We start from the raw sequence: 69,894 nt of genomic DNA on the forward strand, positions 1-69,894 counted from the left end.
GGACTTTCCATACTCACCGGAGTGTTTCAACACGGTGAACAACATGCACCTCAGCAACAGCTGCTAAAATAAGACACTGGGTCACTACGCTATAAATAAAAACGGTAGGGCTTCTTTAGTCAAAACTTTAGTTTTGCGGTAAATGAGAGAATCTTGTAAACAGATCAAGTCAAGTTGCTGGATTTCTTTCTTTTTCTTTTTTCATGTTGTTGCTGTAATTCTGCTCTCAAGTGCAAGGTTGCTTGGAGAGGAATGAATACCTGGCCCCTTCCCCCTCCGGCTATATGTGTGTGTGAAAACCAAACTAGTTTCAGAGTCATATTTTACTGACGTGACCTTTGATCCCTGTCAGGCAACCATGTGCCTGGGTCATGTTTTGGGACAGGCACGTTGATATGCGTCTGTGTCTAGGCCCTGGGTCAGCTGAGTTCATTCGCGGGGGTGGGGTGTTCTTGTTAGCACAAACAAATCACCGTTTTAGTTTTTTAGTTTTGCACAAACGGTGCAAAAGTAGGTATACAGTACTAATACATATTATATGATGAATATATTTTTTTCTTTACATTATAAACATACTTTAGAGCGCCTCGTCGGCATTTCACATGGAAAAAGGCAGACGAGTGAGGTGGGGATTCTTTTTTTTTTTTTTAAGTCTGACTTGACACCCATAGTGTGGACCGGGGCTTCGAACTGGCATGTCCGCTTTAGAGCACCTCGTTGTTAGCCATGAGTGCGCGCATGTCACGGTGATGAAGTGGAATAGCGAGGAGGGGGATTTTTTTTATTTATTCATTTTAATGTCCGACTTAACAGCCAGCTTGTCAACCAGGACTTTGCATTGGCATGGTTGATTTAGAGTGCCTTGTCGTTTGCTATGAGTGCATGCACCTCATTGAGAGAAGGCGAAGAAACTTTAAGAAACCCATCGGCCAGTGTGTGGATCGGGGCCATGTGCTGGTGTGGCTGCTTTGGTGCGCCTCGTTGTCAGCAATCACTGTTTGTGAGCTGAGAGAAAAGCTGAATTGTTCATGATTTTGAAGCCTCACTTTATGAACATGGCGATTAGATGACACATTCACTTTAGTGGAACTTCAAGTGTAAAAATGATGCTTAATACTGTGATTCTGCACTGCAACGGCAAAAGTGGCATCTAAAGTGCTGCTTATACGAAAGAACATTAGCAGATCACTTCCTGATTGCTTTTCGCGAAATACCTCAAGTTGTCCTCTTTACATTTCCAACGGAGAAAAGATTGTTTCTTTGAAATGGAGGGGGAAAAAATACTCCCGGGTTTCTAATGGTAATTGCAGGGTAAAAAGATTTTAGTTGCCGTAGTGATGTGAAAATCAGTAGTTGAAACCTTTGCATTGTATGAAAGAGAGTTAGTAGAGATTCACGATAATTATCTGCAATTATCGGCCAATTTGACGTCATACAGATAAACCAGATAATATAGTAGGACTTGAAAGTATATTTGTATTCAAGTGAATTTTGCAAACAATTATCGGCTTACTTATCGGTTATCGACATCTGCACTTTCAAAAAGATTGGTTTATTGTATCGGTTGAAAAAAGCATTGTCGTGCATCCCTAGTCATGAGTGGAGTGAGTTTGCTTCATAATTGTTTGCAAAATAAATCTGAGATTTAATACTGAACTTCATATTCATTGAATGGAGTAGATGTTATGCTGTTAGAATAGCATATCGATCAAGCTCTCGCACTTCTTTTTATTTATTGATTTATTATTTATTTATTTATTTATTATTTATTGATTTATTATTTATTATTTATTATTTATTATTTATTATTTATTATTTATTATTTATTATTTATTATTTATTATTTATTATTTATTATTTATTATTTATTATGCTACATTAACTGAAAAGCAAACCATATAAACAGGCTGACACGGTGGACATTGTTGGCTAATGTTAGCATTTTATGAGCACATGGCAGACCCTTACTTAGCAACATGACTCATTTAGAAAGCTTGCTGTGTACTATTAACAAATATATTTGGACTTTCTGAAATATTTTTTTTATACTGCATAAAAAATTATATTTTATATATTGTATGGTATAAGCCTGTTTCTTCAGCCTCTATCTTTTTCAATTAACTGATTTGTTCGAAGGGATGTTTAGGTTTTATTTTCTGTGTTGTATATGGGGGAAAAACTACATTATTCAATATCATTCATATTCATATGCATTTTATTATCATATTCATGTTTCAACATGACAGAGTGGACATGGTTAAAGATGCTCAATGCAGGAAATTTAATTTTGAATCTCTACTGCCACGTGGACAAAAACTGAAACTACACACTCCCTTCTTAATGTACACACTCAACACATGACGTCACATCCGCAGACAGAGGGTGAGAAATTCGAACCCGAATCCAGTCTGAAAATGATTGGCCAGAGGCTTGCAGGAGTACCCGTTGTGAACATACCAAGGTGTTAATCTGCTCATTGGAAGATGTTTGAGTCATAAATGGTCAAATAAAAAGGCTACTGTAAAGATATTTTGGGGCAAATTGCTCCATAGAGCAGCTTTAAGACTGACAACATACAACTACTGTAGTAGTTGAATTTGTTCTGTGACCTGACCTTACTCACAAGACTCATATCTCAAATCATCTTTCCCCAACGAAATGAATGCAAAGGCCATTAAAAAACAACAACAACAACAAAACGGATGAAAACATAATTAAAGAGAATGTAAAGAATTTCATTAAACAGTTTGTGCATCATGATTAACTTACAGAGGCTCCTTCTGGTGTGTGTGACTTGACCACTTTGGGCAATATAACACAATTAAACATGAAGAAGAGTTTCATAACGGCACAATAAGCTACAGTAATATTTGTCGTTTTTTTGCAGATGATAATTAGTAATATTGTCTGTCTATCTGTTGATGCACCATTTGTGTTCAAATTGTTCCTTAAAAGCATTACAACTTTAGCCTGTCTATATCAGTTTGCATTGTTTGTTAGCATTAAGCTAGTTGACAATGGCAAACTTATGGGGCTGTTTTATGCCGAGTTTGACAGTAAACTGTAGCTTCTTATTTGAAGAATCATTCGCTATCTGGCATACTGCTGCCTGTCGTGAAGTGAGTTGAGTTCACTGCCACCAGAATTCTCACTCTCAAGTCAAAGCAAAAAAAAAAAATCATCCGAATGAGAATTAAAAATGAAAAATTTACTAATTTACACAATACATCGCTACGTGAACATGCTGTGAAGTGACTAACAAAAAAATGCTAAATTAGCTCATTTACACATTATGCATTTCCATAAATTTGCTAACGTTGTGAACTGACTAACACAAAATGATACATCTTCTCATTTTCGTTATCAGAACATGTTTTTTTTTAAATAAATTTACCAACACTGTCACGCAAGTAAATCATCCAAATGACGACTCATATTTTGAAAAGCCAGCTCACTCGTATCTCTTGGCACCACTGCACAAGCATAATATGATGACAATTACTTTACTCAAATGTTAATATTTAGTCTGTGTTTATAAGTTTTAACTAACTGTGTGTCTGTGCTGTACTTATATTTTTGTATTATATATATATATATATATATTTATTTATTTATTAATTTATTTTTTACATCATGGCCAGGGGACTACAGATGGGAAATAGCCTTTTAGCTAATTCTGGCTTTTTTAACTCATGAATATCCATGTTTTTATTAAATTGCACTGTCCCCTTTCAAATAAATCAAATCAAATCCAGCCTTCTTCGAAACACATTTAAAGAGACATCATATTATTATACTGTTGCGTGTGCAAATGTTTGGCCACTAACAATACCTTAAAGTTTCATTATGTTACAACATTTTCATGATGACTGAGTGTTTCTGATATGGACATCGTAGGCACTTTATACAGTAGTGATATTGACCCAGTACCTCTTTGAGAATGTCAATCAAATATGCAGCACTATAGTGACTGGCGAGTGTATGTGAAATGTTGCATTGCATCACGATCAGTCTTTTATGACTAACATAGGAAGTGGTATTTCCCACTTTTACAGCTGCCAATTTCAAATCCTATCACTACGCTATCATTGTTTATTTTAAATAATTGGAAGCGATATGAATAGTAGTTGATTCCCCGTTAAAGGTCATTCGGTCCAAGCTTCACTAACATGAGTATTGTGTAATAGTGGGACTTGCACCTTGTAATACTTAGATATGCAGCTGCGTGGTGGTGAGACAGGAAGTGGTGGGACAGATAAGCGAAGGCAAGCGCAGGTGGAAAGTTGAGCACTTGGTGTACGCATGAGAACACATTTTCAAGATTCCACAAGTTTAGTGACAATGCATCAATTTAATATTTACTCCCATAATAAAATATTATGAACACTGTGCAATAAGGTTGTACATGTTACATTTGTACAATGAATATTATACATATTTAGCTATGCACTATTTATACTATTTTTCAAATTTATACTTCTTAACTCATTCACTGCCATTAACGGCTTTAGACGTCAAAAATTCATTTGAACTATTTCTATTAGTTTAATATTTTTTTCCCTTTTTTGTTAACAGGAGTATGAAAACCTAGAAAACAAATATTGTACATTTAGAACAGATATAAAATTTGTGATTAATTGTGAGTTAACTATTGAAGTCAGGCGATTAATTACAATTACACCCCTAATTTTTAATAATCTTTATTTATAAAAAAAATTACGATTTTTTTTTTAAATGTCTAGGTTTTCATACTCTTGTTAACAAAAGTGGGGGATTTTTTTTTAAAACTAATATAAATAGTTAAATGAATGTTTTATATTTATAGGCGTCAATGGCAGTGAATGAGTTAATTTGGACTCACTGTGCAAATTTGACTGCAGAATGTGACAGCGTGGTGACATTAACATTTTATTTTATATCTGTCATCCTCAACATCATCGTCATCATTATCATTATTATTATTATTATTATTATTATTACCATTATTATTATTATTATTATTATGCAGCTATCTATCATATTATGACTGAGTTGATGCATTGATGTGTAACTAACTTTGCATGAGCTCATACTACAAAACATGAATTGTCAAGTTTCCAGCTAAAACAACATTCTCAAAACTCGTACATCCACCACAGAGGAAAGAAATTGGGTTATGATCATTTATTACGACGTGGGGGGATGTAATACGTGTACTACATGATGAAAATCCCCAAATGAGACTTGACTTGTGCGATTGTGAGCGAGTGTGCTGCCACAAGTTCAATATGTTCTCATTTTCCTCTCAGTATTTATATCTTGGTCAGCTGACTCGGAATGTCCCACTGCTCGGGAAAGCCGATGAAGCACTCGACGTTAACTGTAGCGAATGTGGTACAAATAAAATATAAGTTGATCAAGCTGTAAAATAGCACGTTTATGTGACGCCGTGCATCATTTATGAACAGGGTGTACGAAAGAGGGTTGGTTGGGTTGTTTTGTTTTTTCGCGACCACCCCACCAACCAAAAAATGGTACAGTCCGATGTTGAAATTCCGAGAATTGAGCAGCTCGGTTTCTTAGAACTGGATTCACAGAAGTGGAGTGGCTCGGATTTTCGAGGAAACTTTTTACAAGGTTAGTTTTTCCCCCCTCTCCGCCCTTCCTCGCCTTCACTTTTGCCCGCACCAGAAGCACAACTTTAGGCTTGCCTTCCTCGGCTGGCTTGCTATTTCATATTTCCAATATTAGACATAATAGCAATGACTCTTTTATAGCTTCAATCTTATAAACAATTTGTGACTTTTAAGGACTAAACGCGTGGATGTGTTTTTTGTTTGTTGACATTTTAATGGGTTTGTGCGTGGTTGAGAAAGTTGGGCTGTTGACTTTGAATCGTAGCCACACTGACTTGCCTTTTCTTCGGCTCACGCTTGGTAAACTTTTTACGAGCCTGCTGTCACTAAACGTGGCGCAATCGAACCGGTCTGTCTGGTTCAAGCGTCGTTTTACTGTCAATGAAACGTAACACGGGCTCGCTGGAAATGTGTTTTCCTCCTGTAAACATCATTTCTAGACGAACTAATAATGGCGGAATCTGAACTTGAACGCAACGATGTTGTGTTCAGGGCCTGACGTGTGGCCACAAGTTACTGCGCAGCAAACACGAGTGCCCTTGGCCGCAACATGATTATTTGTTATTTGTTATCTTTACAAACTTGGGAGTTTAGCTGATTTCTGCTCAGATTGTGGGGGGGGGGGGGGGGGGGGGGGGTGTCAAATATAAGATTTAGACAGAAAATCAGAATGTGGGGTTCATATTTTTATCCATCTCATTATTTTTTATTTATCCCATCTATATTATTATTATTATTACATGATCTTTTTTTTAGGTTCTAACTTAACATAGACAGTTGAGTCAACTGAGCATATGTAATAGGTTTCATTAGTAGAGCAATAACCCTGTAATTAGGAGACCATATTAAATGAGATCAAGGCATGGAGGTTCAAGTACTTTCCTCTCTCTCTACAATTCCGCCGCCTTCTGGTGAGAGGCTGCTAAGTGTCAACTCGATAGCTTTTAGGTTGTTTTTTTTTTACTCTCAAAGAAATTCACACTACCCAAATGTGCAATAGTTGTGAACAGTAATCAAGAGTGCCATGAGTTCAGATTCGATTTTTTTGACAGGAACATATTTAAAAACTGTGTTGAGGGGAAGAATAAAGTGCCTGAAAAAAATCACATGAAAATATATACTATAATGTGTAAGAGAACATTTGATAATTGATTTCCACCACTATTTTTTGGGGTTCACCAGTCATATTTAATGTCTTCAAGGAGTAAAGTAGCTTTTTTTAAAATTTTATTCCTACTTACAAAATTCAAGGTTTCATATGGTTGAATGTAGTTTATTATTTGTCATTTAATAGATGCCCTGCAACTAGCTGCAGCCATCTTGTCCAAATTCTGCTGAGATAGGCTCCAGCTCATCCATGCCCACAAAGACCAGCAATGACAACAAAATTATGGTCGTGGAATGGAATACGTTTTTATTGTCATTGCAGTACAATGCAGTTAAAACAGTTAAACTATATTTACACACACACACACACACACACACACACACACACACACACACACACACACACACACACACACACACACACACACACACTTGTGGCCACTAAAAAAGTTGTTTGTGTTTGAAAGGAAAGCATTTTTCTTTTCAATGATAAAGCCATTAAATTAATCTGAGCTACTGTCTAGACATTGGTTATGTGGTTTAAAAAAAAAAAAAATCTAGACTTTTGAACTGTAGTTGCATGTATTGGCGCTGCAGCTGTTCCTGTTCAACAAATCAGATGACAATTGATTTTGCATTACCTAACAAAAAAAGTGTATGTGTGACATGTGAGACGCATGTATTATTATTGGCCACTTGGGGTCACTATCTTCATGTTCCACCCTATACTATACTATGTGACTGACTGTACACTCAGTGGAGCCTGGCCTTGTGAGTGACATGGGTGCCAGCAAATAAAAGTAAATTGTTGGTTAGTCACGGTGTCGAAAGCATTCTGTTGCAGTCCCATCGACATTGTGTTATGTAAACATGAAATAGTCTGTTTTGTTTTTGTTTTTTTAAGTGAGCCCGAGAAAAAAACAAAACTAGAAGACAAGACAAATGTTATTAACAATGAAATAGTTTGGGTGGCCCCAAACATCAGCAGCATTAAATAGAAGTCATAGTCAGTGAAAAATGACCCCAAGAAAACACTTTTTCACACATTTCTTTCTTTTGCTCAGTTTTCACAGCACGGTCATGACTGCAAATGGGTGTGTCCAATTTACGCGCCATGCAGGTGATGTCTTACTCAACTTCAACCGTCTTCGCAGCAGGAATATCCTCACCGACGTCACCATTCAAGTGGACGGACAGCTTTTTTACGCTCACAAGGCCATCTTGGTGGCCTGCAGGTAACGCAGAAATTGAAATGCCACTGGGCCGCAGGGGAGCAATGCCAACGATGACCATGACTCCTGTGCTTTCCTTCCAGTGGCTTCTTTTATTCCGTCTTCATGAACCCTGACAACACAAACCTCAGTGTCATCAGCTTGGACCCCAAAATAGATCCCAAGAGTTTCTCAAACCTCCTGGACTTCATGTACACGTCTTGTCTGAACTTGACGGATGGTATGCTGGTGGGCACCATGAACACGGCCTTGTACCTCCAGATGGAGCACGTGGCCGACACATGTCACAGGTTCATCAATTCCAGGTAACCATAGCAGCACACATGGTATGCAGTAATCCCTGGCATAGTTAACTAAAATGCCTTTCGATGCTGCTAGAGCCCTGTTTTATTAGGAATTAGTGTCAAGGAAGTATGTTTAAGTGATACATCTCCAATGAGAGACAAGCTTCGCATGTCTGGGGAGAGAAGCTAAAGATTAGCCTGGGAGTACGTGGAAGCAATGGAGTTTTCTCCGCATTCGCACATAGGTTCATTTTTTCTAAATCAAATCATCTGTAACGAATGTATTTTTACGGGAATGCACAAACACAGCTGTGAAATATATATTTAAAAATTTTTTTTGAGCTTTTAGAGTTTTGACGCCATCTGGTGGCAGTTTAGGGCGTGTCAATGCACAAAAAAGGAAATTAGATGAGGGTTTATATTTAGCGAAAAATTAACTGTAGGTAATAAAATAAAAATGATGAGTAAGTGAACCTGCAAGTACTGAATCACAATTTTTAATGGAGTCCCTAATGTCCCCAATTAGTATGGTAATTACTGTATTCATGGAAACTAAAGTTTCCAAAGCGGATTTAATGACTTATGCTGGATTATGTTTCTCCAGGCCATCTTTAAACGTCCACGTTGAAGAGGTACAGACCAGCATGCTACCCCAGGCTGACCAACTCTCCACATTGAGGCCCATTCATGTGACAGAGTTAGATGTTAAAAACAGATACATGGCTACATCGCCCCCTCTTCCAGAGTGCCGGGGTTACAGTGTTTTCCGGGGTATCAACACCTCCGGCTCCTATCATGTATACGGTGATCGCCACATCCCCGCCGGCAAGCCCGAGGATTCCCGTCGGGTGGGCACCCCTCCCAGAGCATCTTCCTTGACCCAGAAACCGTTTCTGCAAGTTGCCAGCACTAATGTGCCTCACAAGGAATCCTCTGCCATTATCAGTTTCCAGCCCACTATTATTCGACCCGCCACCCACATGGAGGAAGACGGAGTTCAGCACCCCTTTACGAACTGCCGTAGATCGTCTCAAAGTTTCGGCAAAGGCGTGATTTGCAGCCCCCAGAGTCCCCTCAGATCCGACTGCCAGCCCAACTCGCCCACCGAGTCATCCAGCAGCAGGAACGCGACCCTGAGCCTCAAACAGTCCCCGGATTGCTCCAAAGAAGCCAAGGTCCGAAACTGGAAGAAGTACAAATTAATCATGATGAACCAAACCCCTGTGAACGAGGAAACGGATGCTCTGAGAGGAAGCCCTGAAAGCGGATCCCCTTCGGTTAGTCCCTGCAGGAGTGGCGCAGACCAAAGGGAATCCCAAACGGAAGAAGCAGCCAATGAAAACAGAGAAGAAAACCCCATCACTGTTGATAGGTAAGATTAGTACACATGTTGAAGAGTTTGATAGAGGATTTATTGATAAAACGTAAAAAAATGAAATACATTTGAACATTATTGTAAGCCCCTTTAACATTATGTCTACTCTTAAAAATAGAGAAATAACTATCAATTAACTCATTCACTGCCATTGACAACAATAGACGTCAAAAATTCATTTGAACTATTTCTATTAGTTTAACATTTTTTCCCCATTTTTGTTAACAAGAGTATAAAAGCCTAGAATTTTTTTGGGTACATTTAGAACAGATATACAATTTGTCATTAATCGTGAGTTAACTAGTGAAGTCATGCGATTAATTACGATTACAAATTTTAATCACCTGATGCCCCTAATTTTTAATAATCTTTTCTTTAATATTTTTTTGATAATCTTTTTTTTTTAAGAAAATATAAAAAATTAGGGGCGTCAGGCGATTAAAATTTTTAATTGTAATTAATTGCATGACTGCACTAATTAACTCATGATCAATCACAAATTTTACATCTGTTCTAATACAATTTAAAAAAATCTGGGTATTCATACTCTTGTTAACAAAAGTGGGGAAAAATGTTAAACTAATAGAAATAGTTCAAATGAATTTCTGACGTCTATAGCCGTCGATGGCAGTGAATGGGTTAAAATGCATTTCAGATCAAATTTGAATGAAAATTGTACCCAAATAAATATTTTAAAACTGTTTTTAAGGATTAAATGCAAATGTGTTGAACGTAAAAGTAAAAAACAACTAAACTCGGCAGTACTTTCACATACCACACATAATCACTGAACTTCAATGTACCCTAGACACCATTTTGTAGCACTGTGATGTCATTCAAAGGCAATAAAAGAATATCAAAGTTCATAACAATCCAAACAAATGAAAAAATAGCCCATGAATGTTGTCCGTCCTTCTCTTGCAGCCACCGCAAATGCTCCTCCTGCGGTTGCGATAGCCCTCAACAGGTGGAGGCCACTCACCTCTTTCCTGACTCTTACTGCAGAGAGTCAAAGTTCTCTCTGTCCGGCTGTGGTAATTACAAACCCCGCCCCCTCCACGCTCTACAGCATTTACATGACATGTACAACAAGGCGTACTGACGACATATTTTTATTTACAGAGGGCTTCCCGGAAGAAGATTGCCCCAAAGACCACATGGACCAGGTCCACAGAAAGAAGCCATACAAGTGCGACTGTTGTCAGGCTGCCTTCCGCTACAAAGGCAACCTGGCCAGCCACAAAACTGTCCACACAGGTGAGATTACCGCTTACGGCGGCGGTCACAATCGCGCATTTTGTATGTGTGGATGATGTGTTGTCGTCGTGGAAAAGTGAAAAGCAGTTAAACCAGTTCATTAATTCATTCTCCAAACCACTTCCCTGATTAACCGCAACCCTGATTTATTCATTACAGTGTTCTAAAAATATATGCAGTGAATATAAAAAGTGTACACACCCCTGTTCAAATGCCAGGTTTTTGTGGTGTTCAAAAATGCGACAAATATACTTGTAAATCATTTTCAAACTTTTCTCACCATTAATGTGATCTATAACCTGTGCAACTCGTATGAATTAAAGACAATTGTTAATGGGGAGTCACCATTAAAATTTCATCTGATAAACCCCCCAAAAATGTCAGATGTTCTAGTAGGATTTTGCTCTTCTGCAAACACTTGACTACTATTTCGAAATAGTCATCCACCACATTTCCCCACATATGTTTGGGAGATTTTGTAAAGGCCCAATGAAACTAAAAGTGGGGCCTTAGACAAGCTGGAAGGAATTATGAACAGTACAAAATAGCAGTCAGTGTGAGCACAGAATCTTCTGGCAAAAAAAAAAAAAAAAAATCATCAGGGAAAGCCTTGTACAACATCTGAAATGCATTTGTGGTCAATCGGAGGCACTTTAAATGGTGGCGGGTGTTTGCTGACTGCCACTCAACATGAGTGGGAATGCGATGGGTTAATTCTGAACACAGTCATGCACCAGGTTTAAGAGGGTGTGCACACTTGTGCAACCACATTATTACAGTCGTTTGTTTTTACTTCGCCTCTGGAAAAGATTTTTTTTAAACGCATTTGATTTATTTATTTTTTCATCCCAAAAACCTGGCATCCAAAAAAGGGGTGTACTGTAGACTTTTTAGATCCACTGTGTGCAGGTGAGATAACTTTGCATGTATCTACCACTTGGTATGTTTGTAATAAAATCATTTTTTATTCATGTACTGTATAAACTGAAGTTGTTATTATTGCAGGTGCAAAGCCGTACTGCTGCAACATCTGTGGTGCTCAGTTCAACCGGCCAGCTAACCTAAAGACCCACACCCGCATCCATTCTGGAGAGAAGCCATACAAGTGCGACACATGTGGTTCCAGATTTGTCCAGGTGAGAGAAACTCTTTTAAATTTTTCGCAGTCCATTCCTACATTCCACGGAAGTTACAATTCTCTGACGACCAGTCAACAGAGAGCATAAAAAAATGTAGCTTGGTATTATTATATAAAGAGCAAAATGTTCAACCAGACTGCATAGTATATTCTTTGTCTAAAAAAAGTTTACTAGATATATGCTAACATATAATGCAAAATGGGGCTAATGAAAATCTGCAGCAATTTTAAGGTACAGTAATTTTAAACCAGGGGTTTGAAACCTGCGGCTTCGGAGCCACCTGTCGCTCTTTAGTCCTTCACCTGTGGCTCCCTGTAGATCTCTTAAAAAAATATTTTAAAAAAGAATAGAAATTATTGTTTTTGCATATTTAATTGAATTTTTTAGATAAAATATTTTTTTAATGATTTAAATTAAAAACAAATTATTATTATTATTATACAATTAAATATTCAAAAAAATGTCAGTCCAAATTTGTAAGTTGTCAGAGACAAAAGGTTGATGAAAAAGGAAAACGACTCAACTAAAAATGGCCAAAAAAGTGACCATAAAATTTAATAAATAAATAAAAAAGATGCCAAAAGAGCAGAAAATTATCATATAAAATTGCAACAAAAAAGTCAGAAAATTCATTATAAAAAAAAAAACCAGGGGAAAAAAACATTTAAAAAGTAACTATAAAATGTCAAAAAGCAAAAGACGAAATCCTGAAAATGATCATATAATGTGCTAAAAAAAAATTGTCAGAAAAGACAAAGTTTAAAAGTAACTACAAAATGTCCAAAAACAAAAGAAACCCCCAAAACTAACATAAAATGTCCCAAAATTTCCTAAAATGTCAGAATATTAATAGCACAAAAAAGGCAGAAAAAATGTCAAAAAATAGCCAGAAAATGTCCAATTAAGGAAGAAGAGAGGCAAAAAATTACTATAATATTTGTTCATCGCAATGTTCAAAGGTTTTGCGGCTCCAGACAGACAGTTTATTTATTTGGCCTAAATTGGCTCTTTTGACAGGAAATGTTGCTGACCCCCCGCTCTAAACCTTTAAGCAACTTCTGATTATTTGGTTATTTTTGGCAGGTTGCCCATCTTCGTGCCCACGTGTTAATTCACACAGGAGAAAAGCCATACCCTTGTGAAATCTGCGGAACTCACTTTCGCCACCTACAGACGCTCAAGAGTCACATGCGCATCCATACCGGAGAGAAGCCTTACCATGTAAGTGTCCCAGTCAAATCTGCTCTACTTGTCCACTCTGTCCCACTGGGAAGAAACAAGAGTAATCCCATCTCCGCCAAGTGGTAATCCGAAAGCGTAGTGGCGAAGGATCAGTGCAGGCATGGAACATATGGCTGGAAAAGATCTGGTCATTTTCTCCAAAGTTTCCAGTCCATTTCCATAGAAAGCCCAGTGTATTTTCAAAGGGATTTTTGCAAGTTAACATGGAATTGACGGTTATTAAATGGAAGTGTATCATATTCAAGCATAAATATGAACCAAAATGAAAAATTTGATATACTAATAAAAAAAAGACGTATCGTTACAGACCTAATAAATCTACAGTAAATGTATTTCTTTAAAAGTATCACGCTTTCAATATTTTATAGCGTTTTTGCGAAAGCCCATCAGGCAACGGGTTCTTCATATTCAACTGTACCTCAGCTTGCTTTAGTCCATTTTTAGCCAACTTTCAATTCTGTAAGGTTTCCAACTTGAAAAATGTGCGGAATTTTGCAACCCTCCGCAAGAACTTGAGTTGAAATTGTGTCCTTTGTTTCTCAGTGTGAAAAGTGTGACCTCCACTTCAGACACAAGAGTCAGCTGAGGCTTCACCTCCGACAGAAGCACGGCGCCATCACTAACACCAAGGCGCAGTACCGCCCCACATCCGGCAGTCTGGCCTGCTGATTGCACCACATCTCCAGCCTTTTTTCCTCCATCGGCCAATGTATTGTTTTAAAAAGAGGAGGGGGGGGGGGGGGGGGGATCATGATTTTTGTAATCCAAAGAACCATATTTTGTCAATGTTTGACTATTTTAAGTATGTCAGAATTTATTCTTCACCACCTCAAACAACTGAATGTACATTTGGGCTGTGAATTTAAACACATCCTTTTTCTCATCAGCATTTCCCTTTCCAACTCAAAATTACTGTTACAGTTTGCTCCAGTATTGGTACGAGTTTGCCCACCAACGTCATCACTTATGTTGTATATAAGATTGCCATCTGCTGGCAGAGTGTGGATATGTCATGTCCACAGTGAACTTCACTGTGGGAAAGTGACATGTTTGTTATTGTCACTTTTGGTACGTATGTTTGTGTACAGATTGGCATCCATTTGTATTTTTGCTTCACATGTACAGTATAATCTTTATTCTTTTCATAAGCCATCATTGGCATTTTGCACACATATTGCTGTTCTTCAGAAAGCCTTCTTTTCAGATATTTTCTTTTCGGTTACTGACACGTTGAAAAGTTCTGTAAAGCAGATACCCTGTCATTGACGCATACTTACAAATGAAATATTTGTATTCAAATTTACCTTGCCATATTGTCCCAATTTTGGTGCTGCATTGTTTAATGAACAAACAGTACACCTTTGACCGTACTATGTGTATTACAGTGCCTTAATAACATAACGTTTTATTGGCTACTGTGTCTGTCTTTAATGTAAATGCTATGTACAGTCGTGCTTTTTGTTAGTTGTTCACTGTATGCCGCTCTTAAAATGCAGACAAGCTAAAAAAAAATGCTCAGGAATATTGCCTATATTTAATCACATCTTTGTAAGAGCAGAATACATAATATATATTTATATTTATGAAATAGAAATAAATATGCATACTGCAACAGCACTCTTGTCGTTCACATCTACTCTCTAACCGCACTAGAAGTCACCTTCAGTCTCTGATTGGTTCTTTTTCCTCGGGTGTGGCGGTTATGTTAATCATGTGCAATATCAAGTCATGAGTTTTAACAAATGTACCCAAAAAAAAGTACTTTTGTTCTTTTCAATTTCAAACTTCCCTTTTTAGATGGAAAACTATTTTGATATTTAACAGTTAGCAGCAATATTTGTAAAAATTTGGGCAAAAGTATGATGGGGGGGGGGGGGGGTTAGCTAGACTAATTAATGCACTTAGTCTACTTGTGTATTATTGCTTTAGATATAGCTGGAAATAAATACAACTAGCTCGTTCTCACATAATTCTAAATAAAAACGAGAACCACAAACTTTTTCATAATTGTTTTATCTTCTGCATATACAGACACAATGAATGCTGTCCGAGGGATGCGGGTATGAAGAAGCGCATTGGGTGGTTCTGATGGTTGCAAACACTCCCTGGAGTCACAGCTCACAGAACGTACAGTACTCAAGCCTTACTTGGTCAGGCCCGGCCGGCCGTGGTCTTGGTAGCATAGTAGCGATATCTAAGGCGGGATAATTAAGCATTGTAATTGTATTGTAAATATTCCAGCTGTCTTCATCTTCGCTCGTCAATACTTTTGAGGATTTGGTCTGAAAAGCACGGCAGGCTGCTGCCAAAAACTATAAGATCATGTAAAGACATCAGCGATTCATTTCTGAAGCAAAGCTCGTCTCCTCATTGGTAACAGTGTATTTTGTTCCTATAGACAGCGCTCCAAACTATGACGGAAGACAATGCAGATGTGCCAACGTCACTTCCTGTGAGGTTCCCATTATCGATTCCTACCCTAAACATTGAACACAACAAAAGAAAAAATACAGTGCAGATTTGACCAGAAAGGAAAATGATAACCAAAAGTATAAAGTCATATATGAATGTGCATATAAATATTACGGCTATCATGATAAATTGGCAGGCGATAAAAAGAAAAAAGAAAAAAGAAAAAGGGTAAAAAGAAAAAAAGTGCCGCTGACAGCAGGGGAGAAGTTAACCCTCTTTGTCGAAGAGGAGTTTCACAGCAGCAAAGACCTGAAAGAAGCAAACAGGCGAGGAGTGTTCATTAACTGGGATCCTATTTTCGCTTAATAAAATCAAATTTACTACAATTTCTACTCGTAGGCGTTTCCATTTGGTGTTTGGTTTCCGAGGCGTAATTCTCGCAACGTCCTGTCTCGCGACATCTTGTAATCATCGTAAAAGCTCATGAAATGTTCTCTCGAGAGGTTTGTTGCGTTTTTGTTACACTTTCGCACAATGCAAAATTACAAATAGCATTATAATGCACTAAGCACCATATATCCAAACACAAACAGTGCAGCAACACATGTAGAAAGACAATATAACAAAACTCACAGGCATATATTCGTTATCCTGTGCGAGAAATGACTATTATTACTGCAACTTTGACAGTCTGTAGTCACAGATGTGAAACTTTTCTTCAGTTCTGATTGCATGACTGTACTATAATGCCCCCGGTGGCAAAGTCATGCACACCAGAAGGAGCCGCTGTGAATTAATTGTGATGCACAAAACACTCGTAACAAACTTTGGCTCACAACAAAAGCAATAATCTTTAAAAAGAAAAAGTGACGGATCCAAATTGAAAGAAAGTTGGATCCCTTGTACGTCAGAATATCACTACATTGGAGGACCTCAACATAACACCTAAGATTACTTAGGGGGCATAAAATCAAACAATGTTGCTATGCTTGCTATGTTTAGCAAAAGTACACGAAGATACTTTCCCCAGCTAAATGTCGCTTTTGGAAATTGTTCAAGTTGAACTTCTTGTTGTTTATTTCAAACATAAATGAGTCAAGTGTGCAAACACAACCGTTGGACGTCAACGCAAAACAAACCTCGACTTGTTTAAAATGACGGCTACAGTTATCACTCAAGTTTGCCTTTTTTGCCTTGAGCAAACCGATGTGAAAACTGCCTTTGAGTGTAAAACTCTGGACAAGTATTATTCTCACCGGAAAAGCTGCCAACATTCATGAGGAGTTGACAACCGACTGCATTGCTGCTTTTCTACAGAGAAACCTTCACAGTCAAAAAATAGGGCAAAGATATTCTTTATGAGTTTCACAGTGTTGCAATGACAAAAAAAAAAGAAAAAAGATAAGAACTGCAAGTGTTTAAAAAAAAAAAATGGAAGGAAAGATCGCTTTTCGATTTTTTTCCAGAAAAGCTGACGTTTTTCATTGAGCACCTATTCTAATAACATCGAACTCCCACTATTGGGAGGGGATAGGGAGTAGGGACCGAGCCCTGCTGCAAATAGCGGAAATAAATATTGTCCTTTAGCCTTTTATTTTGTCACCTTTTAGTTTTTAGCTCTTTTTATTCTTTTGTCTTTTAGCTCTAGTGTTTCCTCATGGGTGAAAGCTCTACCATGGGAGGGGTGGCTGGCCTTCTCAAGGGGGCAAGGGGGTCTCCACACTCTGTAAAGGGCCTACCACAGTCAATCTGGAACAAGGGTTTCTGGGATGGCACCACTCCCTGTAGCCGTAGGCCGTCATCACGCTCAGTGTGGACGAGATCCCCTTTTTTTTCCTCGCATGGTTTGTCTGTGTCCCACCATTTTTATTTCCATAATTCTCAGGTTGTGTGTGAGTGAGTGAGTGAGTGAGTGAGTGAGTGAGTGAGTGAGTGAGTGAGTGAGTGAGTGAGTGAGTGAGTGAGTGAGTGAGTGAGTGAGTTTTTATATTGTACTATGGATGTCTTCATTTCACAGCACTTAGAGTTGCATTTTTAGGTCTGAAAGGTGCTATATAAATGAATGGTAAATGGGCTGCTTCTTATACAAGTTTGATTTGATTTGGAATTTGAAAATAAAATACTCACATGTTGGGCACTCATAAGTCAAGATACACTCCTTTACTCCTTGAAGTTGTTTTTTGTGTGTTTGAAAGCAGTGTTGTCAAATATTTGAACTCGACATACCTGCCAGTGGCGGCGTGGTGGAATAATAATGAGCATGTCTGCCTCACAGTTTTCAGAAGGTTTTGGAAGTACCTGGAGAAAACTCATGCAAGCAACTCCGAGCTGCGAGGATGACCTGCTAACCACATGCACCACTGTGCCAGTTCCGCTTGGGGATTTGGACTCGATTTAACAGTGTGTCATGACATGTATGTTACCTCTATCCTTACTGTGATTTCTCCTTTAACTTGTGTCGGGCTATTGACGTGTTGACTCACCTCATCCACAGATCGAGCGGCATCCACACAGCGCACTTTGCCTTGCTTCTCATACAGCTCAATGATCGGCCGCGTTGACTGCAGGTACGTTTGGATTCTATACGGGGGGAAGCCATTATTGGAGTCAGTCGGCACAAAGGATGCCAAGTACTTGTAAATGAGGTCAAAAACATGCATGCGGGTGTCAAAGAACAATATATTGATATTGGTCATGTTCAGGCAAGAAATACATCAAATTTGACAATAAATATACTCCATTTTTTTTACATGAAGCAGTGATTCCCAAGTGTGTCATGGGAGAGCAGGCAGGTGCACGACTAATCAATCTACTTTTACTACAAATAATATATTTTAAATCATCAATCTATATCAGCGATGTACTTTAATTAAGCCAATTTAAAGAGCCGTGAGATTCTTCTAACCTAAAATAACTACTCCTTGAATTAGGGATATTGGGTTAAATTTTGGAATGAATCGTATTGTAGAACACATTACTTGGGGAATTAACTCATTCTAATTAGTATTGGGATGCTTTTTAGATAACACACAAACACTCATAATTGTAATGCTTCTTTCTTTTTTTATTATGTTTGGTAATATGGGATTGATTCTGTTTGTGTTAATTCAGTTGTTACTTAAATTACCAGTAGTTGTATTTAATTGAAATATATGCCATATTTATGATTTGTGTGTGTGTGTGTGTGTGTGTGTGTGTGTGTGTGTGTGTGTGTGTGTGTGTGTGTGTGTGTGTGTGTGTGTGTGTGTGTGTGTGTGTGTGTGTGTGTGTGTGTGTGTGTTTTGGACAATATTTGATTAAATTAAAATAAAACACATTTTCATCACAATTGCAAAACGTAACAGCATTATCAAGGGTCTGTACTCTTTACCAGCAAGTACTCAAATCTAAGTACTTTTACTCATACTCTTTCTTACAAAAAAAAAGAAGAAGTGGTATTGGTGTATCCCTATTTTTAAGTTCACCCTGGAATTTCACCCGATTTTACCTGCCCAATTCTTAATGAGAATTTAATCACAAGCACAAGAGCGCACCGTTTCTCCACGCTGTCTCTGTTGTCATCAGTACGCCCACTGCTCTTTCCTCGTTCTAAACATCTGTTGATGCAAACCTGCGCACGGATCAGACAAGAGCCGAAAGGTCATCAGTGTCACGGAACTCAAGGGTTAATCTACTTCTCTGCGGCATTTCCATGACATACCGCATTGCTGCAGTCAAAGAAAAGCACAAACTTGACATCTGCTCTTCCATCCATGACTTTGTTCCAACCCTGAAGGTTGTCCTCATTGCGGGGGAAGCCATCTATGAGGAAGCGAAACTTTTGTGCATCTTTTCTCATGGTCTCTTCCATTGCCTTTAGGAGGATGAAAAAAACATTTGCTTAAATGGGACATGGAAAAATACAACACAAAATGGTGTTTTGTTCTTTGGTCAATGGAAAAGCCATCTGGCCTGTCAGTGACATAAAACCTATGACAAATTAAGGAAATTCAATGGATGGCAGGCTGCAGGCAGAGATTTTTTTCGTGTCAAAATGGAAAAAAGTCTCTCCTAGATACCTAGAATCATTGTGTTGTCACAAACCATAACATTGCTGCCCCCTTGTGGAATTAAAGGCTCCATGCACAACAGTAAAACAGCGGGTAAATATGGGAGAAGACTTCTCCTCATTGCGCAGTGTGTTTGCGCGTGTGTGTGTGTGTTAAACATCAGTTTTGTGTTAGTCCAATACAAGCACGTACTATTAATAAAATTATTATTGGTTATTGGACTTGATGATCAGTTTAACTGCGTAAACTTTAGTTGACCACGTAAACATTTGAAATAAGGTTAAAATTATGTAAGCGGTTGCACAGGTGCATTCTGGTTAACCAAAGAAAACATTTCAGATGTCTTCATTTCCATCACGCAAAAATGGCCGTGCCTTCCAACAAAAGAAACGCACTGTAGTGAAACGCATGCCATCTGAGAAACATCAGATTTAGATTAGATCAATTGAAGTCAAACAATCTAAAAAATTGTTGAGACTCTGGGGTGGGGAAAAAAATTGCGATACATTGTTGTGCTCTCTGTTGCAATAAATATATTGATACACTAATGGCAGTATCGATATTTTATGACGGCACACCAGCGCAAAGCAAAACATGGATTTACCCCGTCATTCAACATGTTAATGGAGCTGGAAACATACACAACGTAACACGCCGCCTACACCAAGGCTAACTTAAAAATTAAAGCTTTACCAAACAATACATTGATGCCAATGCAATTGCCTCGTGGGCTTTTACTTCGAAGTTGACCTGCGCGGCAACGTCACCGCCAGCTTGACTTCCTTTTTTCGACATGTTGGCTTACATATTGAAGTTTTTATTTAAATTACATATTTTCTACCAACATTTTCACAAAGCCATCCCGAAAGTATATTTAATCGTTAATTTGGGATGCTAAGAATCCGCTAGTTAATTACGTCGTCGTCGTCGTGTGATACGCCGCAAGTCTCTGACATTAGTGGCTAGCAGCTAGTGTTAGCATTAGTGCCTGGCTGGTACGGTGGCCCCGAAGTGCAAAAAAAGGGCTGGCAACAGTAATGAGTGACACCTACCTGGCTTGCTTTCTTTACTTTTTCTTTGCTTTTTCAATATCCTGGGCCTAGGCTACTTTGTAATTCACTCTGCGTGTTTAAAAGAAGGGAATGTGCCTTAAATTGCACTTTGTCTTTTTCATTATTAAAAAAAGAAAGAAAAAAAGATAATAGAACTTTGTCTTCAATTATTTTATAAAACACCTTTTCCAATAAATAAAAACATTCAACTCAAAATGTCAAATATTGACATTGAATATTATTGTTTAGATTTTAGGAAAACAACTTTAAGCCATTAATACCTTGTTATTTTATACACGGACCAGGTATAAAATAAGAATGTATCTGCCTCTTATTGCCCTTACAGCTGTGTTTCTAAATCCTATGTGACCAAATTAGACATTTTGAGTAGATGTTTTAAATATTATTATTTAATGGGCAAAAGTGCTTTATAAAATCTTTGTTTTGTTTTCTGATCCCAAAAAATTATTCCATCTGTGACTTAAATTTGTGCTCCAATCCAAACCATTATTTTTAGTACTTACTCTCTCCTGTCCCATTTGTGGGGGCACTAATCCCTAAATGGTGGTAAAGCAGGAAGAAGCAGTAACGAAGAACTGGTGTCTAGACACTATTGGCGAAGAAGAACAGAACTGAATATTGTGATATATCGTTGAGAAAAATTCTGACAATATATCGAATATTGTAGATATCGCATATCATCGTTATTGTGGGCCACATATCGTCACAGTATCGAATCGTGAGTTACCTGTATCGTCTCACCCCTATGAGAGAAATATGTTCACTTGACAAATTGAAAGTATAATTGTGACAGGAATTACAAAAATAAAAAAATGAACATGCACTGATAATTCAGATTGTGGTACAGATTTGACCTTGGTCAATTTGCACCAAAGATTCACAATTCTTCCTTTAGCAGGCTAACCTTTGAAAGTTCATGACAAGACACTATCACATGCAGTGGATATTAAAAGTCTACACACCTATGTTCAAATGCCAGTTTTTTTAAGGGAAAATGAGACCAAGATAAGTAATTTCATAACATTTTCCAACATTAATGTGGCCTATATCTGACCTATAAAACTCAGTATAAAAAAAGAGAGAAACATTTTCTACAGAGGAAGGGAAAACAACTAAGGTAGTGTTGCTGCACAAGTGCGCACACCCTCTTATAACTAAGGATGTGGCTGCGTTCAAAATAGTACTGCCAAGACTTTGACAATCAAAATCCTCCAAATGTAATTTTACAGTTGACGTCGTCATTCATTTAATTTTTGACACTTTGTCTTTCCACACAAAACGGCCTCGCTTCCCTCTGCTCCTGCTGACTGACTGCCCGTCTGTGATGCACATGCAGGTCATCCGTGCTGTAAACTGAAACACTATGGCTAATGCAGTGTCATGGCAACAGTCTGAAAGTTAGGGCGCATTTCACCCAAAATAATTGACGCGATGCAAACCTGAGTTCACTATCTTCTCGCTTGACAATGTTTTTAAGTATTTATTACATTTCATAGTACAACTATACATAGTGTATAGTTTTTGTTATGGTTGTTCTTCCAACTGCACTTAACATTGAGAGCTAAAAATGCTAAAGCCACAGTATCACCTTCAATTTAAGTTGCACCGTCATTTATAAACATGTCAGGAATACTGGTATAAGCTGCAAAGTTATATTAACAGAAAGCTTCCACAACATTACGGTAATTCATAACACAGCCACATTCCCATAAAGGGTGTGCACACTTGAGTAATTACGTTTTCTCAATTTATTTTTGTTTCCTCTTGCAAGGATTAAAGATAATCATAATGACAAATTGAGTTGTACATGTTAAAGGTCACATTAATGCATTTATTTTTATTTTTTAAGGATTCGCCTTCATCTCAATTTTTATTTCACAAAAACTCTGCATTTGCACAGTGGTGTGTAGACTTCTTTGTCAATCAACTGCACAGTGGACATTAGTGCCATCTAGGGGCGATAAATGTGTGTTCATTCATTGTGCTCACTTAAAATTGAAGACCAAAAACACAAAAAGATTCTTAATATACTGAGCCAAACTTAAGAGGCTTTGTCAAACCACTGATCAAAAAAGGATTCTACTGTAACCAGGAAAGGTGAAGAAAATGTTCATAATTTCAGATAAGACATACAGTATTTCAAATGTGAGTTGACTTCAATTCAAAGATTATTGATTTGCAAACAGATCTTAAGGAACTTGCTTAACTTGTGGTGTTATCAATCGGCCTCTGTCGGTTTCTCACCATTTTCAGTAAGTTGATGGTGATCTCCACAGGGACAATTTTGCCTTCCTTGATGAAGTTGGCGATGAGAATGCCACACTCTGATCCCTCTCTGGCCCGTTCTGCCCTCAGCAGGTCTCCAGCTGACAGATGGGTGTAGTTGTAGTTCTGAGGTACAAAGCAACACAGAGCTTTCAATATGCAAATTGTCCTATTGTTAATCGCAGTGCACTGAGACCAACAACAATTCACAATAAGCACTGCAACCTAATATTTGAATCCTAAAACACTCGCCTGAGAGGCAGTTGTGCTAACCACTATTCCGCCATGCTGCCTTATATTTTCCGGATTTAAATACAACTCTTGTGGAGGAGAGGAGTTGACATAATTCTTTTTTGAAGCAGCTTAATCCCTTGCACACCCTGAACTTGGAAGTTACATCCGGGAAAGAGCTCTTTGGACTGAATGAATAAAGCCTCTGTGTACAGCTGTCATTCGGGTCTGAAAACCTTACATAAAAACCAACAGCCAACACCCAGCAATACACACATACGCAACATGGACGTGCAACCACATAAGAGTAGTAATGACAAACGTGACGACTGAAACGGGGCGTGTGTGTGCTTGACTTAACAGACAGTATGTGTTTCAAAGGAGGATTCATAAATTGAAATCCCCAACTGTGTATCAGGTAGCGCGGTGGATGAGTGCTGACCGCTGAGCACAATCACCTTCCTGTGAGGAGCTTGCATGTTCTCCCTGTGCTTGCGTGGGTTTTCACCGACTTCCTCCAACTCAAAAAAAAACATGCATGGTAGAGCACTGAAGATTGTACATTGTTCTTAGGTGCGAATGTGAGTGAATGACTGTCGATGCTTGTCCGAATGTGCCCAGGCCATTGACTCTCACACACAAACCAATAGACTGCCAGAAAAAAACACATACTGTATACACTGTCACTGACAATATATGGTGTAAGTGTATAAAATGTATTGTTTTGATTTGAGGGTGGTTGGCTGGATCTTGCTTCCAAACTGGAAATGTTAGTTTTTTTGTCGTTAGAGCTCATGTGATTCATTGTGGGACTTCACAAATACAGTCACAGATGAGCAACTGAGTATGCAACTGTACAAGTTAGAAAACTAGACAGACTAGCAATAGATATCATCTTCATAGGAAGATAGTTCAACCAACTCAGTGAATGGCAATATGGCATGTCTGCGTATACATTTGTGAGAAAACAGTGCCCTGTGATTGAAAATGATTGGATGGATGGCTTGTCGTCTTTGTGTGGGGGCTGGTTTAAAGGTTACATGGACAAGTGAATCCCACACATACACACTGACCCTTTTACACAACACCTGCTAACAGAACTTACTGATATGGTTACAAATGTGGCTTCTACAGCTTGGTTCATTTTGACCATATATGGGTACTGATTCAACAGATGGGATTTTAGCGAGTTTTAGAGCCACATTAAGGCTCAGCTATTCAGAAATACTTGGCTATTCTCATATTCTCTGTGTAAATCAAAGTATCTCACATACACTACTCAAATAAAGGGCGTGTATACTTTTGCCATCTCTAATTAGCTAACTAGCCAGCTCGCTAGCACAGGTTATTTTGAGGACGGCTGGAAGTCAGTGAAGCGGCGATCATACCTATTCCTTATTCGTGATTTTTCACGGTCAATAGTAAGACGTCACATAAAAGGTATTTAAATCACCCTCGCCATCTCTTCTAGCTTACCTCGACGATTTTGGCGCATTGAGTGCCTTTGCCAGCACCAGGCCCGCCCAGCACGAACACGACCTGCGCCGTCTTCATCGCACACACCCGGGACAACAGGCTCGGCACCCTCTGCGCGACGTTATTCACCAAACGGCTGATCATAAACCAGCCACGCTGGCCCCTATAATGTCAAACAGCACGTCTCGGGAAGGGAGGACGAACAGAAGCTCGGCTAGCCGATGAATGTGTGTCAGTACCAGTGAAAGAAGCCGAAGGACACCACTTCCGCATTGGGGCTCGACGTCCAATGAGAGCTTCGGATTCTTGTGACGTAACACGCGTGTTTCTCCCCCCCCCCCCCCCCCCAAGGAAGAGGTCGGGTGACGCCACTCCCCTGGCTTTCCAGCATCAGCACCTCCAAAACCCGAGCGCACCAAAAAGAAAAAGGATGCTCTCCCGTATCAGCATCGAGAGACGGCGGATGTTTTTTTCCACATTTATCTCGCCTCCGTCCGTGATGCACCATTCATGCGTTTGTAAGAATGGGAGCACAGCACAGACAGCCGGGCTTTAAAATAGCGGCAGCCTCTCCTTCTCAAGACGTTTCGCCGGCCTTCATTTGACGGAGCTTTCTTCTCATTTAGTGATGCAGAGCGGAGGTTTTATCTTTCCAGGGCACCGCGTGAATGTAGGCAAACAAAAGGAATCCAATCCCCCCACCCTGTTTCCCTTTGACGCACCTGTCAGCCTGGCCGCCGCTTGACATGACAGCAGCGCGAAGCCGGCAGCCGAGCAGCAGCAGCAGGATCGAGGAGCCTCCGAAGAAAGGAGTCTCCGGACGCACGGCGGTGAATCTGAATCAGCAGCATCATCATCAGAAGCAGCCTCGGGGAGGCCGGATTGCAGTTTGTGGGGACGAGCGCCAAGGGCAGTGCGGCAGTCAGGAGGCACACCAGGGGGAGGAGGCTGCAGAGATCTGTGATACTTCCTCCCCAGTCCCTACTGCACTCTCACCTCCACATCACCCCAGATATTTTCCCACGCAGGCTGCTTTTACATTTGATGAATGGTGACTGGTTCTACAGACAAGGGTGGAACCTGGAATGGGACTGATGTGCATGCTGGTCAGGTGTCATTTGCTCCCTTGTTTATTGCTCACTCTGCTGGTCACCTGCACTATGGGATGTATTCAAAGCATTGCGTGCAAGCCCCGCATCAGACGGGAGAATATCGTGGTGTATGAAGTGTCGGCCTCAATTGACCAGTGTCCCACCATCATTGAGGAGAACTCGCCCATCGTGCTTCGCTACAAGACGCCGTACTTCAGGGCCTCAGCGGGAGTTGTGATGCCACCGGTGCCCCGGAATGAAACTTGGGTGGTGGGCTGGATTCAAGCTTGCACCCAGATGGAGTTCTACAACACATATGGTGATATTGGCATGTAAGTAAGTGCTGTCTTGTGATACAAGTGACCCGAATTAAGAGTTTTTCAAGATAAAAGCCGGCGAGATTTTTTATTTCTTTGCTTTGGCCTGAGCTAGGCTTCCTATGATCGTTGTATGGTGGCAGGTGACTCAACTCACTCCACAACAGTTTGGCAGCAATTAGTTATTCATTACCTGCGATTACTTTATTGCACGGAGGTTTTGTTATGCAGAGCACCCAACTTGTGTCCTTTTATCCTTTTCCTGCCGTAAGGTCCAGCTGGGAACTACCAGAGCTGCGAGAGGGTCGGGTGAAGGCTATCAGCGACTCCGATGGAGTCAGCTACCCGTGGTATGGCAACACCACCGAGACGGTCACCCTCACCGGTCCCACCTCCAAACCGTCTCGCCTGACGGTCAGCATGAATGACAACTTCTACCCGAGCGTGACCTGGGCCGTTCCCATCAGCAACAGCAACACGCCCATGCTAACCCACATCACCAGGGATCAGAGCTTCATCACATGGCTGGTGGCCATGAACTCTATCACCAAGGTATGACAAAAGCATGGAAAAATGCCTCAACTTCAACTCCATCCATCAATCCATCCATCCATTTTCTATAGCTCTTAGCCTTAAAGTAGCACTAAGGAGCTTTTCAACCTTAACTCATTCACTGCCATTGACGGCTATAAACGTCAAAAATTCATTTATATTAGTTTAACATTTTTTTCCACTTTTGATAACAGCCTGACGCGATTTAAAAAAACAAAAAATACAATTATTATAAAATTAGGGGCGTCAGGCGATTAAAATTTGTAATCGTAATTGATTGCATGACTTCAGTAGTTAACTCACGATTAATCACAAATGTTATATCTGTTCTAAATGTACAATAAAAAAATTCTAGGTTTTCATACACTAGTTGACAAAAGTGGGGAAAAAAATGTAAACTAATAGAAATAGTTCAAATATTTTTTTTTACGTTTATAGCCATCATTGGCAGTGAATGAGTTAATAAAATATTTTCATAACTCTTCTGATGAAATATCAACTTTAAATTAGTTGAATGGTACCTCCGCCATGGCCCGAGGGGGTCTGTATAATTTTTACTGGCACTAAGCAACTTTGAGGAGGATGGTAGGAACACTGCCACATAAAAAAATACAAATGTGCTGACTGCTTTATGGCATACGTCAAAAGCTACTCCAGATGAAAGGACAGTTAAGGATCAACATTGGCCCAGATTTCACGACACAATGGCCTTGTCCTCATAGGAAATGTGGTCTTCCTTCAGATATAACAATACCGCTTTTGTTCATATGGTGCCGCCATAATCAACGTAAACTGAAAGTTCCTTTGTGTTGCTTTAAGGCTGCGGTATAAGCAGGAGCCTATCCCAGATGACAACATAGGTGAAAAAGAAGCAGGTTAAACCCAGGATTAGTATGCATACATTGTAAATAAAAAAAAAAACAGCATTTCACAATTAACAGTATTATTTTACAGCAATTTATTGTAATTAACTTCCCCTGTAATATCCCAATGAATACTTGCATAAACTATAACTTCCTTGGATTTTACAGCATTTAACTGTTATTTGATGGTAAAATCCTGCAATCAAAAAAGTGTTATATCACAACAAGGCATGTAATATCACAGCAGCACAGTAAAAAAAAAAGAAGCAAGGATTTCACAGTATTCAACTGTATTATTACAGTGTCATATTTTTATTCAAAATTTACAACAATGCATTGTAATATCACAGACGTGAAATTACAGTAAATTGCTGTCATTACATTTCACAGCATATTGCTGGAATCCTTATTGCATAATGCAAAACTTATCTGATTATTTATTGTGAAATCCCAGCAGAAATGTTTTCAGTGTACATATATAGATCTTAAGGGCCCTATGTTCGTGCCCAGCACAAGTCTAGCATAAAGTACAGTCTAACTGTGAGCGTAGATGGTGTTTTCTTTCTTTTGGTATTTTCATAGACTTTGCACAGGTAGAATAGGCGTGACGGGGCGTTTTCCTTGTTGTCTTTGTGGGTCCCTCATTTGCATACAAATCAGGAAGGTCGGAGCGCACGAGGTGCTTGACATTGTGGAAACAAATGGACTCTTTTAGGTCCAGGAGATGAGCTTGGCGCGTGTATAGTGCATTTCTACAGGTAAACTGCAATATCTTCTCTCACAGAATAGTCGGCCCCGCATGTGATGTGGGCAATTGGAGACCTCCTTGCACTGCCTTGTGCATCTTTATGTCATACATTGAATGAAATTTGAGAGGAGCTCAAAGGAGAAAACCACCATCTAAAACCCGTACACGCAAACTCCAAGTGAAAAGTCAACAGAGATTTGAACTTCATGTTGCTAGGCAGCAGTGCTAACCAATTTACTAAGCATTACTATTTCATAACCCAAAGACACATGAAGATGTTTAGGTTGAAGGTAAAATATCTTTGCATTGTTTTCAAATGTAATCTGTCTACCTTCCATTCTGGTACAGGAGGTAAAGAACCTCACTGTTGCCACTGCACGGCCCATTAGCCGTTCAATTACAAAACACTTCCATCCATCTTTTTTCTGTATTGTTTACCTTGTTCCGGGTTACCGTAAGAACTGGAGACTATCCCAGCTAATGTCCTTGGAGATGGTTGCCAGTCAGTCACATGGTGTTGGAGTTATTAGTGAGTGTGGGCCTTTGAGTGGGAATTGATCTCAGGCCAGTTGCACTATGGTCAACTATATGACTCATTAGATGATAAGACCATTCAAACGTATCCAGTATTTTTCAGTGGAGGTCCGTGCATTTTGCACCTGGGCCTTCAGTTGGGACTTAACACCACCACAATCAAGTCACAATTATAGAAAACATCAATAAATACAAAAATGCAATATAACATCACGCAAAAGTGATTGTCAAACAGTTTTGCTCTGACCAATTAGAGAGCGTAAAATGCTAACATTATTGTGAGGTGATTTTGAAATCTGATTGGTTAAAGAAAGAGTCAAATTGTTAATATAGTTGATTGTTGATAGTTAGTCACCCAGCTTTACTGAGTTTGAGGGCTCTTGGCAGATTAAATTGGCATGGCAACAGATAGAGGCTGAAATCTGATTGGACAGTCTGCACATTTCATTTAAATGGCAGATTTATGGGATATAAAAAAAAATTAGATTTGGTCAAATCATTTTAAAACATTCAGCACCATTTAAGGTGCATTGTGCCGTTTAAAAAGGTAATGTTAAAGCTTTTTCTACATCATGCATGCTCCACCAAAGCCCAGATGAGTACAAAGAGCATGGCTGTTTTGCTCTGACTGCACCTATCAGCTTTTATCTTCCCTTTATAGTAGAGTGTGCGGACCCTTCACACTCCACAGTTTCTTTGGAGAGGGGCGGAGTTTTTCTTACCTCATTTAAAGTCATGCCTTCATGTGTCAACTGTGGCTGTCGCTTTAAGATCATGCACGTACTCGCACGCGCACCATGAACGAGCCTGACACAGATGCTGAAGTTACGCTTTGGGCCACAGGTGGCAGAAATTAAGTAACTGAAATTTGTAATTGAATTACTTCATAGAAATAGTAACTAATTACCAGACAAAGTAACTATTTAATTACTTAAAAAAAATACATATCAAATAATTTGTATTTATTATTATTATTTATTCATTTATTTATTTATTTTAATACAAAGAATTCAAATTATTTCTAGGCTAGGTTTACATAGATTTTTGTGCATATCTATGTCACACAAACGTCTGACTCAATAATGACAGATATCATATATGATCTACCACTACCAATTACTACAGCAATTGGAATACAATAAATAAACTGTACAACCTCTTTGGGGTAATAATAAAAAATAAAAATACAACTTTGTGAGAGGAAATAAAAATAAACAACTGTGATAATGTTATTGCATTAGTGTGCACTTCCTCGTAACTGGGATGTGATTGTATTAAAAGTTATAATTCAGGCTTATGTTAACTCATATTAGTTAGTGCACATCTGCTACCATTTAAAGGGCCTCTGACTTAACCAAAAATACATTTCAGATGTTCTAATAGGCTTTTCTTTACATGTTTTTTCTTTCTAGTAAAAGCCTGAAGGTAAACTAGATGAGGCTTCAACAAAGCTACCGGTGTTCTCCTGCATTATGCATCTTATTGTTACCATCCTCTACTCTTTCAGGAACGAATTGTCCTGCAGACAGTGCGGTGGCGTATGCGGGTAGACATTGCAGTCGACCCCGACATGCCACTGGGCTCACGGGCCTCGCTGGTAGGTCGGCCTTATCAGGAGCAGCCACACATCCTCAACTACCAGGAGCCCATCTCTCCCAACGCCCTGGGGAGGCCGAACGCCAATGACGCCCAAGTGCTAATGTGGAGGCCACGGCGAGGAGCGCCGCTAGTCGTCATACCGCCAAAATGAGAGACTCCCAAACAAAAGTTGTTTCTTCTTGCCAAAACAAAAGATGAGGGTGATGAAACCAACAAAGGAACTGATGTGTGAAGCGTCAGAGTCCGAATGGACATCTACAGAGATCTGGTGTTGCGTCAAGTGTTGTTTGGCAAAGATCTGCCATTCAAAAGCTTTGCCAGCATTTTTACAAGTGAACTCTTTTTAGCTGTGGCGGCAGAGGGATTTGAGCCCCGACAAGAACTGCATCCTGCATCCTTATGTAGATCTTATTGCATGCGATAAGAGTGAGCAAAAGTGTCATTGAAACGATTTAAGACTCGTATTTGTTTTGTATTCCTTAAAGCGTTTGTGATTCAGACGTCACATCAGCCAAAAACAAACCGCAGGCTGATGATACCTCCTTAGTGCCATTAAAGGCCTTCATCAGCACACTCATTACCAGAGTTAAAGAATGTATTCAGATTATTCAAGACACTTAAGTATTATATTAATCTTTTTTCGTTAAGATGATGACTATTATTGTTACAAGTCAGTATGAAAATTACAAATGAAAAAGACATCTGCTGGGGTTTATAGCACAATGAATTCACAGAGAAAACATTATTTCATTTCTAATTGTAACTTTACCTGCTACCATATTGAGGATATTATTCATAATGCTTCAAACAGGATTGATGGCAAATTACACAGAACAGTCATATTTATTGTATCTGAAACAAGTGTGAGTGACAGAAATAGTCAAGTGAATGTGGGTCAAACCAGGCCAACTCATCATACCAAGACATTGCTAACATACATTGTACATATATTTACAGACAATCAGGGAATCTGACTATCCTCCTGTTACTTCGGAGTGGAATTACTGTAAACCACAACATATTTTGACAATGATAAAAATCATTGTTATCATATGGTACAGTAGCTGTGTAGCAGGTTTTTTTTGTGTGTGGCTAATCACCAACGAGAGCCTTCACGTGTCACGGTTCTGATCCGGTTCATGCTGAGCTGCGTCCACGGCTCTGCCTGCCACTCCACAGACAAGTCACATGGCTTATCCTCCATCTGTGCTTCTCTCCAGGTTCATGTCTCATCTTCCCATCTGCCTCCTTTCGCGCTTGTCTGTCCACCTCAGCACACTCACACACACGCACACACTACCTCCATTCCAAAATGCTCATTTGCTCTGAAGGCCACAACTATGCAAAGGTTGTCTGAGTGTATAAACAAAAAAACTAATCTGAAAAATATCAGTTTCACTGTTATCATCTTCAGTTATTTGTAAGGGTATTTGTTGAATAAAATGGCCATTACAATCATGTAAATACTGAAAAGATGCTCTGGCAGGTTTTATTGATTCACCATGTATTGTGTGTTGCTGCACCGCCACTCATTTAGCAACATTTGTCTGTTGCTATAGAGACTGGTTTGGGTTTCTCAGAGTGCACTGGAACTACAGAACAGTTTTCAAAGTCTTTATCTGTGCGTGCGCGTGTGTGAAAGCGCGAGCGTGCACAGGTCCAATATCTATTTCTATTTGAAGTATCAGGGCAAAGCTCGGTAGGTCTCTGTAGAGTAAAAATAAAAAAGATCTTATAAATTTGACATTTCCTCGAGAAGACTGTTGTGAACAAGCCCGCCAAATTTAAATCAATTCAAAAAATGGCAAGTGCATGAAACGAGATTTCCAAATCATGAAAAATCAAGCCTTCTCTCAGCTCCCAGACGTTTTGGGCGTGTCGACTGTCAACTGTCGATCAAATACGTTCATACATCGAGCATTTGTATTACGTCTACACATCTCATAAGCCTCCAGTGGTTGGAATATTCGTTCCAAGGCTTTTCCATGCTGAGACAAGAGGCACTAGCCACCAGCTAGCTCAATGAACTAACAGGCTAACAGGCATGGTGTTGTGTTGGTGTTTGGACAACATAATAGATCAAGTTAAGCGTTTTTTTATACACATCGACACATTTTTCAGCCTGCGGCTCACACTACATGTCAGACATTTGAGAGCATGATTTCTGCTAGTTATATGTTCTTTCTGCTTTACCTTTTAACAAATTAGGTTAGCCTGAGTAACACAAAAGCAGTTTGGCATTTAAATAAAGCCATCAAGCTGTTCTGTAGCTTTTGGCATCCAGGGAAGATGCATTTTTAGCGGTAGTAGCCTAGCTAACTAACTCCATGCTAGAAATGTGTCTAATTTATTTTTATACAGTGGGAAGTCCGTATCGGAATTTACTTTACAGGGTCAGTAATTCATTTGTTTCAGCACATAAACCTTCATCCATCCATCCATTTTCTTAACCGCTTGTCCTCACAAGGGTCGCAGGGGGCGCTGGAGCCTATCCCAGCTGGCTTCGGGCAGTAGGCGGGGTACACCCTGAACTGCCAATCGCAGATAAACCTTCATGTGGAATTTAATTAATAACATCAGAATATGTGATGTTTTTAATTGTCTCATAGCTCTTTATTTTCATCAGCATTTGCAACAGTATTTTTGCTCGTCATTCCACCACTATATGGAAGCTCAGCCAAGTTTTTTTTTCTCTTTGAGTTTGGCACACTAACCTTGATAAACATTAACTTTGAAGACAAACACTTCATTGTATCCAATAACCGAACCTTTGCTAAAATTCTAATATCCAGTCCTGCCATCTTTAATAAGCTACCACAATACTTTTTATTATAGTGTTATCTTTCTCTAACACAGCATCATGTATGACATATACTGTTTTCTCATTCATTGGGCAAAGTTGCAGTGATGCAGGGACATATCTGCTCAGAGTTAGAGTTGTAGATTGTCAGTAACAACACATATCCAACTTGTTCCCACACTTCACAGAGTCCTGCTCCATTTGTGTTTTGCTGGCGGGGGGAGGTCTTCTTCTTCCTTTATACTTTTACAGCACTGCCACTGGCGGGTTTGCGTTCATAGCCGTACATAAATGTGGCTGCAATAACCAGTGCTGCCCCTGTGAAAAACACACTGACAACACCAGGAGATAGCAGAGGGATTAAAAGGGTGAGAAACATATGTACACAGACTGAACTAAAAGCAGTTTGTTTGTTTTAAGATGCAACATCAACAACATCCTCAGCAATCATTTGCAATTCAAATCAATGGATGGAGCGTGTCATCATTAGCAAGCATGCATTTACCCAGTAGGGTTGAAGTCTTCCAACAGGAAATATGAGATCAGTGTGGACACGATGATGGACAGAGAGGTAGCAAACCCTTTCAGAATGTTGTCGGCATATTTAATGACCACAGCTATGACCAAGCCTCCTAAAGCCTGCAGGCAAACAAAACACAAAGCAACCAGTGGGAGTAATACAGCCAAACACGGGCACTTCTCGACAGCAAACTATGCAAATGAAATGAACAGCAAAGTACCACATTAGATAGATAGATAGATAGACAGACAGACAGACAGACAGACAGACAGACAGACAGACAGACAGACCGACCGACAGACAGACAGACAGACAGACAGACAGACAGATAGATAGATAGATAGATAGATAGATAGATAGATAGATAGATAGATAGATAGATATGTAAAGTAATCTCGTACTTGCAAGACAACAACTGTGCAGGTGATCTTGTTGTAGCCTTGAAACATTCCAGACTGTGTCACTCGCTTGCCGTCATACACCATCATTCCAATCGTACCAAATACAAACCCGAACAAACCTGTAGGAAACAAATGATCGTGTTGATTTGTCTGTCCCTTTTTGTTTGAGTGAGATCACCTCATCTTAAACTCACATCCACACTCTCAGAATCTTTAGCGTTAACAAAGGAAGTAGCTTTTAAGCTTGCAGAAGTCATATTATATAATAGCGGTGCAGTGAAGAACACACAGTGACTTACTCTGGTTGTTTTGTATTTACTACACATATGTAGCCATAGTTCACTGTATTTTTAACAGTATTGTAATGTTTATTATTTCGTCTGCAGTCAATCACATTAAGGCAACATACTTCCTGAAGCAATGACTGGCAATTCATTTACATCTTCGAATGACAAGTCCATCTATATGGCTTATCATTAAAAAAAGAAAAGAAAAAAAAAGCCTCCGACAAATAAGAAAACTTCTCACCCAGCTGTATGTTGCGAACCCACAAACTCTGTTTAGTCTCTTTGAGAATCTTCTCAAAGTAAACTCCAGCAAAGCCACTGGAAATGCATGCCATCAGCACAGCCATCAGACCCACAAATTGGATGCTGCCGGAGAGGACTTTCTGCTCGGAATCTCCTCCAGTCGCCATGGGCCACTTGAACGTAAACAAAATCAGATTAATTTGTGGCTACACTCAATATGTAAAGCTACTTGAGCACCCACACACGAGTGTTTCTACAGTTTTGAGTGGCTACCTGCACTAAAGTGACTCCAGCCATAAGGAGGAGAAGGGAGAGCCATTGATAGGAACCCAGCCTCCTGCCCAGCATGGAGATGGAGAACAGCGCTGTGGTCAAAATCTTCAGCTGGTACGTGACCTAAATAAAATGAAAATCACACTCGTTACTCTATCCTGGATGGTCTCGTTAGTAGTTGTATTTTGGACAAACTTAGTTTTATCTTTGGATTGAATTTTGGTCAGCATGCTTATATGCTGAACATGACCATTCGTGGTACATGGGCTCCCTCTATTGGTATGCAAAGGAATCACTGTGCAAATGCAGTTCAGTTGTATTTAACTTTTAAGTCAATAATTTGCATTTAATCACATTTATATACTGTAGTGTAGTTTAGTGGAGCTTCGTCCAGATAGTTTTTGCAGCTAACCCCCGTCTGCTGAGAGGTGCCGCAATCGCATTGACTTCTGCATTTCAAGACCCCCAAGGATAACATAAAAAAAAACATTTTCCAGAACCCTGCCTGTGAATCTTCTTTTGCAACAGAAGAATAAACTACGAAATGCTACATGTGTCGAAAATGTTAACACTATGAGTTACTGTAAACGTGTGTGGGCATTTCTTCACTTGACCTTATCGACATTTTATTCGTGCATGTAAAAGGGTAATAGTTGTAAACTTTGGGTTACTTTCTGAAAATATCAGGTATCGGCGGATTGATTAAACCTTGATAACAAAGCTTTATCATACGCTAAGTATAGTCTTAAAATATACTAGCAAGGAGGGAAGGGCTGACCTGAACTTGGGTTAAATGATGATGACAGCTACAGTTAAGGGCTGACCACCTATGCTCACTTCTCAATCTCCCAAGTCAAAAAAAAGAAAAGAAAAAAAAAGAAAAAAAAGAACTACAACATATACATGAGCCACCATCAGTGTTGGGAATAACAGCGTTTAATCAAACTAACGGAGTAAGGTAACTCTGTTGTTTTTTTGTTTTGTGTTTTCATAAACGGACTAATCTAACTCATTATTTTCCCCATATTTGAAACGACGTTATCGTGATTGTATGAGAAATGTGTTGCGTTACAATTTATTAGTTTTCAAGGCTCGAAGTAATCTTACAAGACGTTGTGCGGTGGCTCTGAAAATATTATTTGCGCACAGTTGGAGGCAATGTTGTTGTCGGACCTGTCACAATAAAAGTGACAGCTGAAATGTGTAGTCACTTTTATTTTGAAGCGTGTCACAACGTGACGGACGTGTCGTCCTTTTTCCTTCAGTACCTTAAGGCTTAGCATAGTTTAGCATTTTAGCAAAGAGTCCGCGTCCTCGCCTGGAACTGTTTTGACAACTTTGACAAGAGTGACATGAGGAGCGATTTGTTGACAATTATGTTCCACCAAGAACCACATTGCGACTCCACAAGCACCAGAACAGCGATACAGATACCAGTAAAGGTACACGCCTAGTGTAATTAAAAGCGCCAACAATTGCATTTCTCTTATTTCACGAGTGCTAAACACGTGAAAAGTGTTGAAATATGCTCACACTCATGAAGGCGTTGGAGTGACATTTGTATGTGAATGAAGCATGTTAAGCCTAGAGTTGGGCAGTTTTCTGACGTAAATCAATCATTAAACACGTCTTTATAAGTGTACAATTGAAAATATATCACCATACTCTCATATTTGAAAGTGTACAAAAGTATGTTTTTCAGAGAGATCAAGTGGAATTTGATGAGTCTGAGGAGTAAATAAATATAGTAGTAGTTATGGTTATGATTTTGGCCATGATAGCATTAAGCACTATATTTTAATAGCATTGGCAATTTGTTTGATCTATTATTGATTATTTTTGCCAGCAACAATCAAAAAATGCCCTTGAAATCTTGGAGGGACTGGCTAGGACTGTCTAAAAATTACCTATAGATGACATATGTGCCACAAATATAAATATGTGCCGTTTTATTTTTATTATTATTCTGATTGCTGTGGTAACTGGCAGTGGTAGAACATTCATCACCACTCCAAATTTAATGAATTATTATTATTATTATTATTATTATATAATATGTTATATGGAGTAAGTGTGACATAAATAATCACAATAATAAATGAAAATACCCTATATAGCCTGGACTTAATTTGAATTCCTTGTATAAAAATATAATGATAATAATAATAATAATATATATTTTTAAATTGTTTGATATAATACATCTTTTTAAATAGTGAAAATAGTTACTTTGCCTGGTAACGAGTTACTTTTATTATGAAGTAATTCAATTACTTTTTAAAGCAAGTAATGAGTAACTATAACTAATTACTTTTTAAAGTAATGTTCCCAAAACTGGCCACCATAAAGACTGCAAAAGCACTTATTGCACTTTCATTTGTGGAGGCATTTTGTTGTTATTTTGGGTGTAATTTAACTCTTGGCCAATAAATGGCAGATGGCTATTTTGTTTTACACTGTAATTTTGACAAAAGAAGAAAACAGGAAGTATTTCAGGCCTACTCTAGTTTGTCTATTGATAGTCACTCCCCTTCATTCCTGTTTTTTTATGCCTACAGAAAGCAATGGCTGTTGGTTAATTTTATAGGTGAGGCAAGGTAGCTTTATTTAGAACACACATTTCATACACAAGGAAACAGCATGCTCCCATCTGTCTTAAGGCGAGAGGCAAGGTTCACCCTGAACTGGGTAGGGCACAAATAGAAGACAACAAAAACATTCACCCTCACATTCACTCCTACTGAAAATTTAGAGTCTTGCACAGGGGTGAAAGTGGCTAGAATTTATTTCCGGAACTCCCTGACATGAAGGTCACTGCGCAGCCCCAATGTTTTTTTTTTTTTTTAATGATGTGCAAAATAGTAGATAACAAAAACACCGACGTGCACACATCGACGTGACTTTTCAGATGCACAGAGAACGGAGCTTGTGGGGTTTTGACAGTTGCCATCATATTTTCGGACCGGAACAATTTTTTTTTTACCGGTACACAGTTCCGGACTGTTCCGGCCCACTTTCACCCCTAGTATTCCATAAACCCACTATGATTTTAAAAATCCTTTGAAAGATCTTGATCATAGGTATGGGAAAGCAGCATAGTTTTTAACCCGGATTTTAAAACATTTACACTTGGTTCTGATTTCACTTCTTTTGGCAGCTTATTCCATTTGCGTGCATCGTAACAGCTACATGCTGATTCACTATGCATGTTTGCTTTGAACTCTGGGTTGCACTAATTGACCCGAGTCTGAGTTTTATAATAGTTGATGGTTTGTTTGTTTGTTATTATTATTGAACTTTATCCACAAACCACCAAATTGTACATTGTCAATTAATGTGTAGATCTATGCATGTAGACACATTTTCGCAAATAGACAGCCAACAGAAGATTTACTTGGTTGTGTCATTTCTTAGTTGATGCATGGGCAGGCGTTCCAGACATCCAAATATTTATATACAAGCAATTAAAAAGTCAATTTTCCATAATAAGTCTTCTTTAAAACATTTACTCCCCCTCAAGATAGTGCAGGGTAGCCACACACAAACACGATCGACTGTTGCAGTGAACTGGCACGAGTGTAACCTGATAGGTGGCTGCGTCCAGGTTGGATAAGGCAACATAGAGTAGATTGTTCTGCAGCGTGTAGATACCCGCAGGAATGGCCAGCTTCATGGTCTCCAGAGGTTTTCTCACAATCTCGTCCTTCAACAGCTGGTTCATGGCCCGCGCACTGAAATCTACCCGACACAGAGAGAGTCTTGTCAGCCAGACATGGAACGAAGACACAGTCAGGTACTGAAGAACTCATACTACAAATATCTTTTTTTTTTTTATCACAGAGCTTACATTCCACACTCACCTGTGATAGACAGAAATAAGCAACCATATTTACTTTATTATTTAGATGTACTTTAAAGCTTCATGCATTATACCAAATGTAAAACATGCATACGAGGAGCAGGTATTAGCTTACCGATATGGCGAGGGACGACTGTACTCACTGTTCTCCATGAAGACCAGAAGGGTGCAGACGATGATCTTGATCACCTCGGCGGACACCACAGCAGACGAGGCGAGGTAACGGGGGGCATCTTCCTTCAAAGTGCGGGAGTAGCGCATGGTGAGCACCAGTGAGGTGGTCTGCAACACCAGAACCCCCAGAGACAGATTCTTCAGCCTCTTGGAATGTATGGAGGACACCATGGTGGAGGACTCTTCCTGGCGGGATTCTGAAGAGTCCTTGGGGAAAAGTCAGGAATGAAAAAACTCTTACACATGATGCCCACTTATGTCAAATGACAATCAACTCTACGTATAAGTCCAAGAGCAAGAGGATACTGGACCTAATTAGAATATTTATTGGTTATTAAATGGTAGTTAACCCGTACACAGTGTTCGGGTCACCAGACACGTACCATCTGGGTTGAAGGCAGTCGCCAAGTGTTCACTTAACAGCTGTGATTACTAACTTTACATCATCAGCCAATGAAGGTCTGCTTGCCGTTCCTCAAGACCATACTTTGGTGCTTTGACCTCCAGCAAATCATTTTTTTCTCACGCCATGTCAATTACTGTGCTCTATTAAGTGACCACCTTGTTCAATCAGATGGGATTTTAATTGTTGATGTCTTCTCCTCTTGTTTCTTAATCATGTGGTTCTTATGTATCTTTTTATTGTATTTTATTGTATATATTTATATATTTATTTTTATTTGTTCATTTATGAACATTATTTTATTTTAGGACTTACATGTTTTATATTGTTTTACACGGTACCCCTCAATTGGGTTGTGGGATTCCTGTATTGCCTCGGATTATCCTTGCCTTTGGGTTAACATCCTTTTTATGTGTTTATGTGTGTTTCTATGTATATGTGCATGTATGTATTTGTCTATTTTGCTTTAGTAGTTGTTTGCATTTTATGATCTGGATTTATTATTTATTGTAGTTGGTTTGTCAGACCACCTTGTAAACACTTGTTTATAAAAGTGCTATACAAATAAACTTTTATTATTATTATTATTCACTTTTACAATGTAACGAGTACACTTGTGACCATCCGGAGTCTTGAGGGTTCCTCTACAAGGGGGCACAAATTCCCCATACAAACGACAACAACAACGGTGACAGGTTTTGCCTTTATCCAGTAGAAAACCATACCAGGTAGCAAATTGTTGTTTTGTAACCCTGCCTTGTAAGGCTACAAAAATCCACTGCTGAATGCCACCTGAGAAAAATCACTCTGAAGCAAAACAAAGACAAGCTTGTTCCATTTTGTTCCATTTTCAGTAGGTTGGATTATTTTGATGGGGTTTTGATAGGTCTGATTGAAATAAAAAAACAAAACAACAACAACAGTAAGTGGTCCAGAAAATAGCAGCAACGTACAGTGACAGGTAGAACAATTAAATGCTCACCTGAATCATAACAAAAATCTTTCATGACAACCCAATTACTTTTTATACTGTAATAGATCAGCCAAGACAAACTTAACACTCATCAGCCACAACGCTATAGTTATATACTGTCATTGGAATGGCTTACATGTTCTGACTGCAACATCTTCTGTCTGCGCGCAAACTCCCTCCGTCCACTTGCTCGTCTCTTTATCAAGCCACCTCATACCATGTAGTTGCCTATTAAGAGAAACTGCACACACAAGTGCAGTAACATTTCCTCCAGCCTTTGAAACAGGTCAAACCTGACTCATGGTAGTGATGGCGTGAACTGGTTGATTTCCCTGTTTCTTTCATGAATGAAACATATTTTAGCTTCTCATTAAATGATGGCAGAAGAGAGCACACTTGAGTCCATTGAGTTTTGGTTTACAATGATATGGTTTCCAGTGAGATAGGTATCCTGCTGGTAAAAAAAAAAAAAAGAAGAAGAAGAAAAAAGTAGCATTTAGACAGAATAAGAGGTGTGGCTTGTATACACACTGACCTCCTTATGTTGCATTTCTGTTCAACAGCACACAATGCCCCTAGTGTACAGTATGTTTATGTGTGTGTGTCCAATAACACCTCCCAACAAACTCTCCCCTCACTTTCTCTTTCCATACATTGAAAACACGCTCAATGTGACCGTGAAACAGCATACCCATCATCAGTCTGCATAACATGTCAGATGGAAGACTCGACATAATACTTAAACTCTCCAGTTTGTTTGCCACATATTAACTCATAACAAGTTCCCAATTATAGAAAGCACTTAATTTGAATTGCAGATTTGAAAAGGAATTAGATCAAACATTTCCTGTTAATGTGAAAATGTTTCTGTGGTTCTGCTACTTTGCTGTACTATCAAAGCACTAGTATTTCAAATCTTCTTCCATTGAAATGAATGGGGATGCAATTAATCCGTTCCAGCCTAACTCAACACACTTTTTTGTAATATGTTTTTTTTTTCACAAGGAAAATAACACTCTATTTGATACAATCAAATAAAACGTAAAAAAATTGTAAAGAAACAGTTTGTGTGTAATTTGTTAGGGCTCCCACAACTATTGTTAGTCACACTACAAATAGTAAAAATAATATATCCTGTGAATATTGTTATACTGTATAACGTAATTAAAGTGACTTCTGTTATTAAATATTACATAGAAACACTGCCATCAGTTTTAAAATTATTGGGACAATAAAATCCAGTTGTTCTTCTCCATCGCCTTAGCTAAAATTGCTTTGGCTTGACAGAGATTAAGCTACCTGTTAAAACCTGCGTTAATTTGCATTAAAGGGGAGTTGACTTAAACAAATATTGAACCTTGGGACATCACCCGGATGTAAATCCTTGAGCAGTGATTCCCAACAAGTGAGACAGGACCTATTATGGGTGGGTTGCGGACAGGTAGTAAAACATTACAGGTGGTGCTTAGTTTACGACAGTTTAATGAACTAGTTACACACTATTCAGATACAGTCATAGTCACTGTCACTTTTCATTGGATTGTTTTATTTTTATGGCCTACCACTGTTATTCATACATACAAATGTTGACTAGAATTATGAATGTAATACTGTTTGTATAGGTTTAGTGATACAGCCCGTCCCAACCTTTTTAGGTTACGTAAACTCAGGATCCCCTGAACAGAAATGCCAAAGTAAAATAAAGCATCATTTTGGTGGCATCTTCGTGCCAATGAACGGTTTAAGTGAGTTGAGGAGCTTATTTAGATAAAAGTAGTCATTTGCAACCATCTTGTGGCAACTCGAAGCCATTACAATACAGAACAACCCTTTTCAAAATTACTCGCTATATGCGGCAGGGCTCGGTCCCTATTTTTTTCACTCTGTACCACATCGAGTTCCTACATGGAGCATGTTAGGTCAAGGGTAGGGAGTGTAAATGCTCTCCGCAAACAAACTCAGTGCAGCTCAGCCGCTGGCTACATACATCCTGTCCTGGCTTTTGTCACAATGCCAAACTCGTCTAACTATCAGTGCAGGTGAAAAGAAGACTAGTGTGGTAGAAAGGCCACTTCCAGTGGAATTCAAACGGAATATGAATTAAGCAGTGTTGCACTTTCCTCAAAAGAAGAGATCAGTGCTAAGACGTTTATTTACTATACGGTACATGATCATTGTCATTTTCTTAATATGGTGCTCATAAAGGTGCTTTGACCATATAAGTGTGTGTAGATTAAATCTATATGTGATATTTATGATTACAAAAGGCTATTTTTGAACTTATTTGTTTTTAACACTTCTTTACATTTAACAATGTATAATAATAAGCAGCATTATGTAAGTGGTTGGACATTTAAAAAAAAAAAAATCCAATAGGACAAATATATGTTTTTTTAACATTTGTATATGAAAACTTAAACAGTTAAATTGTTTGAGTTTGAGTTGCTTTACCTGGAGGAGGAAAATGTTGGGACGCTCATTCACTGGACTGTGGCTTGTCTTCTTCTCTTTACCAAAATGTAGCTTAAAAAGTTAGTGTGCCTTCCATCGTGGGTAGCCAAATGCTCTAATACTCTCACACACACGCTCTTTAGAGTCTTTTTGGACGGCGAGATGGAGCTTCCCTCCCTCTCTTGAAATCCGGGATGAATGAGCCCTACTGTCAGTCACACAGTGAGGAGAGGCGCCCTCTACTGGACACATTTATATTTCATTATTTGACGTTCTTTTTCTTTTTTTTTTCTAAAGAGCTCAGTATTGGTCATTCGGTAATGTCATCATCATTGCTCATTTTTTTATTTTTTATTTTTTTGTATGTGGGTGAGTATGTGTATGTGTATGTGCGTGCGTGCGTGCGTGTATTTGTTAGCTCACCAAAAACCTATTAGAAAAAATCCCATACCGTTCACCTAAACCGAACACCGCCGTCAGGAGACCCGAAGGAACCAAAGAAAACAAAGGAAAGTGAAATCCAGCACCCACCAGAATTCTTCCCCAACCCCAGAAACATCTAAATTCCAACAAATCCCCCCAAAAAAATAATCAGGGAGACCGAAGGAGAGACTGAGGAAAGGAAGGAAGGACAGATGAAGCCGAGTGGGATCCACAGACACCAGCCTCCACCGATTCAATGACCTGAGGAGGAAGCAGATTGTGTCCGAGTTTCGATAGATGCTGGTGTGGTGGATCTGGCATGCATGAAAATCTCCACCAAAGAGGGGAGCCGTCGACCCCTGCCAGGACAGAGCAAGCGCAACACCCCCGGGCCCCGCCAGGGCCACCGGCCGGAGAGCAAACCCAGGAGCAGGAGCGCCCCCCACCCCAACACGGCCCGCGCCCCCGACCCAACGCAGCAGGACGGGGCACTGCAGGCCCGCCAGGCACCCCACCGGCCCACAACCCCCGCACCCCCCACGACTCCCCCACCCCCCACCCACCCCGCCATCCACCCCAACCCAGTCCCAGCCGCCCTTTGACGTTCTTGAAATTGTCATTTACAAGTCTTGTATCGCTTGAAAGTTCCTTAGTGTTGCTTTAAATGGATAGACAAGTAAAAAAAAAAAAAAAATTACAATATGTAGCGCCCCACTCGTCTAAACATGGCAATCTGATAAATATTACAATTGTGAAAGATTAATAAAGCGGCAAAATCCACCTGTTCTTATCTACCTCGGATGTCCATTTTGCTACTTGCTCTCGACTGAAAATGAAGTGTCTAAAGGCTTAAATTGCCAATGTCACATGACCAAACCCAGAAAACAAGTGAGCCATGATTGGTCATTCTTTCGGTCACGACACAGCTTGTGACTACAATAGCCGGTTAAGATAAGATTGCAGATGGACTGACCAGTAAATCGAAAACTTCGTCTTTTGGCTTATCTTCACCACAACAGTCCCGATACAGAGCCCGCCTCACTACAGACGCTGAACCGATCTCCCGCTCCCGCTTTATGGCTAGGGTTAGTAAAGTTATGTCTGCTAACGAACTTAAGTGCTGATTATTTCAGCAAGACAACGACAAACCACATTCTGCACGTGTTACAAGAGCGTGCATGGCTTTGTAGTAAAAGAGTGTGAGTACTAGACTGGCCTGCCTGCAGTCCAGACCTGTCTTCTATTGAAAATGCGTGGCACATTATGAAACACAAAATATGACAACAGAGACCCCGGACTCTTGAACAGCTGAAGCTGTACATCAAGAATTGGAAAGACATCCACCTACAAAGCTTCAACAATTAGTGTCCTCCGTTCTCAAATGTTTCCCGACTGTTGTTAAAAGAAAAGGTGATGTAACCGGGTGGTAAACATGACGCGGTCACAGCTTTTTTGAAATGTGCAATTTGGTTTGTATTTAAACCTTTAAGCCTGTACCTATTTTCCATATACTCCTTCTGACGTGAACAGACACGACACACTGATTACAAACTTAAACTCTGACACAGTGTTGGAAAATCATTTACCACTTTATTGCTGCTTACATACAATACATTCCAAAACATCTGCTTGTGTTACTGGTTATCTCACTACTGTTGGAAGAGTCACCTGGTAGCATTACTTCACATCTTATCCAGAGGAGATTTTTCCTCTTCATTTTGAAACATCTACCAACTGCAGCCTCTATCTCAACTGATGGGGGAGGAGCCAGAGAGAAGAAGAAATGTTTTTGGTGGGCTGGAGGTTGAAGGGATCTTTGGAGATAAGAGACCCTTCGCCGTGACACTGCAGGACCACGAAACCCTGGAGGAGAGGGAAAAGTTCACGGTAATATACAGCATGCATCCTTGTCCAACTGAATATTATTGTAGCTGTCCCTCACTTTATTTGCAGATTGTGACCATCAGATGCTATTATAACGAACAACATCCTTTACAAGATCAGAACCAAATACTGTAAAAATCACCTGGTTGGCTAGCTAAATTAAAGGAAGCTAAGATTTAAGACTTCATAGTCATAAATGTATCTATCCCAAAAACACTGCCTAACCTAACTGTCTAAGCAAACACGGCTGTCTCACGGCGTCTTGAAATGCTTGCGTAACTTTACAGTACAGTCCAATGACCTTTGTGTCACAGGTTTACAAGATCCTGGTGCTCAGGAGTCAAGGGGACAGCTGGATAATCTTTAGACGATACACAGACTTCTGCAGACTCCAAGACAAGGTCATCCTCTATCGCACATACTGTAGTAGGCTATTCTAAAATCCAAGCCATGGTGGGAAAATCCATATTAAATAACAGATTATTTGGGAATGTGATACAAAGTACAAAATGTAATCTTAGTCTTTTGATATGTTCATTTTGGCAGCTCAAGGATTTGTTTCCCAGCGTCCACTTAGTTTTACCCCCCAAACGTTGGTTCAAAGACAACTACGACGAGGCGTTTTTGGATGAGAGGCAGACCGGGTTGCAGAACTTTCTGCACAATCTGATTTATCACAAAGACATCAGCAACTGGTATTGTGTTTATATATGTATATATATATATATATATATGTTTGAATTTCTTCTTCTTTTTTTTACATTTCTTTTATTGTTAAAATTAACCCACATAAAAGAAATCTGATTTATTTATTTTTGGGCTCAATGAAAAAAGTCAGCAATGACTCTGATCCTGCTATGACTCATGCAATTGGTAACTCTTGACTTTTGTGTTCCTAGTGTTCCTGTCAGGCAATTTCTTTGTATGACTGATTCACCCGGTCCATTTGACAGTCTGGAAGAAAGCAGGGTTCGTTATTTTTTGCCTCATTGTTTTCGCCTGTCAATTATACTTACTCTTGTCTGCACAGTTTTCAACCTGTAAAATGGCCCAAAAAAATAAATATATTTTTTTAAAAACCTACTTGGTTCATACTGTGTATATTATGGACACATTTTAAATTTAAGTGAATTTATGAATGATATCTATGAAATAAAACGGTTCCGTGTTATGTTACAGTGATCAATTTTAAATGGTTATTATTTAAAAATTTAAAGCAACAACAAAAAAACAGTAAATAGTTTTTGTGACATTACGATCGGTAACCCTTACTTTTGTTTACAATATTAGCCACTTTATTTCCATCCGCAAGACACAATTCACCAAATTAAAACGAATTGACTCACATTTGGCCAGGAAATACTACTTGGCCTATATATTTTTTTTAATAATTTGATGTTTTGCAGGCTTTCTGTGCCACTCTGGAGGAGGGTAACCATCAATTGCAGAGGAAACTGATGGAAAAGCAGAAAGAAGTTGAACATTTGAGGAAGACCCTAAATGAGAGGACAAGCTACATCAACCTTTTGATGAGGAAAGTCCAGCATGTTTCCTTTCTCACAAAATCTCAATAATCATCACAAAGTGATCACTTTTATGGCTTTGTGGTAACTTTTGTAAATAAATAAATAAAACGTGTTGCTCTCTGCTTCTTTTATTCTCTGTTTCTTTTATTGATAAATCAAGTTTTCTAATCTGATTAGCTTTTGCGTTTCTTTCACCTCAGCTTGCCACTAATGTCCTCCAGGGGGCGCCAGAGCTCTGCACTGCCTTCAGGGCTTCTCAAACCTTAAGGTGCCGATTGAATGTGTTTTACATCAGAACATGACTCCAGAGTACATTGTTGACACTATTGACAATATGACGAAGCAATTTGATTGTCCTATCTGTACACAATGGCACAAAGACTTGAAATTCCGATGGAACTGACATATTTACTCCTGAGAGAAGAACAAAGGATTTTGAGAAAGAGACTGGCTTTTGCAGAAGATCCATGCTGTTTCGCAAATTTGGAGAATGATTCAAGAAACGTAGCAAAGTGACTTTAACAAAGAAAAATTGTCCTATTGGACAAGGTTTTTATTTGAAGGGGGGGGGGGGGTCTAGTCGTGAAAAAAAATCTTTCTTTTTCATCCATCCATTTACGAGTTTTTTCTTGTTTGCTTTGTTTTGTTTTTAGAAGCACATGATGACAACATTTTGCATATGATCAATATGATCATGAAAATACAATACAGTACACATGATCAAGATGACTGCTATTATGAAATAGCTGGACAATAAAACCATTTATTTGTTAAAATCTTTTATTAACTATAATGAATCCAATGGGAAAATGATACAAAATGAAGGACACACAATTTGGACTCATTGTGCTTCTTTTTGTGCAAATGTTTGCCCACTAATAAGATACTTTATACTGCGACATTATCGTGGTGACGGCATTATTCTGATGAGGTGACCAAAGGCACTGACTTGATTGCGATATTGACCCAGATAAGAAGAATACGGGCATGCATTTATTTTTAGTCATAAGGGTTAGGAGTTGATAGTGTGTGTCCTCCACTTTCTTTCAGTTCAGCGTTTCCTTAGAAGTTTAAGAAATTGTCTGGAAAACACCTTGAGCTAATCTCAAGGCATAACCTGATAACATTGGTCCCAGATGCATATCATTTTAATGATATGATATAGAGATCATTAAGAAAGACAAACAGTGGACATGTCATGTATGGACTACTGTGGGTGTAAATGTGTGGGTATGCGCTTTCGCTAATAGTACAGATGCTTCACATCGTAAAAATCAAGACGTTTCTCAGACTTTGTTTTTGATCTTCCGTCACGTTTGGCTTCATGCCTGTAAAGATTGATATCATTTTTAGAATGGGGAAATCTTGTCAGAATATCAATCTCAAAGCATGCCATTTTTATCAAATCAGGCAAACTCAATAAGAATTGTCGTTAAGAATCCAGCAAAGTACCTCCAGATGCTCTTTCCCAACAGTGTCCTTGGGCGGAATTGCCAACAAGAATTACAATCCCACACTAAACTCTACTTTATGGGGATAACTTCCCAGCCAGTACAAAGGAATGACAGTTCATTACTTTGTTACTGGCTGCCTTCACCCAGTCAAGTCATCAAAACTCTTACTGGAAGTGATCCAATTTCTCATATTGTCAGAAAGTTATTATTTTCCAAATATACAATGTCTGTTCAACTAGTGTCAAGTAGTGACAGGAGGAACATAACGTTCAAGGTTGAATAAGGCTTTGGAAAGATTGTTTTTACTTACTTTGTGGGATTAGAAGCTCCATTCATCTTCCTTCAGAAACCTTTGAACTTGAAGTGGATGCATGTTTTTCATTGGACCTGTCATTCTTCGCTGTTTGACGTTTTTTTTTTTATCAGAAACAAACATCAATTCAAACCTGAAAGACGATCTGCACTTCACCCTGAGAGATTTAAATTTACAACATGCTAGTTCCATGGAATTTGAAATATGCGCAATGACGTTGCACATATTTGAACTGAAAATAAACAAAAAACAGGTGACCTGAAAATCATCAATCAATATCAGATATGGGGATATACAGGGCTTATTTTTCAGTGTTTTCAAGCAATTTGAACACAAACAATGGAGCAACACATGTCGACAGACAACTTAACAATACATGTTTTATTTTATTTTTTCTTGTCGCCATCAAATTTTTAACATGTTAAAAATTTATTTGCGACAAGAAAAACTTTGCAACAGATAAAACTGTTTGTGAACGTCTTTGCAACCTTGAACAAACCCCAACGAAGACATTCGTACGCCCAATCTTGCAAGCCTTCACCGCTCAGTGTGATACAGCCTTTAAGGGGTGTGGCCTTGTGAGTGACGTCAGTGTCTGTATGCATGAACTTAGCATATATATATATATATATATATATATATATATATATATATATTTATATTTATAAATATCTACACACATTACAATATATTACACTTACGGATTCTCTTCAAAAGACTTTAAACAAACAAATAAATAACACTTGCTCACGTGAATTTCAATAAGTTGTGCATGAAATATGAGCACACTGTCTGGTGAGGAAAAGATTTAATGCCCATAAAATCCAAAATATTGTGACAATTGTTTCAATATTTTCAGAGGTTGAAGTTGACATGAGTAGAGAGGCGCATGCGGATTTTGGTGACGATTCATAGCATTTTTGTGTCACTCAGCGACATTTAGCTTTCACACATGGACAGTTGCGCAAGTTCAATATAATAATTGTATTACCCAAATAAACCCGTCCACCTCCCAAAGTCAAGAAGAAAGACATTTCGACGGGATATAAAGTGGCAGTATTATAAATAAATAATAAAAATGTGACAATTCCCGTCTTTGTGCTTGTAAAGCAGTAAGTGCTCTACTGTATATTTGTGCTTCAGCACAAGGCTGACACAAAGTGGGTTTTATCCGTGCGCATGGGTAGAGTTTTTGTTCTTTTGGTGTTTTGCTAGACTAGCGCAGATAGAAAAGGGCGTTTGCACCATTGTGGGAGAGAACACAGCCGACTTCTGGCGCAAAGTACATTTACATGAAAGTTTTTTCCCGATAGGTTTAGCACATTTCTTGAAAGTGAAATGACAATTTCAAAACTGCAAGCTCTTTTGGCCCAAACAGACTTATATTTGTGCACATCAGTTCATTAGCAAAAGCACATATCCATCCCAAAACTGCTCACACATGCTTCACTCCAAGTTCCTTTCCCAAACAAAGAGTTGGTACTGTCACAACTACAAAGATCCTTCTCAATACCTTTGGCTCATCTGCATTCACTTTTGCACAACACCGTGGATCATCTGCAAAAGTTCATATCTCTCCCAAAACAGTTTACTTATGTGTCAAAATCTAATTTCTATGTCATACAAGTAGTCAGTGCCCCCAAAATGCATCGTCCCTTTGGCATTCTGTGAGCACTGCAAGTCAAAATCAGTAGATGTTTTGTCACAACAGCAGAGGTGCCGCTAACAAAATACAATTATATATAAAACTGGGGGAGGATTTTACAAGAGCAGTTTTTAAAGTTTACGGTTTGACATACTCCACTCACAGTCAAGGAAATTGCAACACTTTTTATTCACACAAAGTTACCTGCACATTAGAGTGCAACAAAAGAAAGTGTGTTTATGAAAAACTTTCACATTTCACATTGTTCCTAGCATCCTACCACGGCAACCTTATATCCTTCACTAGGAAAAATTCCCTGAACCCTGTCAAGTAGGTGGGCGGAGCCTAGAAGTCTAGTCAAAGAAGAGTAAAAACTCTTAATCAAGTAAGCAGCAGCGAGAGTGACTCAAGTCTGGGCTGTGTTGGAATCTACTGTGGCAAGGAAGTTTCATCCATTGATCACGTCGCCATGAGAAAAATAAGGCTGGAAGGGAATTACATTTGCTTGTTGCTGCTCGTCGTCCCACTGTGCTATGTTGTGGACGCCAAGAAAGATTTGAGGCAGCGGGACAAAGATGCAGGTCAGAATGGCACACTATCTATCTATCTATCTATAATACACTCAGAAGTTAGAACATAGGCTTACATGAATGATTCAAAGTTTTGTCTTTTTTTTTATTAGTGTAGCTACTTTTCAGTAATGGGATGAGAGAAACCCCACAATAAAGGAAGAAATATTAGACGTGAGGCTGCTGCTTAATTTCAACAACATAAGCACAGGCCTCCAGGCCTCTTGACCATGACGTATTTTTTTTCTACTCAGAATGCTCCTTTTCTACGAAAACAATAAGTAACAAAAGTGACAAAACTGTTCTTGCGAGTGATAAAAGTGACTTACTGTCACTCAAATTTGGAAATTCTTTGCAAAACTTTCATCATTCTAAGATGCAATGCTGCACTTGACTTTTCTGAAAAGGGATTATGTGTGAAATCAAAGCAATGATCGCTTTGTGGGAACCCGTGTTAAAGGGGAGAAGGGGGGGGGGGAGAGTCTAATGGCAATTTTTTTTTCAGTACACTTCAACCAAGATACTAACAAGGGATGGATGGATGGATTGATTGCAAACCGCAACTTCCAAGGTGCCTGAGACATTTGTGCTGGAACAGGGCTGGACTGGCCATCTGGCATAAAGGGCCGGTGGGCTGGCCTTTTTTGGGGCCGATGCGGTGCTTTTTAATTGTCATTTTCCTCCATTTTACCCCAAGAGACTGGCCCACAATTTAGAGGGACCAGTCCGTTAATCCATTTCAAATATACATAGCAAACTGAAACATCATCAAAAAACATCAGTGGCAGAACTACATGTTAGGTAAGAGTCGGGCTGGGCTGGGCCGAGTGAAAATGCCAGGGCCGATTTTTTGTGTGCCAGCCGTAAGTGATGAAGTGTCGATGAAAGGTATTTCCTCCATTTGCTTAAAGCAATGTGTTCCAAGCACATCAGGTACAGGTTAACATCAATGATGTCATCGCTTTGTATTGACTTTGTTTTGCTTGATGGCGCACGGAGCTTTTCAAAGACTTAGAGTCAGTAAGACGCGAACCCAAATTCGATGTGGTGCTGATGATACACCAGGATTTTTTTTCGTGGTCTGTGACAGTATGATTTGACACATCCGGTCTTTGTTATGTTGAACAGACAGCAAGTCATGACTTGTTTCAATTTTGAATGGCGACATCGGATGCAGAAGGGATTGAGCAGTTTTGTAGTTGACAATGTGGTGAAAGTCAAGTTGAATTATCCATTTTTATGTGGTGTCAATTGAGGTCCTTAGACAGTAAGAGTATTACCAGTGGACATGATGTTTGTTTAGATAGCTGCAGGCAAGACATTATGTCAGTACTTCCAGTGGGTGGTATCAAGCTTTCATTTTGTATCTGCTTTTCTCGCGTCTTACTTACTTCAAAGAGGCCGAACAGTCACACTTACGCTTCATCATCACATCATTACAATAAGTAATCCAGACCGATCATTTCATTGAAGAAAAAGTCTCCCAAAATCTCACCACATCAGCAAAAAGCCCTTCACTCCCTCGTGGGCTGATTCAGGATCACTGAAACCAGACTTCATAAAGAGGAGGTTGTTAATGAAAACATTCCTCTGTAGTTATCGGAAGTATCCAAACAGCATCCTTTGAGAATATTAGCACCAAAACAAATTCACCATTTAACATAATTTTTCCAAGCTGGCCAGTAAAAGATCTTGATGAGGTCGAGGTCAAGGTGAGAAACCGAATGCCGCTTTATGCACATTGCTTTGGGGGCCAGTAAGGGCTTCTTACACAAAGACTTTCCACACATTTGGAGATATGACAGAGAAGCAAATAATTCATATATATATATATATATATATATATATATATATTAGGGGTGTTAGAAAAAATCGATTCGTCAAAATATCGCGATATTACAGCACACAATTCTCGAATCGAATCAATATGCAGCCGAATCGATTTTTAAACTACCATTTTTTATGGAAATATTCAACAAAACGTTTTACTTAGGGTTAGGATTCACACATTAAGCATGGAAAAATTTTATATTAATGGAACATTAAGCCTTAATATTTTATTTCAGTGCTGTTCAAACATGAAACAGACTGCAACCTGTTTGTTAAATGCAGTGGCTCAATTATAAGCCTGAATTTTCAGATAAATAAATAAAATTTCATACAAATCTTACAGTGTACATGCACAAGTTTAGTGATTTGTATTTTCTAAATTTGAGTTTTAAAAAATCGCAATAATCAATTTATAGATTCGTATCGAGATTAATCGTATCGAATCGCCAGGTACTAGGCAATTCACACCCCTAATATATATATATATATATATATATTTATATATATATATATATATATACTTTAGAAAACCCCATAATTATTCAAGCAAAGGCACAAATTTAGTTCTTGTACTTAATGTTGGTCTACTGTTCACTACTTTTGTGCTGTCATTGAATGCACATTTTTATGCAAGAATACAAATATTTTGTTGTTTGCTTGATGTGGGCTTGGGCTTTTAATGCATGCATTTAGAAATGTATTATGAAAAACAAAATATATAAAGTGCACATGTTTTGCACATATGTATTTTTTCCATATCTAAAACTTAATTTTTGTTATAAATCTGGTTAGGAAGAACGTGGTCCTATGTGGCCCCCGACACGATCCACACAGAGTGTGAACTATGTCATGAGTTTAGTCATGTATTATTTATTTATTAAACCAGTCTTAATTGTTGAAAATAGTTGGCGGGGGTGGGGTGGGGTGGGGGGTGGGGGGGGGGGTGGGGGGGGTTGACGATGTAATGATTAAGCCCAGAAGAAGCGATATAAAATATAAGGATTTTTATTTATTTTTTTAATCTTTCCCACAGTCTGGAACCAAGTGAAGACCAGACGACTATTTGCAAGACAAAAGATCTCAACGGCAACAGAGAGTCGCAGTCCTGTATGTTTTTTGCTCTTTTGAAATTGTGATGTTTTTAATACTCACTTTTTTTCCTCTATGATTTGCTGAATAACTCACTTTTTTGCTCTTCCTGTATTCAGGTCAAAGCCATAATACAAAAGTATTGCTCTGTTGGCCTCTAAAGGCATTTATTACATTTTTGGGGCCAGGCATCAATTACTCTTGGATTTATTTTTACCCGATTTGGACATTTTCATTTAGGGTTATAGTACTCACTTTTATTGCTTGCATTTTAGACATTAGCTTTACACTCTTTCACTAATGTGTCATTTTTTTCTGCGTTGTCCCAAAAAATATATTAAAATAAATGTTTGGGGTGTACTGACTTTTATGAGATACTGTATATATTTTGAACTCATTCACTGCCATCAAAAATTCATTTTAACAATTTCTTTTAGTTTAACATTTTTTCCCATTTTTGTTAACAAGAGTATAAAAACCTAGAAATAATTTATTTGTACATTTAGAACAGATAAAAAAATTGTGATTAATCGTGAGTTAACTAGTGAAGTCATGCGATTAATTACAATTAAAAATTGTAATCGCCTGACGCACCTCATTTTTAATAATCTTTTCTTTTAATTTTTTTTAAATATTTTTTTTAAAGAAAGGATTATTAAAAATGAGGGGCGTCATGCGATTACAATTTTTAATTGTAATTTATCACATGACTTCACTAGTTAACTCACGATTAATCATATAAATAAAAATAGAAAATAAAACTTTCGCTTTCATACTCTTGTTAACTAAAGTGGGAAAAAAAATGTTAAACTAATAGAAATAGTTAAAATGATTTTTTGACGTCTATAGCCGTCAATGGCAGTGAATGAGTTAAACAAGAAATTGAATTTTAAATAACAAATTAAGATATATATAATATATATAAATAGTGACAAACAAATGTTTAGGAGGGATTTAGTGGAAAAAAAAACATGCTGGTAATGAGAAAATGTTCAATGTTGTTATAGTATTTCTTCCAAAATAATAAGAACACATCAGCTAAACATGAATTTGCTTCATGCAGCCTTCAGGCCTTGACTTTCACCTTTGATCAAGTACAAAACTGCACACTGTCATTCCAGCGTTTAAATCAAGTCTTGTTTCAGAAGCGGAGAGCTAAGCAGCCATTTTTGGACCTTGCTTTGTGTTTTCAGAAATGCAAGTTGGTGGTCACGGCGCCCCTGCGCAGCTGCAGCCTCCTGAGGGAGAAATGCTCCTCCGGGGAGCCGTGCTGCGACCCCTGCTCTTTCTGCCGTTGTCGATTCTTCAACACCATCTGCCGCTGCTGGAAGATTACGTCTCCGTGCTCCAAGAGGAGTAAAATTCCATGCAGGCGTTTCACGAAAACATCATGAAATCACGAGGCGGAAGGCAAGGAGAAATCGTATGGCAAACTAATAGACAAAGCTCATTGGTCAAAGTGTCTTGAGCTGATGTTATAAGGATGATGAATGATGTGAGGCAGTGCCTAGAAAAAGTCTACACACCCCAGTTCAAATGTCAGGTTTGTGTAGTATAAGAAATAAGAAGGGGTGCCAAAATTCATGTGTTAATTTTGAGCTAATTTAAAGTTCCTTTAACGCCACTCATTTTTTAATGACCCTTACTTGGAAAGGCTGTACTGGGGGAATTCCATTTAGAAATAATACATTTGATAATAATGCATATATTTGTGGAGACTGGTGTCAATTTGTATTTTGCAATTTTAAAAATGTGCAGAATTTCACAATTTACTTCATGTAAAGATTAGAGAGCTCTTAAAATGAAAAGAAAAATGCACTGAGCTGTCACCAGTGTCTTACAAATGCAATTATGCCATCTAGTGGCAGAAAAATGACCTCAACATAAATCAATATCACACTTGTTTTTTTTCCGGTACAGTACATCTTTTTAATTTGAACTCAATTTATGAATTATAATTGTATCAATGTCTAAAAGATGCAGCCACATTTCTCTTTAACATTTTTTTCCATGAAAACTTAAAAAAAAAATAATAATTTATTGTACATTCAGAACAGACATAAAATTTGTGATTAATTGTGAGTAACTATTGAAGTCATGCGATTAATTAGGATTTTAAAAAAATAATAATAATCACCTGACACCCCTAGAAATAAGACCAAGATAAATAATGTCAAAACCGTCGCACCAACATTAATGTGACATTTACAACTCAATTTAAACAAAGAAAAAAAATACAGACAGCTCATCTGCACCGTGGCGCAAGTACCGGCGGATCCTGATTTTCACGTTAGCACACGTTTAGCTGTGCGTATTTGCCAATTTGGCACACAGGTGGGTGGGCCGGTGCAGCAGAGGGAGTTTCTTGGAGATGCACCTGACAGAGCGAAATAAACACCTGCTCAGACCATGTCTAAGTATTCCATTCAGAATATGTCAACAGCAGGCAACAAACACCCTGAATCCTTGTATGATGTACTTTTTAAATCATCCTACTGGCTGGCTACAAACAATCATGGCGCCAGTCAAAAAAAAAAAAAAAGCCTTAAATGGGAGCACACACCTGCCGCTATTTAACTCATTCACTGCCATTGATAGCTATAGACTTTAAAATAAATTCATTTGAACTATTTCTATTAGTTTAACTTTTTTTTCTTCCATTTTTGTTAAGAGTATGAACACCTAGATTTTTTTTTGCATATTTAGAACAGATAAAAAATGTGTCATTAATCATGAGTTAACTAGTGAAGTCATGCGATAAATTACGATTACACATTTTAATCGCCTGATTTCCCTAATTTTTAATACTCTTTTCTTTTAAACAAATTATTATTATTATTTTTTTTTTTTAAAGAAAACATTATTAAAAATTAGGGGCTCCAGGCAATCGACAATTTTTAATCGTAATTAATCGCATGACTTCACTAGTTAACTCACGATTAATCACAAATTTTATATCTGTTCTAATACAATTAAAACAATTCTAGGTTTTCATACTCTTGTTATCAAAAGTGGGAAAAATGTTAAACTAATAGAAATAATTCAAATGAATTATTTTTTTTTTTTTCTAAAAGAGCTCAGTATTGTTCATTCGGTAATGTCATCATCATTGCTCTTTTTTTTTCTTTTTCTTTTTGTATGTGGGTGAGTAAGTGTATATGCGTGCGTGCGTGCGTGCGAGTGTATTCGTTAGCTCACCAAAAACCAAAAATCCCATACCGTTCACCTAAACCGAACACCGCCGTCAGGAGACCCGAGGAAGGACCAAAGAAAAGAAAGGAAAGTGAAATCCAGCACCGGCCAGACACCACCCACCGGGCCACCCACCAGAATTCCTCACCAACTCCAGAAACATATCAATTCCAACAAATCCAAAAAATCAGGGAGACCTCAAGAGACCGAAGGAGAGACTGAGGGAAGGAAGGAAGGACAGACGAAGCCGAGTGGGATCCACAGACACCAGCCTCCACCGATTCAATGACCTTAGGAGGAAGCAGATTGTGTCTGAGTTTCGATAGATGCTGGTGTGGTGGATCTGGCATGCATGAAAATCTCCACCAAAGAGGGGAGCCGTCGACCCCTGCCAGGACAGAGCAAGCGCAACACCTCAGGGCCCCCCGGGCCCCGCCAGGGCCACCGGCCGGAAAGCAAACCCAGGAGCAGGAGCGCCCCCCCACCCCAACACGGCCAGGCACCCCACCGGTCCACAGCCCCCGCTCCCCCCACAACCCCCCGCCCCTCATCCACCCCAACCCCAGCCCCAGCCGCCCCCAGGCCCCCAAGCCCCCAGACCCCCCCCCCCCCCCCCCCCCCCCACCCCCATCACGCTGCGGTGGCTCTCGCTAACAGGCAGAATTAAGTAACCAGGTTTAGGTTAAAAAATTCTATATACGTAGACCATGTTTCTTTAAATTTTGACATTTAGTTTTTATTTGAGGCAGATATATTTTCCATTAAGATGTGATTTATGAGGAGGTTAGACCATTGGTCGATATTCAGAGTTTGTTTATTTTTCCAGTTAACAAGAATTGTTTTTTTTGCGATAGTAAGGGCTACAAGTATAGATTGAAATTGTTTATGTGGTAAGTCAATTGTTGTTAAGTCACCTAGCAAACACAAGTTTGGAGAGAACGGTATCCTACAGTCCAAGACAGCGGAAAGTTTTTCTAAGACTTTAGTCCAGAAACACATAACCGGAGTACATAACCATAAAGCATGAAAATAAGTGTCTGTAGTGTTTTGTAAACACTGGAGACAAATGTCGGAGTCTGAGAGTCCCATTTTCTTCATCATATATTGAGTAATGTATGTTCTGTGAATCATTTTATATTGGATAAGTTCTAAATTTGTGTGTTTTGTCATTTTAAAAACGTTTTCACAAACTTGAATCCAAAAGTCAGTTCAAATGAATTTTTGACGTCGATAGCCGTCAATGGCAGTGAATGAGTTAAAGTATCCAAACAAAGTTCTGACATTTTTGCTTTGTAGTAGAAGCCTGAAAGTTTGGTGCTAAAACTGACTAACCAGATAATTCAACCTTGTTTTAAAATGTTTGCAAAAACACACTTGAAATCTCCAAAACATGTCGGAAATTATGATTTCATACTTCCCCTCTCAAAAAGATGTTTTTATTTAAAGTCAATTGATTTGCACAGGTTATAGGTCACATTCATGGTGGAAGAAAAAGATCGATCTTGGTCCAATTTTTTTGTTCTCGCTAAAACCTGCCATTTGAACGAGGCTTTTCATATCCACTGCATTAAAAATAAAATACAAAGAAAACATTACAGGGAATATCGACATATAATGTACGTATGCAGTTGTAGTGAAGGACAAATGCTATGTTGCCATTTACATACATATATTGATATACGTAAGAACAGCTGCCCAATGTGTGCCAGCATATTTTGTTATTATTTTTTTGTACAGTACTAAACAACTACAGTATATTAGACCATTGAAACTATTTATCTCAAGCATCATAATGTGGTTTAATGCAGACTTTTTCATCTTCAGTGAGCTCTAACTGTTTCCCCATTTTGAACGGGAATGAGGAACTTGAAACTGATCCCTGGGCTTGTCTGAGAAGTCAGAAATAATTCACGCATGAAATCCAACCACTAAACTATTTCCATATCCATGTAATCAAAAGGCGGTAATGTTCTCTGGATAACAATAAACAAAAACTACCATTTTAGTTGAAGAGCTGTTCTATACTGTTGCATTTAACATCACATAAACATTAAAAAATGTTTTTAATTGAACAATACATTGGGTTTTGGTCTAATATATTTGTTTAGCACGCCACATATACAATACGTATTTAACAGGGTGTGCTTGTGTAAATATGTGTAAAATATTTCATCTACTGTACCAGGATCATTGTAGAACACTTTTCATGATAGATGTATGTCCCTAATTATAGATGTTCTAAATTGTAGATGATAGTAAATAATGATTAAAAAATGTTTTTTTATATATATATGCATATACATACACGCCACCCACACTTATGTGCATACATATATGCATTTAGAAAATTATTTCTATATGTTATTATTCTTGACATGCATTAGAAAAATCTCTTTCATAATTTTTTTTTACAATAATTATAAACTACACTGACATTTCCTAACCATTTAAACCTTGCATTTGCACATGTATTTGAAATTCTTTATTGAGTTACACAGTTTCCAGTCGCAAACAAAAGGATTGCACACTTTCACTGACAGACATCTCTGCTTCACATTTGTTCTGGTTTTTGTCGATGTTCCGGTTCATTGTTGCTGACTTTGTGCTGGAAAAGCTTCTGAACACAGCAAGGGAGAATATTACTTATAATATTTACTTTGAACATAAATGGGCGGTTTTAAAAACCATCAGATTGTTAAATGTAAGTATGTGTGGTTTTGTAAATATATAATTGGTAGGCGTATAATGATTTTTATGAATTTTGTAATTGAAAATGTATAAATGCTACCTTCACACATTAGTCATGTGGTCCACAGGAAGTTGCATCCGATTCTAAAGTGAGTTGACGCATGTATTTTTCTGCATAGTCGATGATTTTCTCTTACTTAAATGACGCTATTTCTTTATTTTAAAGAAACAATCTCTTGTTGAATCACAGCAATGTGCTTAGTGTCAACATGCTATTAGCAAAAATGCCACGTGGCTATATTGAATGCATTTTCTATTTCTGGGCTAAAATCTCACTCAAGTTACTTTCAGTCCTTTTAATTACTAAAAGGACTGAAAGTAACTTGATTGTTTTGTTGTACTAAAATTTAGTACAACAAAACAATGATGCCTGAAATGGGCCAATACACATTATTTAAGTTGAATTTTTGTCAGATTTAAAGTTGAAAAACAGCAGAAACTGGAGTTTATTTTGGGAACGGTTCGGTGGAATAACCCCCCCCCCCAAAAAAAAAAAACATCAAATAAAAGATGTTATTAAAATAAGTTTACATGTACTTTGAACATTTGTGTATTGAACTTACAAAATGTAGCATTCCTACTGACAACAGGACGGAAACACATTTCAGGCCATCTGTGGAAAATGTTGTCAGGCCGGATGAGAACACATGAATGTTAGTCAGAGTCTAAATCGGAAAGAAGTTCCTTTGAGAATCAAAGCGCGGGTGCAGCAGGAACATCACTTGAGCTACATGCAAGATGGCGGACTGTTCGGAGCTCACTTTCAATATCGACCACGGTTATCTGGAGGGTCTGGTGCGCGGGTTTAAAGCCGGGCTCCTTGCTCAGACTGACTATCACAATCTGGCCCAGTGCGACACGCTTGCAGGTGAGAGTACGACGCTGCAGCAACAATGAAGTACAGATGTGTCCGTCCGTTTTGAGTCGGAATTCATTGGCTGCTTTAATGTAAGGCGACGATATTGCAATTGAATGTTCTTGATAGAAATCGTGCATTTGGTTTTCAGCGAGACAAAACAAAGCAATGTTAGTTGTATGTTGTAACAATCAGGGTCGGGAGGGTTACTGTGAAAATGTAATCAGTTACCTGCTAAAAAATGTAGTTAGTAACTTAATCCAAGTACCATCATATGAAAGTAATGTAACTGGATTACTTCTGGATTACTCCAATATTGAGTATGCTCATGAAGACAAAATAAGAATAAATTTCACCACAATATATATTCTATACAATGTGGCCCTTTTATTTGCGGGTGAGAGGGACCCGGGCAGCCTACAAATAGTAAAAATCCTTGTGTAATTAAAAAGCATGTAGGCTATTGATTGATTGATTGATTGAAGGCCATATGCTGTTTTCGAACACAACTCACAGTTTGATAGATCTCTCTCTCTCTCTTTTTTTCCCCTCTCTCTCTCTCTCGCCCTCTTTCACACTCTCTCTCATCGTAGAAATTGTAATCCCCATTTTTAATAAATGTACCTGTATTCTGATTACATGTTTTTTTTCCTGTAACTGTAATGGAATACAGTTATAAAAAATGTTTACGTAACGGCGGTACATGTATTCCGTTACTCCCCAAGCCTGGTAACAATGAATTCAGGCAGGGTGGTCGAGCGGTTGGGTGATCAGAAATTTTCAAGTCCGATCTTTGAGGTTGTCAAATGAATTTTAGGGAAGCCCTTGCTTATCTCGCTACCCCTAAAGCATATTTAAACTTTTAAAAACATATTTATGCTAGTTAAAACACCTTAGCACCTGTTGTCTGTTCTTACTCTCTCAAGTTACATATTGCAGAGAGTCTGAGGGTCGAATAAAGACCTGCAATTCTCCAAATAAGAGTGCACTTGCTTCAAGCAGTTCGTCATTCCCAATTGACTGAAAAACTGACACATACAACGAAAGACAATTATAATTATACTGTAGATGATTTAAATTAGAGCTGTCAAATGATTTTTTAAATCAGATTAATCACATTTTAGAATTTTGATTACCATAATCACTTGATTAAAAAGGTTTTTTTATCAACAATTTTTGCCCGCAAAATTGATGCGCTAATTCTTTCTACATTTAATGCTAAGAGGATGTCTACAACATTTTTTGATCCACTGCAATTCTAATCAGTTAATTACTTGCATAATTAAAAAAAAATGGCCCCAATATTTTTGACTTTTGACAAATATTCTGAATGTCATATGCAAGTATTTATTAAATGCTCTTTTTTTTTCTTTCTCCTCTAAAGAAAAAAAAAAGAAAACAATTTTAAATGCTCTCTTTCATGCATGTAGTTATGTTTATCGCTCAAACACAACCTGTGCGAGCTTTAACGTAACTATCCACTGTCAAGCTAAAAGGAAAATTAATTAATCTGCGTTAATACATGATTAATGCGATAATTTTTTGTGATTACCCGTAATGCTTTAACTTTGTCAATACTAAGAATGTTCAACCGTATATTTGTCCTCTAGCTTAATGCTATCATATCATGTGAAAACGCCATTAGATGGGCTAACAAAAGTTGGCATAGATGTTAGATTTAAACACTCCTTAAATATAGAGAAATAACAAATAAAAAACCTATTCCAATAATGTTCCAGTTAAAATATATTGCATGTAAAAGTTACATAAAAAATATTACTTAAATACATATTTGAAAACAAGCTTTTCTAAATCATAAAGAAATTAATTTGTTATTATTTAATGTAACTATATCACATTGAAAAGTTGGTTATATTTGTATTTGCTATTTTGCTTTGTTTTTCTCTCCTGTCAGCAGTCGTCAGATGCCTTGCCTGGAGCAGTGATCATTTGGTCGACGAAAAATTGTCGTCATATTTGTGGTCCCAAATGTTTTTTTCAGATGAAAATCAAACGAAAACCAAAACAGAAGCCATTCATTTATTGAGACGATAACTAAAATTGACAGACAATTTCGGCAATGACTAAAATGAAAATGAAAACAACACAGTAACTAAAATTTGAACGTTGGGTCAAAAATAACCCAACTATGGGTCAAAAATGGACCGATCTTCTACTTGGGTTAATTTGACCCAACTTTGAGTCAAGGTTGGGTCTTTTAAAACAACACATAAATATTGGTCAGATTTTTTACTTGGGTCAAAAAATTTGGTCATTTTGTAAATTGACCTATAAAGTCGATTGGTCCATTTTTGATCCATAATTGGGTTACTTTTGACCCAACTGTTTTTAGAGAGCACAAACCAATCAGAAGGAATGAAACGCGGGTGGGAGAAAAGAACCACTCAGAAACTGTTCAGTGTTCACTGCATTTTATTTAACGTTCAAACATGTTTACATTCACTGTGCAGCTGTAAGAATGAATCTCAAACAATTATGCTTATAAAACAGCATATTATATTATAGCATATTATTGTCAGTTCAACATGTTTCATTGAAACAATTACTAAAGCCACGGTTGTATTAAATGTGTCGTGAGTGTTAAACTACATTTCCAAATAGGCGTGTTATAATTTTCTGTATAAAAGTTTAAATGTATGCTGAAGGAAAACATCGCTCTGTATTCCGTCGACTAAAATTGCTCTTTATTTTTGTAGACTAAAATTGGATTAAAACTACACAATCAAATGACTAAATTATGACTAAGACTTTCATTAATTTTAGTCAAAAAACTGTAACTAAAACTAAATAAAAATTTCTTGTCAAAATTAACACTCTATATTCAAAAAATGTATTAGTACTTATATGATATTATGACTATATTTATTGCATTGCCTTTAAATGTGAGCGCCACCGTTTCGCTGAGCTCCCCTCTCTCGCAGATATGAAGCTCCACCTTCAGAGTACAGACTACGGCAAGCTGCTGTCCTCAACGGGGGACGAGGACCTGACCGTGTCCGTGGTGGACCGCAAACTGAGGGACAACCTGGTCACTCAATTCAACTGCCTACGTTCCAACAGTCTGCCACCACTCTCCACCTTCCTCGATTATATCACGTGCGTGTGATTAACGTTGCAAGTTTTAGTGGCTGCGACCCGCTTGTCTAAAACATTGAAAACTCAACTTTGTTTACATACTGGAAAATGCATTTTCAAGAAGAGTACTTTTGGATTATTATTTTTTTTGTTTATTTGAGTTGACAACCCACCAGTTTGCTATTACGCGAAGTGCAGAGGCCACCTCATGAAGCGGATCCAGTATCCTGGAAGGAGCCCTGAAGACTATTAAAGTCGGATTTAGGGATTTGGAAGGATTTTGACACTCATGATAACATCTGAGAAAATGGAAACATGCAAGGTTTGCAACTCAAAGATAAGAAACAGAACTACTACCGATATCTAACTTCATCCTATTCACTATAAAACCCACAAAGACAACTTCACAGTTTATCCCGCTGACAGCTGCGCAAACATAAGCTCAGCTTCATGTTAGTTATGCATATAATTAATTGTGTGATGCTAAAAAGTGGAGGACCAAAATGCTGGGTAGGAGGGAGGCAGACAAATAATTTATTTTCCAGAACAAAAAGGCAGAGAATGAAAATACTAAAGCAACCAAAGTCCAAACAAAACAAGATTCAGCAATAAAAAAAAAAAACACAGAGAAGTGGTGCGACTAGATACAATACTATTAACTCATTCACTGCCATTGATGGCTATTGACGTCAAAAATTCATTTGAACTATTTCTATTAGTTTAACATTTTTTTTCCACTTTTGTTAACAAGAGTATGAAAACCTAGATTTTTTTTATTGTACCTTTAGAACAGATATGAAATTTGTGATTTATCGCGAGTTAACTCGTGAAGTCATGCGATTAATTACAATAAAAAAATGTTAATCGCCTCTTGCCCCAAATTTTTTATAATCTTTTTTTTTGATGAATTCCTGGCAGTGAATGAGTTAAGCACAATGAACTGACAAAAACTGAAAGAAACCATGTGACTAAATATTTCTATAACTATGACATCAAAATATCATCCCTAATAGAGTTTTGCCTTTGTTGCCATAGCTACGGCTACATGATTGACAACGTGGTGTTGCTGATCACTGGGGCCCTGAAACAGAGGCAGGTCGAAGAACTCCTTCCACGTTGCCATCCCCTCGGTGCATTTGACCAAATGGCGGCAGTGGGCATGGCACGCACTCCCACCGAACTCTACACAACCATCCTGGTCGACACCCCACTCGGTGACTCGCGACACACTCGTGCTTTCTATGTGCAATTCTCACCTGATGCCACAAACGTAATTTTCACTATCTATGAGGCCTCGCAATAACTGAGCTGCGATTGCCAACCACTGTGCCGAAGCCACATGATCCAATTTCACTTCAATTGGTCAAAAAACAATTTGTACTGTAGTTACTTTGCCAGCGACATATAGTGAGAAGCCGAAGAATTACAAGTGTTAACTTTCCTTGACACTTATTTGGTGGAGATTTTACTCATCTGAAATATGTGGCTTGGCTTAATAAAAGTTGTGAAACACTGGCCTAAAGCGCTTAACTGCAAAACAAAGGAAATCAAGCAGCTGGTTTAGATTACGGGCATCATTTGATACTCTTTAAACCCGCCACCAAATTCTGCAATTACAACAAATAGTATCCCAAGCCAAATCTCTGCTGAAATCAACCTGCTTCCTATTTACAAAAGGGTCTACAGCAACAATGTTAATATAAAACAAGCCATTCTCACTATCTATTATATTGCATTGGATGCCTCACAAAGGCAAATGTCTGCTTTCAATTGTTTGTAAAAAAATAAAATAAAAATGCACCAGGTCCAAAGTGTAAAAATACAAGTATTAGGGATTGTACAGGAATTATCAGTTGTTTAGAAAAATCATCCTTTGAAAACAACAAATGAACAAAACCAAAAAAATTATACATTTGTAACATGTCGTGGTATGAAATGATGAAATATCTCTGTGTGTTCTGTGTGTCACAGGTCCGTTTTTCCAGGATGCTGTGTCCGAGTCTAACTTGGATGAGATGGAAGCTGAAATACTGAGAAACAAACTTTATAAGGTGGCATACAGTACCATTCTAATGTGCCATATGATGTACAGTACAATATTTCTGATGTATTAAACGACAGTGTGTGGAATTTAGTGCCGTCTAGTGGTGCACTAATAGAATGCAACAACATAAGTTTAAAGCAGGCGCACTGCAAAGTGCAGTTCGAGACGTGCCGCTACGCAGGGTGGATTTAAAACGTTTGACTCCGCCCACACGGATTTTACAAACTGGTTTCAATAGAATTAATGATGCGCCGTCTTACAATGTAAAGTTGTTGTTTTTTTAAACGCATTATGGAGCATCGGAAATTACAAACGCTCAACCCTCAGTCAATCGGGGCGGAGCTAACTAAACGGTTTGACGGAAGAGGTCGAAGTGCAGTACTACATGTCCATCCCTGGACGGTTGAGATTAGTATTTGAGTTTCGGTCAGTTTTTAATTTTTGTTGTTCAAAGTCTTCAAACAATACTGTAAGCGTGATGTCATAAGATGGAACACAAAGCCGCCAGGGCAATAGTTTAACAACAAAGGAAGAAAGAAGAAGAAGGCGCTTGGAAGTTGAAAATCTGTGAAACTGCACTCCGCATCCGGGGCTTACTCCACTGCGGTGCCTCCGAAAGACCTCACTTGGCAAGCCTAACGCCAGTAAATTACCTTCGCAAGGTAGCCGTGGCAGAAAGATGCATGTCAGGCGAGGCACAGCCTATGTAATTAGAGATTACTAAATCGACAATTTTATTTAAAAAACTTTTTTTAAGTCCCGGTCCTGGTGAAATGACTTCTCTCCCGTCCTGCTACCATTCAGAATGACTCCCACTCACGTACCGCTCCCATTTTAGAGGTCAGCTACATAAAAGAAACACACACACACACATTGGTCCGAATTATTTATTTATTTATTCATTTTCTTGCCTCCTACTGGATAATTCCGCACACGTCTACTCCTGTGAACATTTTTATCCTGGCCTGTCCCAATCCCCTGGGGATTCCCGGGACCCCACAGCATTCCTGAAAAAATGTCAGCCTCTAGTTGATTTAATAGAACTTTTTTTGTTTGCATATTATTTCAGTTAATAATGGGTTTTAAAAGTAAATGAACTTTGAAAAAAAAAAATATATATAGTAATAATCTACACACTGTCACTTTAAGATTATAAAGATTCTTACTGCCGTAAATCTACACATCCTGTTGAAATGCCATTTTGTTGTGATTTACATATTTCTAGGAAATTAAACCAAATAAATCATTTGAAAACGTGTATTTCCTAATAATGTGACCTATAAACTCTACAACCAAATATGGTTAACAAAAAAATCTTGTTTAAAGGGTAAGTAAAAAGAAACCACTGAGATCGCGCGGTTGCGCAAGTGTGCACATCCTCTTCTAACAGTAGATGTGGGTGTTTTCAGAATGAACCAATCACATTCAATCTTGTGTTAAATGGAAGTCAGCACACATGTGCGGACGTATTAGGTTCCTCTGATAACCCCAAATCAAGTTCTGTTTTTCTTTTCTTTTTTTTTGTCAAGAACGGCAGTGGGAGCATCATCAAATGGATGTTTTTTGTCAATTTCCAAATGCTTTTGTTTTCATGCCTGACTGTATGTTCTTAAAGGCGTATTTGGAGTCCTTCTACTCTTTCTGCAAGAAGATTGGTGGTGCCGCAAAGGATATCATGTGTCCCGTTTTGGAGGTACTGTGATCATTTCCACCAAAGAGTTGGTTTTATCGACGACATCAGTTGCGTTTGACTGTAAATCTGTCAAAAGTTTGAGGCAGACAGACGGGCTTTCATCATTACGGTGAACTCTTTCGGGACGGACCTGAGTAGTGCAGACAGGAGTTCGCTGTATCCATCTTGTGGTCAACTTTACCCCGAAGGCCTGCAATTGCTGTCCAAAGCGGAAGAGCACGAGCAAGTCAAAGCGGTCGCTGACTTTTATCCAGTAAGTTGCCGGCAATCTCAAAAGAATGGCTTTGATCAGCTGTTGTTGTTTCTGATTACTGTGTTTACTACACGAATCGCTGCAGAATTACAAAATCATTTTTGATAACTCGGACCCACGATCGGATTACAAGACTCTGGAAGACAGATTCTTTCAGCAAGAGGTAATCAAACGATGCCCATCTGTATAAACTATATGCCCAGTGAGTTATTTTTGTTGTCGTTTCTACCAGTTCATGTCAATCCAAATTCTGAGCCGTTTCTTCGAGTAAATTGGACTCTATTTAGAGTGGGTTCAAATAGACTCAGTTTTAGAGTAATATTTACACTTGGGAGAGAGTAAAACAAAGAATTGAATAACATAAAAATCACTCAAGGGTTGAGGAACGAACTCACAACCTTCAGCTTGGGAGACTGCCACTGAACCACCTGACCTATGCCCCTCCCTCTGTTTGCTTTTCTCCAAGATGAGACCAAAAACATAATTTTTACTCTCTTCCAAGTGTAAACATTACTCTAAAACTGAATCTATTGGGGCCCACTCTAAATAGAGTTTCTCATACTCAGTGCTCAATATGGGGCTGTCAAAGCCATATTGTTAAATAATTCCAGTGTGACGCTTCCCTCCATCTCTTTCCTCAGGTGAAGCTGAACACACTTGCGTTCCTCCGGCAGTTCCACTTTGGTGTGTTTTATTGCTACATCAAACTGAAGGAGCAGGAGATCCGCAACGTTATCTGGATTGCAGAGTGTGTCACTCAGAGACAAAAGTCCAAGATACACAATTACATCACCACATTTCAGGGTGCAAATTAAGCGGTCAACGGAAAAGACGCGGGCAAGATAAAGATGCATGAGAAACACCAGAATTTTAATCAAATGCACATGAAACGGATTCAAGTTGAATCACACCTAAATCACTGATCATCTTCATTGTTCGTACGACAGAAGAGAAAACAGATAACAGTTGTTATTAATTAATTATTACAATAAAAAGATGGCTGCTTTCAGTTATTCGCAGCACAATTGCGTCTGTTGGTATAAAGTCAGGAATGCACCAAAGCAGGCTTCTAAAAGCAGCAGCAAAATGAGACATGAATGTCTCACTTTGACTTCTCATAAATTTGCCCAGCTTCACCCTTGAACTGAGAAAGAAAAAGAAAAGACAAGCGGTAGAAATATGAACCATCCGGCCTGCATAGAACAGCACATAAAAATAAAAAAAACGTGAACTCATCATGCACATGTTGGTTGTTTAACGTACCGCACTGGACGGGCACTTCAAGGGGTATGTAGTTCCGTTGGCACAGATGAACAAAAGCAGCCGCTAATCGACAAGGAGCTGTGGAGGAGCTCGACTCGCATACCAAGAAGAACTGGCCAGGGTCCACCTGATGGTACACGAAGAACTTGAGTACAAGAAAAATACAATAACGACTCACAAAAACTTACTAAAAATGCACAATAATACCCTTTTCGGTTGAATTGAACTGTTGCTGCTCTCGAACGAACAAGGAACTGAATGGGCAAATTCACGACATGAAAATTTGCAATCCACTTCCCATACCTTTCTGTGACTCTTCCGGTGTCTGTGTTGCAACCTGCTGATGACACACTGTGACACTCTTAAGCTCGGGGGTCTCGACCTTCTGACAACGTCCTGCTTGAAGCCTTCTCAATGGTGAGGTACTGTTGAGCGATTGTTAGGTGTCGTCGGGGTCTCATGATGTCAAAATATTAACATCAAGATGAAGAGGAATTTTTAAAGATCTCAAAGTATGAAAATGCACTTTAGTGGAGGGAGGGGGGGGGGGGGGGGTTAATCAATAATATGCATCCCCGGCCTGTCTCCAATCCAACCAGGGATGAAAAAAGTCCGTCCGCGACTTCTTTAGCTTTCTTCTCCTTTCTAAAGTGTGTGCTTCAAACTTCCGTGACTTAGTGATGTCAAAAAGACACGGAAGTGCACTCGGCCCAGCCCCCTCGGGTTAGTGGCACCACCTCTGGTAAAGGTTTGTCACGCCCACTGAAATTCCAGAAGCTGGCTGCGCCTTTCTTTCTCTCTCCCTGCTCGCAAATGCTCCGTGGAGAGTGGTTGCTTCCTTCGTCCCAAATCTTTGAGAAGACAGTGGTTTAATTTGATTTTTGAAGGACGTGTACCGACATCATTTCTCAAAGGACTGTTTTGTTAGTGAAAGCCTGTTCAGAGCTGGATTAGCAACGCGTTTAAACATAATGGATCGGTCCCAACAGTGTGACATGAGTGCAAACGGGAAAGATGTAAGTTGAACATTTTTGATTTAGCTTTCCTTCCTATCCTTTCTAATAAGAGATGTGCACCTTCCACCATATTACTGGTGTATTTTTACTGCCTAAAGTGCGAGCTACATTTGTCGTGTGGAGGTTGTTTGGTTACAAGAGGTCAGATATGATAA

At 38.6% G+C, this 69,894-nt stretch overlaps 8 protein-coding genes and 1 long non-coding RNA gene across 17 annotated transcripts in view; 6 read left to right on the plus strand and 3 right to left on the minus strand.

Moving 5' to 3' along the window:
• Positions 1-5,516: 5,516 nt before the first annotated feature.
• Positions 5,517-13,970, plus strand: bcl6ab (BCL6A transcription repressor b). The gene is made up of 9 exons (XM_086097301.1): positions 5,517-5,616; positions 7,787-7,957; positions 8,038-8,259; positions 8,843-9,610; positions 10,538-10,647; positions 10,736-10,870; positions 11,876-12,006; positions 13,093-13,230; positions 13,795-13,970. Exons 2-9 carry the CDS (start codon positions 7,803-7,805, stop codon positions 13,918-13,920), a joined length of 1,785 nt encoding a protein of 594 aa, XP_085953427.1. The 5' UTR covers positions 5,517-5,616; positions 7,787-7,802; the 3' UTR covers positions 13,921-13,970.
• A 1,278-nt stretch (positions 13,971-15,248) lies between these two features.
• cmpk1 (cytidine/uridine monophosphate kinase 1) lies at positions 15,249-25,035 on the minus strand. Its single transcript, XM_086097313.1, has 6 exons — positions 24,758-25,035; positions 23,030-23,176; positions 19,364-19,516; positions 19,197-19,273; positions 18,147-18,243; positions 15,249-15,972 (listed from the first exon to the last, which is right to left on the minus strand). The coding sequence occupies exons 1-6, from the start codon at positions 24,899-24,901 to the stop codon at positions 15,931-15,933; spliced, it is 660 nt and encodes a 219-aa protein (XP_085953439.1). The 5' UTR covers positions 24,902-25,035; the 3' UTR covers positions 15,249-15,930.
• Positions 25,036-25,120: 85 nt separating this feature from the next.
• fam78ba (family with sequence similarity 78 member Ba) lies at positions 25,121-31,928 on the plus strand. Its single transcript, XM_086097348.1, has 3 exons — positions 25,121-26,180; positions 26,438-26,717; positions 30,370-31,928. The coding sequence occupies exons 1-3, from the start codon at positions 25,843-25,845 to the stop codon at positions 30,610-30,612; spliced, it is 861 nt and encodes a 286-aa protein (XP_085953474.1). The 5' UTR covers positions 25,121-25,842; the 3' UTR covers positions 30,613-31,928.
• A 1,119-nt stretch (positions 31,929-33,047) lies between these two features.
• Positions 33,048-43,013, minus strand: slc35a3b (solute carrier family 35 member A3b). 3 transcript variants are annotated; one of them, XM_086097324.1, is made up of 9 exons: positions 42,846-43,013; positions 40,531-40,845; positions 38,988-39,225; positions 38,569-38,723; positions 34,986-35,108; positions 34,711-34,885; positions 34,183-34,301; positions 33,767-33,900; positions 33,048-33,593 (listed from the first exon to the last, which is right to left on the minus strand). In XM_086097324.1, the coding sequence occupies exons 2-9, from the start codon at positions 40,546-40,548 to the stop codon at positions 33,500-33,502; spliced, it is 1,056 nt and encodes a 351-aa protein (XP_085953450.1). In that variant the 5' UTR covers positions 40,549-40,845; positions 42,846-43,013; the 3' UTR covers positions 33,048-33,499. The 3 variants fall into 3 exon arrangements, with proteins under 3 accessions (XP_085953450.1, XP_085953457.1, XP_085953463.1); XM_086097331.1 differs by having other exon boundaries at positions 40,531-40,848; XM_086097337.1 differs by lacking the exon at positions 40,531-40,845.
• Positions 36,215-39,990, plus strand: LOC147181945 (uncharacterized). The gene is made up of 2 exons (XR_015097297.1): positions 36,215-36,427; positions 38,698-39,990. It is a non-coding gene; the product is annotated as an uncharacterized LOC147181945 (long non-coding RNA).
• A 2,010-nt stretch (positions 43,014-45,023) lies between the features above and the next one.
• Positions 45,024-46,804, plus strand: LOC147181946 (sorting nexin-16-like). Its single transcript, XM_086078364.1, has 5 exons — positions 45,024-45,155; positions 45,467-45,553; positions 45,699-45,847; positions 46,052-46,121; positions 46,559-46,804. The coding sequence occupies exons 1-5, from the start codon at positions 45,024-45,026 to the stop codon at positions 46,724-46,726; spliced, it is 606 nt and encodes a 201-aa protein (XP_085934490.1). The 3' UTR covers positions 46,727-46,804.
• A 3,696-nt stretch (positions 46,805-50,500) lies between these two features.
• On the plus strand, positions 50,501-56,171 carry asip2b (agouti signaling protein, nonagouti homolog (mouse) 2b). Its single transcript, XM_086084741.1, has 3 exons — positions 50,501-50,671; positions 53,523-53,596; positions 54,772-56,171. The coding sequence occupies exons 1-3, from the start codon at positions 50,560-50,562 to the stop codon at positions 54,970-54,972; spliced, it is 387 nt and encodes a 128-aa protein (XP_085940867.1). The 5' UTR covers positions 50,501-50,559; the 3' UTR covers positions 54,973-56,171.
• A 4,060-nt stretch (positions 56,172-60,231) lies between these two features.
• LOC147181948 (V-type proton ATPase subunit d 1-like) lies at positions 60,232-68,696 on the plus strand. Its single transcript, XM_086097446.1, has 8 exons — positions 60,232-60,386; positions 63,317-63,491; positions 64,506-64,684; positions 65,442-65,521; positions 67,130-67,207; positions 67,284-67,460; positions 67,546-67,623; positions 68,102-68,696. The coding sequence occupies exons 1-8, from the start codon at positions 60,257-60,259 to the stop codon at positions 68,273-68,275; spliced, it is 1,071 nt and encodes a 356-aa protein (XP_085953572.1). The 5' UTR covers positions 60,232-60,256; the 3' UTR covers positions 68,276-68,696.
• apoltp (apolipoprotein lipid transfer particle homolog) overlaps positions 68,312-69,894 on the minus strand; it is a 46,731-nt gene continuing 45,148 nt past the window's right edge. For all 7 annotated transcript variants that reach the window (XM_086097424.1, XM_086097399.1, XM_086097389.1 and 4 more), the window contains 2 exons: positions 68,724-68,850; positions 68,312-68,604 (listed from right to left, as the gene is read on the minus strand). In XM_086097424.1, the coding sequence (XP_085953550.1) occupies positions 68,594-68,604; positions 68,724-68,850 (138 nt within the window). In that variant the 3' untranslated portion in view covers positions 68,312-68,593. The remainder of the gene's footprint in view (positions 68,605-68,723; positions 68,851-69,894) is intronic.

Source organism: Leptonotus elevatus, chromosome 1 (genome assembly GCF_054856555.1).
Source record: "Leptonotus elevatus isolate MCC_2025b chromosome 1, RoL_Lele_1.0, whole genome shotgun sequence".
Taxonomy (NCBI): domain Eukaryota; kingdom Metazoa; phylum Chordata; class Actinopteri; order Syngnathiformes; family Syngnathidae; genus Leptonotus; species Leptonotus elevatus.

Excerpts from the sequence above, each read along its gene's own strand:
- bcl6ab (XM_086097301.1), top strand. The coding sequence starts at position 7,803 with ATGACTGCAAATGGGTGTGTCCAATTTACGCGCCATGCAGGTGATGTC. Across the intron at positions 8,260-8,842 it reads CACAGGTTCATCAATTCCAG|GCCATCTTTAAACGTCCACG; the intron begins GTAACCATAGCA and ends ATGTTTCTCCAG. Across the intron at positions 10,648-10,735 it reads GTTCTCTCTGTCCGGCTGTG|AGGGCTTCCCGGAAGAAGAT; the intron begins GTAATTACAAAC and ends TTTTATTTACAG.
- cmpk1 (XM_086097313.1), bottom strand. The coding sequence starts at position 24,901 with ATGATCAGCCGTTTGGTGAATAACGTCGCGCAGAGGGTGCCGAGCCTG. Across the intron at positions 23,177-24,757 it reads AATGCGCCAAAATCGTCGAG|AACTACAACTACACCCATCT; the intron begins GTAAGCTAGAAG and ends TTTGTACCTCAG. Across the intron at positions 19,274-19,363 it reads TCTTTGACTGCAGCAATGCG|GTTTGCATCAACAGATGTTT; the intron begins GTATGTCATGGA and ends ATCCGTGCGCAG.
- fam78ba (XM_086097348.1), top strand. The coding sequence starts at position 25,843 with ATGGGACTGATGTGCATGCTGGTCAGGTGTCATTTGCTCCCTTGTTTA. Across the intron at positions 26,181-26,437 it reads ACATATGGTGATATTGGCAT|GTCCAGCTGGGAACTACCAG; the intron begins GTAAGTAAGTGC and ends TCCTGCCGTAAG. Across the intron at positions 26,718-30,369 it reads CCATGAACTCTATCACCAAG|GAACGAATTGTCCTGCAGAC; the intron begins GTATGACAAAAG and ends CTACTCTTTCAG.
- slc35a3b (XM_086097324.1), bottom strand. Across the intron at positions 35,109-38,568 it reads TGGACGCAGCCACCTATCAG|GTCACGTACCAGCTGAAGAT; the intron begins GTTACACTCGTG and ends CATTTTATTTAG. Across the intron at positions 34,302-34,710 it reads GGTTCGCAACATACAGCTGG|GTTTGTTCGGGTTTGTATTT; the intron begins GTGAGAAGTTTT and ends TGTTTCCTACAG.
- LOC147181946 (XM_086078364.1), top strand. The coding sequence starts at position 45,024 with ATGGGGGAGGAGCCAGAGAGAAGAAGAAATGTTTTTGGTGGGCTGGAG. Across the intron at positions 45,554-45,698 it reads TCTGCAGACTCCAAGACAAG|CTCAAGGATTTGTTTCCCAG; the intron begins GTCATCCTCTAT and ends TCATTTTGGCAG. Across the intron at positions 45,848-46,051 it reads CACAAAGACATCAGCAACTG|TGTTCCTGTCAGGCAATTTC; the intron begins GTATTGTGTTTA and ends TTGTGTTCCTAG.
- asip2b (XM_086084741.1), top strand. The coding sequence starts at position 50,560 with ATGAGAAAAATAAGGCTGGAAGGGAATTACATTTGCTTGTTGCTGCTC. Across the intron at positions 50,672-53,522 it reads GCAGCGGGACAAAGATGCAG|TCTGGAACCAAGTGAAGACC; the intron begins GTCAGAATGGCA and ends TCTTTCCCACAG. Across the intron at positions 53,597-54,771 it reads CAACAGAGAGTCGCAGTCCT|AAATGCAAGTTGGTGGTCAC; the intron begins GTATGTTTTTTG and ends TTGTGTTTTCAG.
- LOC147181948 (XM_086097446.1), top strand. The coding sequence starts at position 60,257 with ATGGCGGACTGTTCGGAGCTCACTTTCAATATCGACCACGGTTATCTG. Across the intron at positions 63,492-64,505 it reads ACCTTCCTCGATTATATCAC|CTACGGCTACATGATTGACA; the intron begins GTGCGTGTGATT and ends TTGTTGCCATAG. Across the intron at positions 67,461-67,545 it reads CGGTCGCTGACTTTTATCCA|AATTACAAAATCATTTTTGA; the intron begins GTAAGTTGCCGG and ends GAATCGCTGCAG.